The sequence below is a fragment of the Camellia sinensis genome, chromosome 1 (genome assembly GCF_055761805.1).
Source record: "Camellia sinensis isolate YWXY chromosome 1, ASM5576180v1, whole genome shotgun sequence".
NCBI classification, from domain to species: domain Eukaryota; kingdom Viridiplantae; phylum Streptophyta; class Magnoliopsida; order Ericales; family Theaceae; genus Camellia; species Camellia sinensis.
In genome coordinates this window covers 125,520,943-125,593,031 of record NC_138961.1, presented here as the reverse complement: position 1 = coordinate 125,593,031, position 72,089 = coordinate 125,520,943, and the positions used below count along the sequence as shown (strand labels likewise).

At 35.1% G+C, this 72,089-nt stretch overlaps 3 protein-coding genes and 2 long non-coding RNA genes across 5 annotated transcripts; 2 read left to right on the top strand and 3 right to left on the bottom strand.

Moving 5' to 3' along the window:
* The first annotated feature begins 37,168 nt into the window (after nucleotides 1-37,168).
* LOC114257273 (pentatricopeptide repeat-containing protein At3g49170, chloroplastic) lies at nucleotides 37,169-40,277 on the top strand. The gene has a single exon (XM_028197037.2). The coding sequence runs from the start codon at nucleotides 37,306-37,308 to the stop codon at nucleotides 39,880-39,882; it is 2,577 nt and encodes an 858-aa protein (XP_028052838.2). The 5' UTR covers nucleotides 37,169-37,305; the 3' UTR covers nucleotides 39,883-40,277.
* A 224-nt stretch (nucleotides 40,278-40,501) lies between these two features.
* On the bottom strand, nucleotides 40,502-42,268 carry LOC145797210 (uncharacterized). Its single transcript, XR_014338456.1, has 2 exons — nucleotides 42,168-42,268; nucleotides 40,502-40,709 (listed from the first exon to the last, which is right to left on the bottom strand). It is a non-coding gene; the product is annotated as an uncharacterized LOC145797210 (long non-coding RNA).
* A 7,322-nt stretch (nucleotides 42,269-49,590) lies between these two features.
* On the bottom strand, nucleotides 49,591-50,154 carry LOC145819829 (uncharacterized). The gene has a single exon (XM_082913691.1). It carries the CDS (start codon nucleotides 50,152-50,154, stop codon nucleotides 49,591-49,593), a length of 564 nt encoding a protein of 187 aa, XP_082769817.1.
* A 617-nt stretch (nucleotides 50,155-50,771) lies between these two features.
* Nucleotides 50,772-51,800, bottom strand: LOC145819821 (uncharacterized). The gene has a single exon (XM_082913682.1). The coding sequence runs from the start codon at nucleotides 51,798-51,800 to the stop codon at nucleotides 50,772-50,774; it is 1,029 nt and encodes a 342-aa protein (XP_082769808.1).
* Nucleotides 51,801-53,498: 1,698 nt separating this feature from the next.
* LOC145797209 (uncharacterized) lies at nucleotides 53,499-61,290 on the top strand. The gene is made up of 2 exons (XR_014338454.1): nucleotides 53,499-53,710; nucleotides 59,474-61,290. It is a non-coding gene; the product is annotated as an uncharacterized LOC145797209 (long non-coding RNA).
* The last annotated feature ends 10,799 nt before the right edge of the window (nucleotides 61,291-72,089 follow it).

Here is a 72,089-nt window from a genome sequence, read left to right as displayed (position 1 = left end):
GGTGTCATGCTTAATAGTTTAATTCCTTAGGGGGTTCATTACCAACGATATGACGTCTCTCACATGCCTACAACAACTTTTGGTTTGGGTCCTCTTTCCATTAGAGGACTTAATTTCACCCTTGGACTTAATTGAATTAAAAGATGGAAAGGTAACTAAAATTGAGTAACAAAAACTTGGAATTAAAATGAGCAAGATCATAATTTGGTTGTGTTCAATTGGACATTAATTGAACACATGAAAACTTGAACAATTTCATACTTATTAGTGATGAAATGATTCAAGGCTCCAAGGTCACCACTTCTCCTGATCATCCATGATAGGGAGGTGGTTTTAGAGTCTTATTTTGTTGCATTTATTGAAATTGCACACTTTGGTTCACAAGTCATCATGCAATAAAATTGCATCTATTGATGGTTTGTGAACCAAGTTCACTACTCCTTTGATTTGCTCATGAAAAAGAGGGGTGAGTTGTGCAAACAAACCCTTGAAAATACCCTATATATACTCTATTTGCTCTTTATTGTAGCAAGATGAACTGGGCAGCAGTGGCCGGCAGGCCACTTTCCATGGCCGGCCAGCTATCGCTGGTGGCCGGCAGTCCTCATCACTGGCTGGCTAGCCACTGATGCAAAATTTTGCAATGTGTTCCTAAAGCAGAGCAAAGTTATTCTGGAAGTGGGCAATAGTGCGTGTGTTCTATTGTGCAACAGAGGCTCTTCGGAAGCAAAACAGTGACTTTTCGGGTGGAAACCGAGCATGTGCATGAGCATTCCTTGTATACCGAGCTTGTTTAGTTTAAATATTTAGTGTAAATATTTGTTGTAATTAATTAGTTGTAGCTAGTTAATTTTGTAAAATGTTGTAATTAATTAGTTAGTTAACTAGTTATTCGATTTAGTGTTGTAATTTAATTAGCTAGAATAGTTAATTAATTACTTCGGTTTGTAATAATTAGTTAAGTAGTTTAGCTATTTATTCATTTGTTTTTGTAATAATTAGCTTAGCTTTAATTAGTTAGTTAATTAGCTTAGTTCATTCGGACCCTCCTGTGCGAGGGCACAATGTTGTAATAATGTGTATGTCTTCTAACCCCACGTCTTTCTCCCTTTTATTTAACTACTTATGATGGTTAGTTTAGGGACATCACGTTTCAATTAGCATTCATATTTGCATCCATTTGTATTGTATGCATTGAGGCTCGATTCATCATTCTAACTGCATTGTTAGTTTAAATACTTCATTGAGTACGTGCTTAAACCGCATGCTATTTAATTGTTTCATATGCCGTGTTTAGTAGCCGAGCCTATTAGTTACATATCGCATGTGTTGCATTAGTCATATTGCATAGTTAGGAATCATGCATTTTTTTTCTAACTCATGTTTTATTTGGCTTGAAGTACTAGGTGAGCCTTTACTTGCTTTAGTATATCGCAGGAGTGTGATTGTTGTCATGTCTAGCACGCTTGCCATGAGGCTAAATTGCTTAATTGCTAAAACTGCTTGAATGCCTGTAGATGAAGGCTATTTGTTTGAATTTGAATAATTTGAGTAAATGTTCATATGCGATCACTTTTTCAAGTTATATATATTCGAAACAATTTTCAAAACGAACATGATTCGAAATGTTCCAATTCTTGCAAGTTAGTCTATACTTGTGTATGTGCACATCCCATAGTAAATGCTAGCTTAATAAGCCAGAACAAGGGCGTATAATGTTGATAAGATTCATATTATGATTGGTAGAGGCCGATCTTTGATCGAGCGAGTAGGGGTGCTCGAATGTATTCATGACATTCCCCTCTCGTACTTAACTTCCCAAGCCAAGACAATCTTGGTGATGACGAACACATGGCCCTTGACACGAGTCATGGGTTTCCTAAATTTTTCCAAAATAAAATATTTAGGTGGCGACTCTGTATCTAGCAAAGCAGTCCATTTTTGGCAATTTGATTCAAAATCAATTTTTCAAAAGATTTGTCGGATTTGGACTCTTTGGTGATTATCTATTTCACATTGCACTTGTGGAATCAAACTCAGAACCGCGGGAGTCTAAACTGTAGGGCTTATTTCGATTTCTGAAAGTGGGCGCGAAAAGGTCGAGCTACAGTAGGCATCTGGGGTAAAGTCTATAAAGTAACAAAAGATGGGGCATACTGAATAATCCGCCAATTCTTGTGATTGGGAGAATGAAATCTCTTTGGGAGATTTCTAGACTACTAATAACTAACCTTGTAACCTTTGTTATTTACTTGAATATCATGTTCCTTTCCCCTATTGTTGTCATTGTTATTGTGTTTTAGATTGGGAAAAATGGATGGGGTGTGTGTGCGTTTACTGGGCATTCAAAGCTCATGGCATATCATGCCAGGTACCAAAGAGGATCTTGCAGCAGAAAACGATGAACCAGACACTTTCGAATACTTTTGGTTGTTCTAGAGAAGCTAAAATGTTTTTTTGTTATTTTGTAAAGTCCATCTGAAATTTTATTTTTGGATGTAATATTGACGGAACTAATTTTTGTAACTAAGGATATTTTGTATCTATTCTCTTATTATTATATGACTCTCATTTTAAAAACCAATATAGTTCCTGACATTACTTATGAGACCTTGCATCAATGCCTTTTAAAATATGTCAAAAGGGTAACGTGCTACCTAAGAAAGCTGGACTTAGAAGGGAGGCTAATTTGACACTCCAGCGATCTGGGATCTTACTTGGTCATTGACCATAGGACTCATTAGTGACTTTCCCTTTACTACAACCCTTAGTGTAGATTTTAGGGTGTCACGCGGTAGGGCTAACCGCGGCCGCGAATGGGGGAATCACACCTGCGACCTGATGTTCGCGCCTGCAACCTGTTTTCTTTATAAGCAGGTGTTGTGTCCGAAAACATATGTTTTCAGCCTCATCTCTCTCTCTCTCTCTCTCTCTCTCTCTCTCTCTCTCTATTGTTTCGCCATTTTTGGGTTCTTTGAGCTTCAAATCTTGATTTCATCTCTTTTTAATCATCTCTCACTCTTAGTGCCTTAGACTTTAGTGTAGAAGAGGTAGAGGGCTTTATTTTAATATGGTCAGATCGTGTTTTCGTCGTTGTTGATTTTGGGGCTTTTAGGCTTCTCTCATCTCTTCTGGAATTGAGGTAAGGATTTCCTTATCGATGTGCATGCGTCTTAGCTTCATTATTTGCTATTTTTGATAGTTAAGGGTTTGTGAAAAGTTAGCTTTTGGTTATAAATGCATTAATTTGGGGAAAAGAGCTTTGTTTTCAGTTGTGGTTTAAAATTGATAAGCTAGTAGTCATTCTGTAATGAGGTTTCGTAGAAAATTGTATTTTGAAAAGAAATCCCCAAAGTTTGACAAAACTAGGATGGTCGATGTTTTGGAAAGTGGTATGGAATTGGGTTTGTTGTGGGGTTTTTGAGAAAAGAAGTTTGGTTGTTAAACGTTTTTCGGCTTTGGAAATCACTGAGTATGGATTACTCTTTTCGGGAAAAAAAAAGGGTAATTGTTAAAAAGAATTAATTGGATGTTTTGGGAAAATTGTATATTTTCAGTTGAGATTCACAAGACTCGTAAGGAGTGTGCATGTGTTTTCGGGAATCGTGGAGATTTCGTATAAATCATTGGGATTCCAGTTTTGATAACATTTTGGATATTGTTGTTATTATTGTTATCTTTTAATAATGGCATTAGAGATAATTGTTTTGGCAACCAGTGGAGGATTGTGTTGATTGCTATAGAAATTGCATGTAAATTAGGGACTGGAAATGTTTACAAATCATGCATCGCATTGAGCATATCATGGATTTGTAAATTGGAGATTTTATGTTTGGAAAACGTATTATTGTTTTGAAACACACATATTGTGTTATTGGAAAGGGCAAATAAAATGATGCAACTATAAGGGGGTGTGGGAATTAATTTGGCCTATGTGTCCTTGATGTAAGATCAGAAACTCGCACGGTAGGTGCCGATTACATCTAGATAATCCCAGAGAAATGGCATAGATAACTGTATAGCTTTTTATTATGATCACTAGCCCTGGAGATTTATTCGTTTTATTTACTAATTTTATCATTTTGCAAAAACATACTGGGGAAAATGTTTTGGAAATTAAGCATCGCATTGTTTCAAAGAAAAAAAATCCATGTTTTACCATGGCATCTCATATGCATACACCTTATGACATTGTTAAGCATCATACATGTTATTAAGTTTATTTCTACGAGGCTTTATGCTCACCTTATGAGGGAAATCATTTTCAGGTGGACTGGGTGTGTCTCCACCAAGGCGATATCTTGGGAGTATCTTGGAGCTTAAGGCTTGTATTTATTGTTTTCTTTGTTTATTTTGTTGTAATTTAAGCCACGAGTTTTTTTGTATTGAGTTATGATTCATTTGTTGTAATCGGACAAGACCTTGGAAATTTGTAACCTTCAAGGCATTAACTTGTATGAAACATATCTTATTTCATGTTAATCATGTCTCGAAATCCCTATTGTAAAATGGAAAGATAAATAAATGCATGTTAATGGTAAGCTTCCACAATTTTTATTGATAATATAATGGTGTTGAGTGTCTATTTATTTTGGGGCATTACATGTACCCTTTGATTTGAGATTTTTTTTTATTTTTTTTTTTATTTTTTTGTCAGTGGGACAATTTTATATGGTTGCTTCAACATGATATTTATTGGCTAAAGTAGTGAAACCATACCTTGTTTGATTGTATCTTATTTTTTGAAAATTAATTTTTTTTCATGTATTTTTTTTTTTATTTTCGCTGAATTGTTTTAATATTTTAAACGAATTTTTTAGGTTTGTAAATACAGTTGATATAAATATACTTAAAAAGTATAATATTTAAGAAAAAAAATCTTTAAAAAATTCGCCAAATACCAAAAATAAAAAAAAATACAAAAAATTAGTATATTTTTGTATTTATTTTTAAATATTTTTTTACAAATATTTTATTTTTTAAGTACATTTAGGTGAGGTGCATCTAAAAAGTAAAAAACTTCGCTTACAATATTAAAAAAATTAACCAAGAACAAATAATACGAAAAATAAAAGAACTCAATGCTTGAAAATTTAAGTCCAAAAATTAGAACCAACTGAGTTTTTGAGAAATAACTTGGTAGTGTCAACTGATAAATGATATGGAATAATACTTTAAGGTTATAAAATAATCACTCTTTGATTTGTCCTTGTGTCAGTTTTAGCTAATCAACTTGTAAAGAATAAATTATTGGGAGTGATTAGGTGATGGTCTTGGAATATAAGTCTATATCATTTATCATTTGACATTTGTTAATTTATTCTTCAAAACCTAACAAAAAAAATATTAAAACTTCTTGTTTTAACTAATCAATACCAAGTTAGAGCACCACATGATATGCCCAACAACAAAAAATAATTTCGAGTATTCCTATTTATTCCTACCTTTTACCCCCTTGTGAGGCCCCTGACCTTTTGTAATTTCTTTTTAAGACCCTTACTTTTGAATTATTTCCATAAAGACCCTTAACTCCTTACTTGATTTAAATTTTAACTCTAGCGTCAAAAAGCTTGCGCCAATAAAAAATTCTCAAACCCTAATCGAACCCAGGAACTTAGGGATTATTTCCAAAGCTCTAATAATAATTAATTAATGCCCTAATTATAGATTTACCGTTCAAAACATTGGGTTCCCGATTCTCATTACAATTCGCCGTTTAATTAGAAACGAAGAAACTTTAACTAAATTGAATTCCCAAATCCTAATTCAATTAAATAATACACTTAAATAAATGTTTCAATTTATAAATTAAGGCCTTAACCCTCACATTTTACTTGAGTCACAAATTGACCCCAAGTTAGTACCATTATATATATATATATGCACATTTTCTTAACAAATAATTTGTCACGCCCTCAAAATAAACCCATAATAACCATAACATTAACATGCATTTATAAAAGAAACTGAATCATTTGAGTTATTCATCAGAGTATTCTTATTGAAAGGCATCACATGTAACATCAAAATAAATGCCCTAAGGGCTTACATCTTTCCAAGCTAACACTTGGACACAAAAAGGATGAGTACTAACTCATTTACAAGTTAAGCCCTAGGCTTGAATGTTTACATGAAATCTCAAAAATAACAAAATAAAACATATAACTAAAGACAAGTCTTCAAAATCCCAAACATCAAATCCTTCCAGGCTAAGTCCGTGGAGGTAGCTTATCACCTGAACCTGAAAATGATGTTCCCATAAAGGGTGAGCCACAGCCCAGTAGAAAAATACTAAACCAAATATAAGCATTGAATAAAGCTATAGCATTCAATAGATGGTTAACTAAGATAACCAATTTTACCGTTAAACAGTCTCATGACACTAATGTCTAAGACACATTTCACTTTCCATTATTATCAACATGGCTCAGAACCTGGCCAAACTTACAACAGTGAATTATATATCATATTCACATTACTTCCAATATCAACAAAACAAATGAGACTCATGCTCATATCAAAACACTTCATACTTCCCATTTGATACACATTTTAGTGTTGTATCAATAATCATGTAAAAACACTTCAATATAATAAGCACACATAAAAATGGTGCTAATGGAGTCCATCCCCTATCTCCTCCCAAACAAAAATCCGGTTTAGAGGTCCATCCCCTATCTTCCCCTAAACCGTGGAGTACATCCCCTATCTCCTCCCACACAAAACAATGTATGCAAATGCAATGCTCAAACAATACACGTATTTTCTGTATTAATGCAATAGTCAAAATTAATGACTTAACCAATGTGATTAGTTTCAGTTATTCCTAATCCACATGCAATGTCTACAACAATCACGACTATCCTCCACCGATAGCCCAAAACAGTTATTTCTAGACTGGAAATAAATATATCAACAATTCAATAGGTGAGTGATTTAAATTATCCAACTACACCATTTAATCAATGAATTCCTCAATTTCATGAATTTAACCAAATTCCCCAATTTCCTTAAATTAATTACTCAAATCAATTTAGTAATTCAACTAGGGTTTGTTTCCAAAATTTTCAAAGTGTCCCCAACCTATCAAATACCAAACTTAGAACAAAGCATATAAAATGGAGTAGGAAAATCCCTACCTCGAAGAAAATAACCTGTATGGAGAAGATGGAGATGAAGACCAAAGACCAACGTGCTCCAAATCCCAAGTTTCTCAGATTACAACGAAGCCCTCAACTCACTCTAAGTAGATCAATCGAAAGAGAGAAGGTGTGTAGAGGGAGAGAGAGAGAGATAAAAACACTCCAGGGGCGGTTTTTAAAAAGTTATGAAGGAAAAGTAGGTCAAAAAGTGATCCAAAAAGTGAAATCACGGACTGATATAATCGACTCTACGCTCGAGCGTAGAAAGCCCCGCTCGAGCGTAAGGCACAGAATCATGCTCGAGCGTGAAGAAAGCCGCTCGAGCGTCGATTGCACCCTTCCAGAAGTTTTGCAGGCGCTGGCACCCGCTCGAGCGTCAAACTCCCCGCTCGAGAGGAGGAGCAAAAACAAGGGATCACGCTCGAGCGTAAAAACTATCGCTCGAGCGGAAGAACTGCAGAGCAAAATACTCGGAGATGGAAAAATCACGCTCGAGCGTCAAAATTTCCCGCTCGAGCGGAGAAGCAACAACGAAGGGACCGCTCGAGCGTTAAAACTTCCGCTCGAGCGTAAAGGCCAAAATCTGGGCATCACCTATTGGTATCTAAAATCAACCAACCTGTAACAGACCCGCCCAACACAACCTATACTTCAAATACAAAGAGATTAAAGGACAACAACAACCAATAAGTAATGACAGGATCCTCGGAACCTAAGTCCGGATACAATAATTTAAAGAGAAAAGACCGGGGTCGCTATATAATTAGTACACAAAATACCTACATACATACATACATATATATATATATATATGAATTTATACACTAAAATGGATTGAAAGATTCCCTCAAATCACAAGCACATAGCCGGCAAATTCTAGGATACTATATTTGGTATACTTTTGCAAACATCAAAGCATGATTTATGAAAATTTTTTGATTAATGGACAAGTTTTTGACTAATGGTACAAATTGGGGCAAAATGCTTTGGATAATGGAAAAGTTTTTGAAAAATGGTACAAATTGAAACAAATTGCTTAAATCATGGAAAAGCTTTTGACATTGGTAGAGTTGTAAATATTCAAATTGAAGCAAGGGCATTTTAGACAATTCGCACCATATTTTTTTCCTATAAAAACACCACAACCCTTCACGTTTTACACATCTTATACACTCACACACACATTCGGCTGAAAGAGAGAGTGGAGAGGAAGAGAGTGAGCCTTGGTGGTGGAGAAGGAAAAAGAGAGAAAATTTTGTGCAACTCTTCACAAAGTTTCAAGTAAGCCATAACACAATCCATTCTTTTATTTTCTCTTCTAAATACATGGAATTAGATGTTTAAAAAATTATTTTGCTATGTGTATACATGGTGTTCTTATGTTAAAAATGAAAAAGTTGAGCCTTATCCCACCCTTACTCGTGTTTCCTCTTATTCAATGCAAAATTATCTTTTTCTATACCTATCTCACATAATTTCCAAAGGAACACCTTGAGTCTAAAATTCTGAGTGTTATATATTTATATATATATATATATATATATATATTATTTAGCATGTTTTCACCACAATGGAAGTGAAAAAATTACTTATGGTTACTCTCTTTTCTTACTTTTTCTTTTATTTCAAGCTTTATGCTCAAAGAACCCAATTTTATATCCCACTTGCAAAAAATTTAGAAAAATGAAAAAAAATCTCCTTAATCTCATTTTTATGTCAAAACTTTCCTTTAAGCATTAGCTTTCACGGGGAAAAAAAAATTGTTGAAAAAGAGTGAGTGGTTTGAGAGAAAATTTGATTTTCGTAATGGTCGGCAAATCTGGACAGCATTGGTGTATTTCTTAAATATCTAAAAATCTAGCAAAGTTATGCCACTTCTGAAAAAATGTTCTGAAAATTAGATAAAATTATCTACAATGCATGGCAAGGCCAAGTTTAGGAAAAATCTAGAAATGTCTCTTAGATTGTGATCTTTAAAGTGTATCTAACCTAAAAATTTATATTTGTTGGTGATTTCATTTAATTCATTTCATGAATGTGCTTCTAATCACTTGTTTGAGTTTTAGTATGGCAATTACATATGTTGTGGCTACATTTCCTTGCAATGGTACTTTGATGATGCTCATGCTTGTATGAAAATTATTGTCTTTATAAATTGTTCTAACCTTAACTTAAAACATTTAACACAATGGGAAACTTAGTGTAACGCCCTCAAAATAATACATATAAACCCCACATTCATGACATCCATAGACATAAGAGAAAAAAGCATATTTCCATTTATCAGAGTATTAAGTACAAAAGTATTCCATGTTGACAACAAAAGTAAATGCCCTACGGGCTTACAACTTTCCAAGTCAACACTTGGGTTCAACAAAAGAAGAGTTCTAACTCTTCATACAAAATAAGCCCTTGGCTTGATTTACCTGTAATACAAAAAGATAACAACAAAAGATCTTTTGGCCTCTAAGCCTCCCAAGCTACGTCCTTGGAGGTGGCATACCATTTGTACCTGAAAATGATGTCCCATAAAGGGTGAGCCAAAGCCCAGTAGAGATATACTAAACCAAATATGAGAAATAACTAAAACATTAGCATTCAAAAAATAAGTAACACTTGTAAACCAACTTGCAACACTTCTCAATTTCATGATAAATACATTCGTGTTTCAGTCCACTTTCCTTTACTTATCCAATTAAAATCATAAACACGGCTCATTATCTAGCCAAACAATTTAAATGAGACTACAACTCATATTAAAACACTTCAATACTTCAATTATCTACGTTATGCAAACGCAATTGGGATTTCGGGACTTTCACCCTGCACACTCCGGCCAACTTAGTTATCAATGGAGTCCATCCCCTATCTCCTCCCAAACAGGTTTGAGAGTACATCCCCTATCTCCTCTCAAACCATGGAGTGCATCTCCTATCTCTTCCCAAACAATATACATATACAATGTATTTAAACACTTATCATATACAATGATCAATCAATACACCTATTCGATGTATTATTCCAACCGTCATATTCAATGACATATGCCAAATGATTAGTTTCAGTTTTCCCTAATCAATATACAGTGTCTACAACAATCAAGACTATCCTCCACCGATAGCCCAAAGCAGTTATCGCTAAACAGATAATAAATTTATCAAACAGATAAAATATCAACATTTTCATAGGTGAGTGATTAACTAATCCAACTACACCATTCAATCCCATAATTTCTCAATTTCATGATTTTTAACTCATATTCACCATTTCTCAAATTAATTATTCAAATTAATTATTCAATGTAACTATGGCATTTTTCCCCCTTTTTCAGATATTGATCCTAAGACCAAATCCCACCAATTCGACTCACAAACCCCCATTCCCAAGGCCTTATATGCACATGGAGCTTTAAAACACAAAATCTCCCTTTTTATAATTTCAACACAACCCCACTTTTATTCCAAAATTACCATAATTCACCAATTAATCAAAATGGCTAAAATTTATGTCAAAACCCATAAGAAGGAGTAGGGTATCCCTACCTCAAGAAAAGAGACCCAAATGAGAAGATGAAGAAACTCAAGATGCTCCAAATCCAAAGATTTTCAGATCAAAACGTAGCCCACACCAAGCTCTAAACTTCTTACAAAGAGGCTAGGGTAGAAGACCCCTAGAACTAGATGGATTTGTAGAGAGAAGATATGTAGAGAGAGAGGGAGCAGCCGTTCTAGGGTTTGAGTAAAAGAGATGAAGAAAAGGTGAAGAAGAAGTTGCTGCTGCGAACTGATATATTTGAGCCTCGCTCGAGCGAAGGAGTGGTCGCTCGAGCGACCAGACACAAAGAAACCTCGCTCGAGCGCAGAAAGCCTCGCTCGAGCCAACAACATGAAGCTTCAGGTCTGCAACCCAGAAGCACACTCGAGCGCAAGAATGCTCGCTCGAGCAAAGAAACCCAAAACATACAGCTCGCTCGCTCGAGCGAAGGAAAGCTCGCTTGAGCCACGAAACACAACCTTCAGGTTCAAACTAGACGTAGACGCACGCTCGAGAGAAGGAACCCTGGCTCGAGCGAAGTGACTAAAACACAGATCTCGCTCGAGCGACAAAAGCCTCGCTCGAGCGAAGACACCAAAAACTGGGCAGCAACCATTTGTTTCACAACACACTCAACCTGTTACAAACCTACACAATACATCCCAAAACTCAAATACAAAGAATTAAAGGACGGAAATGAAACCTATACAATAACAAACATCTACGGAACCGAGTCCAGAATACAATAACCAATGGAGGGAAAACCGGGATCGCTATACTTAGTTGGGGTGGTAATTGGATTTCAATCACTTGAATTGTATTATGAGGAAATATTATGTTTGCATTGAATCGGTTGGTGATACGTGTTCCCTATTTGAAGTAAAGTCTTGCACAAGCGATTGTGTCAAAACCCTTGAATGAATCGGTTGTATTCGGATCCTAGATGTTTATGATGGATAAGGTTGGAGGAGGTTTATGGGCAAAGCCCATATTTTTACTGTCACTTTTAAGGTCCTCGTTTGGTGCTATGCGGTACATAAACGTTCTAGGCATCCGAGGTAAGGTCTGCAAAGCAATAAAAGATAGGGCATACCGAATAATCCGAATCCAATTCTTGTGGTTTGGATGATGAAATCTCTTTCAGGGATTTCTAGATTCTAACATCTAACCTTATGACTCTCTAATTAATTACTTGTTTATTTGTTCATCATGTTTAATTATTTAGTTGTATTTTTGTAAATGTATTGGACTGGAAAAAAGGGACGGGTGTGTGTGTGTGTGTGTGTGTGTGTTTATTAGGCATTAAAAACTCATAGCGTTTCATACCAGGTGTTAAATAAACCTTCGTAGCCAATGAGGTACCGGAGACATTCGAAAATTTTTGGCTGTCATAGACAAAGTTAGAAGTTGCTTTGTTATAAGTCCATCCATATTTTCATTTTCTATCGGAATTGTACTAATGATGGAACCTTGTTTTGTAATAAAAATTTGTAACACTAAAATATTATTTTCTTATAGGCATATGAATATTTTTGTGATCCTATACGTATCTCCGTGTTACTTATGAGATCTTGTGTCGATACCTCTTAAGATTTGTCAGAAAGATAACTTGTTATCTAAGGTTGTTGGACTTAAAAGGAAGGCTATATTGACTCCACCGACTTCCTCGGATCTTATTTGGTTATTGACCAAAGGACTCATTAGTGACGTATCCTACGCTTATAACTTAAGAAAGAAGAAGAAGAAGGGAAAATATATATATATATATATATATCTATAATTATTGTTAATATATCTTTTGGTGCTCCCGATTACTTGGGGCGTCACACCCCTCACTTCTTTGAATCCCACCCAGCTAAATGAGTCCCCTCTATTTTCTCTTTGAACCTCCACTTTAATTCCAACTATACGCTCTCCCTAACCCACTCTCCTAACCCAACCATTGCCAACTCCGACCACATTTTGCTGCAATGTACCGCCACCCCCCAACTCCTCCTTCTCTCTCGCCACCACAAATATGATGTGATGTCTAGGGTATATAAACCGCTTTACTCTCCTTTTATTCTGTTAGTTCCTTGATTCGGACCTTTGATTTAAATCTGAGGCCTTGTCAGTCATGCGAGTTCACCATATTTCATAATTTTCTTGTAATTATGACCCTAAATTACTTATGGGTTTAGTACTCTCTCATTTTGGGTGCGCAAGGGGACTGAGATGGAGGAACACCTACTTAAACTTAGGAAAACACTCTGGTAAACAAAACTGCTTGTGAAGGAAATGAACCAGACATATAGATAAGGGACCGCACGTGTGGGGTGGTGTGTCGCACATGTAGTGGTGGAGGAAATTTGAGAGTTGGCTATTGAAATAAAGGCACGCAATGAGGAGGTTTCCCACACGTGCAGATAAGAGCGCTGCACATGCGACCAAGGGGCCCTCACGTGTGGAAGGGAGTACCAAATGTCTGATTCAGCTTCGAATTTTGAACTACTTTTTATAAAATCCGATCCTCTATCTTTCTCATCACTTTTTCTTCATCTTTCTCTCTATATCTATATTTTCTCTCTTCTCTCTCTCTCTCTCTCTCTCTCTCTCTACCCAACCCACAAAACTTCCACATTTCATTTAAGTTCTCTCAATCGATTGAGATTTTAACCCTTGTTTTTTAGGCATTTTTGGAGGGCACGTTGAGAGTTTTGTTGTGTGAGATGGAGATCAGTTTTCAACACTATCGATTTTGGGGCTTTTCGTCTCTTCTTCTCTCCATAGCTTGAGGTAGGAACTTTTTGGAGTTATACATACGCTTTATCTACTCTATGTGTTATTTTGGTAAGGTATTGGTATAAGAAGTTGGGGTTTTAATTGTTTGAAATATTTGTATTATTCAAATGAGGGGTTTTCCCTAATATTTCTCCAAATTTTTAAAATTATAGACTATGTTGATTGTTGGAAGTCTTTTATGAGGATTTTTTTTTTTTTTAAGTGAGAAACCCTAATTTTGCGAAAACACAAGATTTGAAATTCTGAAGGAAAAGGTTATATTGATGAAAAATCATGATTTCGTAGAGCATTATTATTGAGATATGATGAGATTGTTATGAAATTTATCATCTTTGAAAATCCATGAAAAAGGGAGATTGATGTTGAAAAATTATGAGAATAGTATGTTGTTATAATTGTCTTGAGAAGATAAAGAATTGAAAAGGATGATTATGCTATTGAAATTTCGTCGATTATATAAGAAAGCAAATACATGTGATGATGTGTTGTTATTGTCTCTTAGGATATATGTTGTGTATATCTATATATTGAGTAGAGATGTTATGCTAAACAACAATTGAGATTTGTGTTGTCGAGATTGGGAATTGTTAAGAGATTGGGAAATAAAATGTATTGTTCCATTACATTGTCATATTTTCTCATATTACGTGTTTTCAAATTGTCATATGTTGGAAATTTGGATTTGAGAAGTTGGTTTTCAAATTGATTCATTGGAAATATTTAAAATATGTTGAGTTGTGGGGTAAACACCTAGAATTGTGAATTAAGTTAGCTTGAGATCCATGGTGAAAGACCATAAACCCACACGGTGGAGGTACCAAAATCCTTCCAATTAGGAGCCGAAAAAGTGGCTATGAGGTAGTGCCTTGAGATCCTACTAGCAAACACCTTGCCTTTGGGATTACCAGTGTTGTATTTACCACCCTTGTTTATCTATTGAAATTATTGAATCGATTCTATTTTCGAACAAGTGCATGGCATGAGATTTCAAATAAGAAAAATCTATATCTTGACATGGCATGGAATATGCATCCATCCTATGAGATTGATAAAATTGTATGTACTTTGTCAAGAATTCATTTACTAAGCTTTATGCTCATGTGGAAACTGCTTTCAGATAAGAATGTTGTGATTCCACCAAAGTGAAGGCATGAAGGGAATTCTTTTGGAGCATGATGGCTCATCTAAGTATTGTGTGTTTTGTTAAGCCAAGGGCCAACATTTATGGGTTTGAGAAGCATTATCTGTAACTGGGCCTAAGTCTTAGAACTTATAGCCCACAAGGCATTATTTGTGTTTAATTATGTATACCACATGATGTAGAACTCAGGTTCTAAGAATTGTTGAATATATAATTGTATAACGATTCTGGTTTAGACCCGACCTATTTACTGTTTTGGATTCGAAATTTCTTGTCTTGAATGGTTGTTCATATATTTATTCTACTTTTTCCTTGTTGAGTTTGGTTGTTGGAGTGTCGTTGTTGCATTCAGAACAGGTTGGGAGTTAGTTTTTTTCAAAAGAGTTGCTGCCTAGAATTTGGCTTGTTCGCTTGAGCGAACTTTTTTGCCCTCGAGCGGTCTTTCAGACCTTCCAGTATTTTTGCAAGTCTGCAAAAATACTAGGAGTGTGGTGTTCTTCACTCGAGCGATATTTTTTGTGCTCGAGTGGTCCTTCTTGTACTCAAGCGGTTAGCCTTTGTTTGCAAAACTTCTGGGAGGATGTCATTGTGCTCTCGAGCAGTAACTTTGTTCCCTTGAGCTGTCTCACTTATTGTGTCTGGTCGCTTGAGCGGTATTTTGGTCGCTCAAGCAGTCTACACGTATATCAGTTCATAAAAGTCACTTTTTGGATCACTTTTTCATTTCTGTCTGTCTCTCTCTAAACATTTAAAAAACCTAGATCTACTCTCCCTCTCTCTAAAACTCACCTTTAAACCTCAATTTGTCCTTTGGAGAAAAGATAGAGTTCGTCGAGGGCTTCGTTCTAATCTGAAAAGTTCATGTTTTCATCGACGTTGAATTTTGGGGATTTTGGGCTTTCTCCTCTTCTGGAATTGAAGTAGGGATTTTCTTAATGGTGTGCATGTTGTTTAGCTTCGTTATTTGTTATTCTTGTTAGTTATAGGTTTTCGAGAAAATAGTTTTGGATATATATTTATTGATGTACAAATTTGGGAAAAAATACTTATTTTCGGTTATGATTTGGGATTTGTAACCTAGTGGTTGTTGTGTTATAAGTTTTTGAAGAAAATTGGGTTTTGAAGGGTTTCTCAAAAGTTAATCAAAAACTTGGGTTTTGGGTGTTCTTTTTATGGAAAAAGAAGAAATTTGAATGGTTGTAGGATTTCAATTGAAATGAGGTTTGGTTGAGAAATGTTTGAAATATTGAAAAATACCGAATATTATTTACTCTTTTGAAATAGTGGTTTCGTTGGAAATGATATGAACGGTTTTGGGAAAATTGTATAATTTCGGTTGAGATTCACAAGACTCGTGAGGAGTGTGAATGTTGTTTGGAAATCATGAGATTTTGTATAAATCATTGAGATTTAGATTTGGTTAAGATTTTGGAATATTATTATTGTTGTTGTCCTTTAATCGGTGATAATTGTTGTTGTCCTTTAATCGGTGATAATTGTTTTTGGCAACCAATGGAGGTTTGTATTGATTTTTGTAGAAACTGCACATAGATTGGGGAAATGGAAATGTTTACAAATCATACATCGTATTGTGCATATCATGGATTTGTAACTGGAGATTTCACGTTTTGAAAAATGTATTGTTGTTTTAAGATGCATGTATTGTATTATTGAAATGGTAAATAAAATGGTGAAGCTGTAAGGGAGTGTTAAAGCATAATTAAGTTGGCATGTGTGTCCACGGTGTGAGACCTAAAACTCGTGCGATAGGTGTTGAGCCTTCTAGTTAGTACCGGTAAAAATGGCATAGTGACTTGTATAGTTACTATTATGAACACTAGCCTTGGAGATTTATTCATTTTATTTACCACGTGATTGTTTTGAAAGAATATTGTTGATTTGGAAAGATGTTTTGGAAATCTCGCATTAAATTGTTTCAAAGAAAGAAAATGCATGTTTTACCATGACACTTCACGTGCATTCATCTTATGACATTGTTAAACTTCATACATATCATTAAATTTATTTCTACTGGGCTTTATGTTCACTCTACGAGGGAAACCACTTTTAGGTGAACTGGTGTGCCTCCGCCAAGGTAATGACTTGGGAGGATCTTAGAGCTTGAGGCTCGTATTTATAGTTTTCCTTGGTTAACTGTTGTAATTTAAGCCACGAGATTCCTTGTATTGAGTTGTGACTCATTTGCTGTAACTGGGCAAATTTGTAGCCTTTAAGGCAATAACTTGTAATAATTTAGTTTTATTCATTATGGATAAAATTTATGTTGTAGAACTAAAAGAATGTATTGAGGCATGTGTTCGATTTAATGTTGCATAATCATATTGTTGTTATGTTTCACATGTTAGAAATATTATAATAGAGTAGAATGTCTATTTATTTTCGGGCGTTACAAATTGCATGTAGGGTGCTTTCTCATGGTTATTGGTTATGTCGATGAGGGGAATTTTAGATATATATATATATATATATATATCATGTTCACTAGTAAATGGCAGAGAGTTAATGAGAATTGGATTACACAATGGGTTAATTCTTGTTTTATGAATTGTTAATATTTTGAGGGTGTTATACCTGAAACCTCTCTCTTATAGACACACACATACACACACTAGGCAACAAAGGTTTGGAGCAAAGAAGATGAGAGGATCACGATGAAAAAGTTTTGGAAGGAGGTTGTGACAGAGATCACAGCTACATGAGAGCAATTAGAGAAAAGATCACGCCAGAGGGATGGTTGGAGAGGAGATCATAGTGGCGGAAGAACTGGGGAATATATTATGATAACAGTTATAGGGTGGCGGTCACGACTACAGGACGGCCGTGAAAGTGGTAGTGGGACAACATGGGCAACGACCCGACCTCTTTATTCTCTTCTACTACGAGGGACACACATATACACAGCAAACCCACACAAAGAAAGAGAGAGAGAGAGAGAGAGAGAGAGAGAGAGAGAGAGAGTGCCCAAATTTGGAAAAACAAGTGTGGAAGGGAGGTCGCAGTAGTGAGAGGTGATGAAAAGGTGTTTGCCGATGGGGAGGCACTGGAATGGCTGCTGGAGATAGAGACGATCGGAGGTGGTGGTTACTATCAGAGATGATGAGGATAAGATTAGGGAAAGGGTTAGGCTTTGAAAATGGGGCATTTACACACAAGTCCTAATTTATGAACTTATATTTCATTAAGTCCTAACTAAGATTTTTTGAACCTCCAAGTCCCATTAAATTTTTAGTAGTCGAAATTGCCTTTTAAACAATGATTGTTCATCATTTATGATTATCTATAAAGAAATATTATGATTTGACATTTATTTTGATTTTCAAAACTTTAAAATATCAACTTTCAAATTGAAAAAACTAAAAAAAAAATTATATGGAAAAAAATAAAATAAAATAAAATAATTTTGTTTTTTGAAAAACTTGAAAAAATTGAATTATTTTTTTGTGCAAAACTGAAATTTTTGTGTCTATAAAGGAGCATGATGATGAAACATTGGTATGCAAAACTTTAAAAATAAAAAATTGATAATGTTCTCAGTTTTAAATCTGGAAAAAACTGATAATGTTCTCGATTTTATTGGATAATTGAATTAAATCAATAAGTAGAAGGACAAAAACGTTTAATCACATGCTCTATTTTTTTCATTAGTTAGTAAAACAATTATCTGGAACACTAATATGCAAAATTGATAATGTTTTTAGTTTTAAAAATTGAAAAAAACTACTAAATAGGACTTATTAGTTCAAATATCTTAAATAGAACCTGAGCTACCATAACATTTGTAAATAGGACTTTCAGGTAATTAACTCTCTCAAAAAATAGGGTTAGAATATTAGGGATGAGGGTAAAAATGAAATTTTATGTATGGAAAAAATTGGAATAAAAAAATGAAAGAGGTGGGGGTTCTAAGAAAAAATGTAGGGGTAAATTGCAGCACTCATAATTTCCCGAGTTGAATCTTGCTAGGGCATGATATGGCGTAAATATCTATGGGCTTGTTTGATTGGTTAGAGTAATAATGATGAGATTAATAATTTATGGGATTAATCATTGGATTGACCATCCAACTTAATTTGTAAGGTAAATATGTGTGGGATTATTAATACCTACCTCCATATGGTATTGACTTATCCCACAATTTGGTGAGAGAAGAAATCCAACATACTACTAAGCCAGTCATCATTTATGCCATCAAAACGTAGGAATGTGCATATCACTTTATTAACAATTCAATCCTATGCTCTAATACTAGAATCAAACAGGCCTTATGTGTATAATTATTTAATGAATAATTTCTGTTACATAAATTGTTCACTAATAATGTTATATTTGTCAAATCTTTATATTATATTATATTTATTATTTTATTTGTTAACATAATATTACTGTAATGAGTTCTATCACTAATATGTATTTTTAAATGTAGTAGATAAAAACTAAAGTGATGTTTGATAAAATTGAAAATTGAAAGGTGAAAGTTGAAAATTAAGTATCGAAAATTGAATATTGAATGTTTTAAGTTGAAAAGCTGTTTCACAAAAAAAATTAAGTGTTGAATTAAAATAGATTATTTGATATATATAAGATCAACTTTGAAATTTATTTTTAAACTGTAATTTCTAATTTTATAGGAAAATTTGTAGAAAAATGAAAAGTTAAGGAAATAATTGCTAAAGAATGGTGGAACAAAAAGTAATTACACCTAGCATGGAGGCTTCTAAAAACAATTGCTAAAGAATGAACAAAATTACACAATTAACCCTCTCATTTGTTTGCCCTTATTCCATCTTTTCCCGTTCTCTCTCTCTCTCTCTCTCTTTCTCTCTCTCTCTCTCGCTCTTATTTTTTCCTTTTATTTCCCACTGATTTCAAACAATAGGCACCGACCAACCCTCTCTCTTTCTATATATATATATATATATATGCCTCCATTTGCTGCCATCGTCACACCCAATCTCTGACAACGATCGCATCCCCTACATGCACTTCTCCGACCATTCACTGCCCTCGTTGCAGCCAACTTCTTTCGATTATTGTAGCCTCCCATCCCTCACTCATCTTTCTCTTCATCTTTCCCTCAATTTGCCAGCAACACTGTCACTATTGCACCTTCTCCTCCTCCTCCTCCTCCTATTTCTCCATATTATTATTTTTCATCTTCCCTTTCTCTCTTTATCACCCGATCTAGGAGGAAATCGATTTCACAGAGGCAGTGACAGTAGCGGTGGTAAAGTTGTCTGAAGGAACATAAAGGTTTAGGGACTCTCTGAAAACTATAGAGTTTTTAGATTATAAAAACCCTAGATCTAGGGTTTGGGGTTACCGGTGATGCGAAGGTGGCAGCCAGGGCAAAGGCAAAGGGGTGAGAGGAAAAAGAAATAAGAATGGGTTTTCAGATTGCAGTGGTGTGAAAGTGTAGTACTGGTAGCAGCCAAGGTGGCAGCCAGGGCAAAGGCAAAGGGGTGAGAGGAAAAAGAAATAAGAATGGGTTTTCAGATTGCAGTGGTGTGAAAGTGTAGTATTGGTAGCAGCCAAGGTGGAAAGAAATAAGAAAGGGTTTCAGATCGCGATGACACAAGGGTGGTGTCGGTGGTAGTTGAACTAGAGAGAGATGAGAAGATAGGAAGGTTGAAGAGGGTTGGTGGTGGCAGCGAAGGTGGCTGCAAGAGATTAAAAAAAAAAAAAAAAAAAAAAAGGGCTGCAATTAGGGTTTATAGAGAGGTGGTAGTGGTCAACGGCGAAGATGGGAATGGCGGCATTTTGAAAGGGTAAGGAATGAGTAGCCATTAAACCCTGGAGAAGATGGCAGTGGCAGAAGGAGAGGTCACATCACACTAGCAGGAGTGTAACGCCCCCAAAATAATCACAATAAACCAACTCTAAACACTAGTACAATGTGATATAAATAAAACAAGACGCTTTCTTTAATCAGAGTTGATATACAAAAAGTGACACATGTGATATACATTCATAATCATTCATCCTGAATCTACAACATGTGTTACAAGAGGTAATTGGAAATGAAAGCTAAACAGATATTCATACGCCCTAATGGCTTACATCTTTCCAAGACCGTGCTTGGTTATAACAAAATGAGTCAGAAGCTCAATACAATTAAAGCACTAGGCTTGTATAAAAAAGTAAATACAAAATGAACAAAAGTGAGCTCTCAGCTCTACAATCCTCCCAAGCTAAGTCCTTAGCGGAGGCATATCATCAGCAACTGAAAATGGTTTTTCCCAAGTAGGGTGAGCCAAAGCCTAGTAGAAACAATCTATCACAATATATGAATCTTAACAAAGATACAAGTATGATATGCATATACAATGCCTATGACACAATCATTCGTATTGTTACAAGATCATAATATGCCAAGTTTTATATCTCAAGCCATTTTATTCTTAATTCATTTCGTGACAATTCATTTCACCTCAATCCATGAGTTAAATCTATTTTTACCTAGACAACCCAACTGTGGTTACAACTTAGGGGTTCTCTAACCAATACAATCATTACATAAACACTTCAATTTACCATTTTACGAAAATTTCATCCGCAGGAATCGGCACCCATGTATATACGCGCGGTTTTCGGGACTTTCACTTTAGACACACATGCCAACTTCATTCAATGGAGTCCATCCCCTTCCTCCTCCTAATCATGGAGTACATCTCTTTTCTCCTCCCAAACATCATACATATGCAATGTATTAAAAACACAATCATATTTAAATGACAACCGATAAGAGGTTAGTTTTAATTCACCTAATCCTCATGTAATTTCTACAACAATCATAGTTATCCTCCACCAATAGCCCAAAACAGATATTTTTAAACAGATATACAATCTTCAAAACGGATAAACTATCCAAATTTCCATAGATGAGAGATAACAAATATCCAACTCTACCATTTACTTACATATCTATCCAATTTCACATTTCCCATACCAATTCCATTATTCATACAAAATAAATATTTGAAACATTTGAGGGCAAAACCCCATTTTCTTCCAAATCCAACCCATATGTCAAAATCAACAAGTTTAACCCAGCACATCCTCATATCTGTACCCATAACCATTTTCAACACCTTCATTTGAAAACCTCTCTCTTGATTTTAAACCAAAACCCTAGATTTGTCTAAAATCTCCAAATCTCAACATTATTTACACAATCAACAAATAACCAAGTTAAAAATCATAGGAAAGTACAGAAAGTCCCTAACTTAAGCTTAAAAGGTAAATAACCAAGTTAAAAATCATAGGAAAGTACAGAAAGTCCCTAACTTAAGCTTAAAAGGTGAAAGAGAACAACTCGGAGAAATTCCACGTCAACGAAATCACAAGTTACTCAGATCAAAAGAAAGCTCTTGACATGATCTACACTTTATCTCAAAGGATCAAGGTGAGAAGATACCTCTAGGTGAGTAGATCTAAGGATTTGGGTGAGAAAGAGTGAAAGTTGAGAGAAAGAGAGAGAGTTACGGGTGAGAAAGGGAAAAGAGAAAACAACCCATGAAAAAAAAAAAAGACTTTAGGTTTATTTATAGTGACTAAGTATTACTAGCATAGTAGCTCCAAGGTTAAATGAAAGAAACAAGTCAAAAATCTCCAAAAAATAGGGCCCAACCGAACAAAAATTTGAAAAAATAGTCACGGGGGTCGACCTTTGCAACAGTGGTGTCGACCCTCAAGGAAAAAAGCTGAGACACTTATGTTTGGCAGCAGAGCAAATCTAGATTCTGCTGTATATAAGGGTCGACCATTCCCAGATTGGTGTCGACCCTTGAGGCCAATAACAAAAGACAAGTGTCGACACCACCAAGGCTGGTGTCGACCCTAAATTTCAATAGTTATTCCAAGAACATAGCAGCAAGGTGGTGTCGACCATTCCAACATTGGTATCGACCCTTGGAGCTTGACAAAATAAAGGCAAGAGGGCAGTGTCAACCCCAACAAGGGCGGTGTCGACCCCCAAAGCCAAAACCAAAGATGAAGAGAAAAGAACGACTATCACGAATATGAATTCCCGAATCCAAAAGCAATAAATGGATCGCGTCTAAGCCTGGATCGCTATCACCCCCTCTCTTAAAGAATTTCATCCCCGAAATTATATGTCAAACTTTAAAATCATGATTAAACCAATTACAACAATGATAATTAATCAATTCAACTGCCATGACCCATTCTCCGGTCATCCATTCTCATCAACTCAATACACAAGTTCCAATATTGAAAGTACCATTTGCATTTCTCCAAAACATATACAATGTTCATATAAGACCTATGTTTCCAAAACTTATATAGCATATACAATGTTTCCATATTCTCAAAAACATATACAATGCTTTCATATTTCATTAACATAATCAAAACTTCAATACATGTTCAAACATCAACTAATAAGTCCGAATACTTCTCACGGACTTCCAACTCACATTCCCAAGTTGCTTCCTCAACCTCGTGGTGTTTTTACAATACTTTAACCAAGAGAATTGTCTTGCCTTGCAAGACTTGGCCCCAGGTATCCAAGACTCTCATCGGTCTCTCCTCATACGAGGCATCCTCATCTACCTCTAAGTCGGTCCAGTCCAACACGTGTGATGGATCCGGCTCATACTTCTGAAGCGTGCTAATATAAAACACATCATGAACCTCGGAAAGCTGTGGCGGCAAGGCCAAACAATAAGTTACCTCTCCAATCCGCTCAAGGATCTCAAAAGGCCCAATGAATCGAGGGGACAACTTCCCACTCTTCCCAAATCTCATCAAACCTCTCTTAGGTGATATCTTCAAGAATACATGGTCTTCCACCTCAAAAGACAAAGGTCTCCTCTAACGGTCAGCATAACTTTTTTGACGACTCTAGGCAATGACCAACCTCTTATGGATAAGTGCAACTTTCTCCGTCATTTCCAGACTAACACTGGACCCAACATGGGTGCATCACCCACCTTGGCCTAATACACATGAGATCTACACAATAGGCCATACAAGGCCTCAAATGGTACCATGTCAATACTCGATTAGAAACTATTATTATAGGCAAACTCCACTAAGGATAAATGCCTCTCCCATAACCTCTTAAAGTCAAGGACACAACTTTGAAGCATATCCTCAAGGATTTGAATTGTAAGCTCAGATTGCTCGTCAGTCTGAGGATGATACGCAGTGTTAAAAGTCAATCTCGTACCCAGGGCACTCTGTAGGCTCTACCATAACCGAGCCGTGAAACGCGGATCTCTATCCAAAACAATCGTCACAGGGACTCCGTGCAACCACACTATGTCCCTAATATAAAGGTCGGCTAAAAAATCTACCGAGTCACTCACACGCATAGGTATAAAATGCGCCGACTTAGTCAACTGGTCAACTGCCACCTAAATTGCATCACTACCCCGTTGAGTCCTTAGAAGGCGCACAACAAAATCCATCGTGACATGCTCTCACTTCCACTCGGCTATAGGCAAGGGTTGCAACAAATCCGCCGGCCTCTGATGCTCGGCCTTTACTTGTTAGCAAGTAAGGCACCTCAACACAAACATGGCTACGTCCTTCTTCATTCCCCCCTACCAAAACTGGTTGCTAAGGTCGTGATACATCTTTGTGCCTCCCAGATGCACCGCAAGGCGCGAATGGTAAAACTTCAGAGTACTTCCTCTCGGCAAGACTCCGGCATGAAGAGACGGTCAAGATATCTAAAACTTGAGTCGGAGTACACATTTAAGCCTCTCTCTACCTTCCCACTTGAGATCTTCTCCCGGAGGGATTCTACCTCAAGGTAACCTCTCCGTGATTCTACCACTCGGTTCACAAGTGTAGGTTGCGCAACTATCAAAAATAAGGTTGCAGACTCAACGGACTCGCCAAGATGCAAGTCAAACTCCCCAATGGTACCTAACATCTCCCAATCCCGGATGGCAATACAAGCTACACTACTAATAGATTTCCTACTCAGGGCATCGGCTACAACATTGGCCTTCCCCGGATGATAATGTACCTCAAAATCATAATCTTCTATGAACTCTATCCACCTCCTCTGCCTCAAATTCAAGTCTTTCTGTGTAAATAGATATTTCAGACTCTTGTGATTAGAAAACACCTCAAACTTCTCACCATACAAGTAATGCCTCCAAGTCTTTAAGGCAAGAATCACCACCGCTAACTCTAGGTCATGAGTAAGGTAGTTCCTCTCATGTGTTTTCAACTGCCGCGAGCCATAGGCTACTACCTTTCTCTCTTGTATCAAAACACAACCCAAACCTTCTCATGAGGCATCGCAATACACCGAATAGCCCAAACCCCTCTTCGGAATAATCAAAACTGGAGCAGTGGTAAGTCTAACCTTAAGCTCTTGAAAAGACTTCTCGCAACTTCACACAAACTTGATCTCTTTCCTTGTCAGTCTAGTCAATGGTGAGGCTAGCCTAGAGAAATCCTTCGCAAATCTATGATAGTACCTAGCCAACCCCAAGAAATTACGAATCTCGAAAGCATTCTTAGGTAGTTCCCAATCTTGCACTGCCTCTATCTTGGATGAATCTATAGTCACCCCTTCTTCGGACACCATATGGCCTAAGAACTTAACTTCATTTAGCCAGAATTCATATTTTCCAAACTTAGCATACAGTTTGTGGGCTCTAAGCAACTCAAGCACTACCCGCCAATGTTCCCCGTGCTCCTCCTCAGAGGGTGATTAAATCAAGATGTCGTCCACAAAGACGACCACAAAATGGTCTAAGAACTCACAGAAGATCGGTTCATTAAATCCATACACACAGCCACTGCATTGGTTAGCCCAAAGGTCATCACTACTCATAATGGCCATACCACGTATAGAATGCCATCTTCGAGATATCCTCCTCCTTTACTCTCAACTAGTGATAATCCGATCTCATGTCTATCTTAGAAAAGCAACAAGATCCCTTCAACTGATCAAATAAATCATCTACACGAGGCAATAGGTACTTGTTCTTAACAGTTACCTAGTTCAACTTTCGATAATCTATACAAAGTCGCAATGCACCATCTTTGTTTTTGGCAAAAAGAACCGGTGCTCCCCAAGGTGAAGTACTAGGACGAATAAATCCCTTGTCTAACAATTCCTAGAGTTGAATCTTCAACTCACTCAACTCGGCAAGTGCAAATCTATATGGTGCCATGGAAATCGGTGCAGTGCCAGGAACTAAGTAAATAGAGAACTCAATCTCGCGGTGAGGTGGTAAACTAGTAAGATCCTCCCGAAAAACATCCGGGTATTCACAAACCACCCTTGGCAACTCAACTCGAACTTCATCAACTCAGTACTCAAGAAGTTGGCAAGAAGGCAACTAAGCTCACTCTGCCCACGCGGATCATACACCGGTGATAAGACTCTATCAACCCTATCCCCCAAGAAATAAAAGCAATCACCGCTCAAGGTATATACAGTAACCCTCTGATGGTAGCAATCTATAATAGCCTGATATGATGATAACCAATCCATACCCAATATAACATCGAAACTCGACATATTAATCAACACAAATGCAAAAAGAAGTCGGCGACCGGCAACCTCTATGTTAGAACCCCAACACCGCTGCTTGAAAATAATCTCACCACCAATAGGTGACTCTACGCAGATATGAGATGCTAACTGAGCCAACTCTAACCCCAAAACCAATGCAAATGTAGATGAAATAAATTAATGAGATGCACCCGTATCAATGAACACATTAGCAACTGAATTGCAAAACAAGAAGGTACCTCTCTCTACCGAAGGGGCTAGTATAAGATCTGGTGCGGTAACAGCATACACATGCCTTGTAGGTCTCTGCTCAACCTGCTCACCCCTTGGAGCATAACCTCGAGGCTTATATTGACTGTGCCAGCCGGTGGCTCTGTGTCTGTCTCGAACCAGACGCACCAGGTGTGCCATCCAACTGAGGACAAAATCTCTTCATGTGCCTCACATGCCCGCACTGATAACAAGTGAGCGGCTACCCTCTCGCCTGACTCTGGCTCTGAGAACAAGCCGAAGACAATGCAGACCACTACCCTCCTCCTCTCTACGGGCAAGCTGGAGACTTGTGGCCCAACTGGCCACACTTGTAACAAGTGAAATCTCCTTGACCACCTCTCTCAAAACCTGAACTCGACACTAGAAAAGTGGACCTCAACTACGCTCCCTGGGATTGTTATGGGTTAGGACCCTTCTATCTTTTACTGTCCCATTGAACATCTTAACTCCTTTTAGAGCCCCTAACCCTCTTCTCCTCCAACGGTATCGTGGTCTCAAGATGAGCCGCCGCCTCCACAAGGCATCCATAATCTCTAATCATCGACTCGGCCACCTTGAACATTAGCCCAATCCTAAATCTCTTCTCGAACTCTAGACAACGACGCTCCTCAGTCACCATGAGTTCTGTTGTAAACCTCGATAAGCTAGTAAATGTGGCCTCAAACTCGGCCACCGAAGTGTTCAACTGCACCAACTTGGAGAACTGGTCTTTCAACTTCTCCCTAACTGTGGGAGGTAGAAACTTGTCCTGGAAGGCATTGACAAAAGCCTCCCAAGTCATCCCAATGTGCCAATGCACATACTTCCACCACTAACCTGCATCTCCCTTCAGCTGGAAGGATGCCAAGGTCACTCGTAACTAGTCATCCTCGATGCCAAGCATCTCAAATGTTTTCACTATTTGCTCTAGCCAGTCATCTGCCTTCAGTGGCTGCTTGGGATCACCCACAAACTCATCCGGATTCGACCTGAAAAACTCTCGCTTCAAGAAAGACAACCCTACCTCAACTACTTGGGCCTGGACTTGATTCTTAGCTCTGAGAATGTCCATAGGCTCCCGCAACGCTCCGACCATTTCACGGGCCAAGGCGCCCATGGCCTGTTGACCAACACCTTCTTCTTGTGCCGGAATTTCATCCGGTAAAGGCACCTCATGCCTCATAGGCCTACCACGCCTAACACCACCACGTCCACTTCCTAACATCCTAATGAAGGTAACACAATAGATTAGCACATTTACAAATGTGCCGAAGCTAACTCACTCGCGTCCTAAAGCAGTGGACAATAATAATTCACTCCATATAAGCACATAGTCACGTAAACACATGAATTTCATTCTCGGATAATGACCATCCCGCGGCATTGCCTGAGTTCCAATTAGAAACAGTAATGATCAATTGCTCCTCTAATAGGACTTCAAAAACCCGTAGACTCAATCAACATCTTAGAAATTAAATCTCATACCCATATAATCACATAAGCATGTTATCCTATAAGCACACATCGTTTATACTAAAGTCTCTATCAAGCGAGACAAACCCATTGTGGTACTAACCACTTTCCACGTACCCAAAATATTAAAATCTGGTACGCCCTGATACTAAGTTGTAACATCCCAAAATAATCACAATAAACCAACTCCAAACACTAGTACAATGTGATATAAATAAAACAAGACGCTTTCATTAATCACAGTTGATATACAAAAGGTGACACATGCGATATACATTCATAAATCGTTCATCTTGAATCTATGGCATGTGTTACAAGAGGTAATTGGAAATGACAGCTAAACAGATATTCATATGCCCTAATAGCTTACATCTTTCCAAGACTGTGCTTGGTTACAACAAAATGAGTCAGAAGCTCAATACAATTAAGAAATAGGCTTGTATAAAAAGATAAATACAAAATGAACAAAAGTGAGCTCTCAGCTCCACAATCCTCCCAAGCTAAATCCTTGGTGGAGGCATATCACCAGCACCTGAAAATGGTTTTTCCCAAGTAGGGTGAGCTAAAGCCCAGTAGAAACAATCTATCACAATATATAAATCTTAACAAAGATATAAGTATGATATGCATATACAATGCCTATGACACAATCATTCGTATTGTTACAAGATTATAATATGCCAAGTTTTATATCTCAAGGCATTTTATTCTTAATTCATTTCGTGACAATTCATTTCACCTCAATCCATGAGTTAAATCCACTTTTACCCAGACGACCCAACTGAGGTTACAACTCAGTAGTTCTCTAACCAATACAATCATTACATAAATACTTCAATTTTCCATTTTACGGAAATTTCGTCTGCGGGAATCGGCACCCATATATGTACGTGCAGTTTTCGGGACTTTTACCCTGGACACACAAGCCAACTTAATTCAATGGAGTCCATTCCCTTTCTCCTCCCAAAAATGGAGTACATCTCATTTCTCCTCTTAAACATCATACATATACATTGTATTAAAAACACAGTCATATTCAATGATAACCGATAAGGGATTAATTTTAATTCACCTAATCCTCATGCAATTTCTACAACAATCATAGCTATCCTCTACCAATAGTCGAAAACAGATATTTCTAAACAAATATACAATCTCCAAAATAGATAAACTATCCAAATTTCCATAGATGAGAGATAACAAATATCCAACTCTACCATTTACATACATATCTATCTAATTTCACATTTCTTATACCAATTTCATTATTCATACAAAATAATTATTTGAAACGTTTTAGGGCAAAACCCCATTTTCTCCCAAACCCAACCCATGTGTCAAAATCAACAAGTTTAACCCAACACATCCACATATCTATACCCCTAACCATTTTCAACACCTTTATTTGAAAACCCCTCTCTTGATTTTAAACCAAAACCCTAGGTTTGTCTAAAATCTTCCAAATCCCAACATTATTTACACAATCAACAAATAACCAAGTTAAAAATTATAGAAGAGTATAGAATTCCCTACCTCAAGCTTAGAAGATAGAAGAGAAGAACTCAAAAAAATTCCACGTCAACGAAATCACAAGCTACTTAGATCAAAAGAAAGTTCTTGACACGATCTACACTTTATCTCAAAGGATCAAGGTGAGAAGATACCTCTAGGTGAGTTAGATATAAGGATTTGGGTAAGAAAAAGTGAAAGTTAAGAGAAAAAGAAAGAGAGTTACGAGTGAGAGGGAAAAGAGAAAACAACCCATCAAAAAAGGGACTTTGGGTCTATTTATAGTGACTAAGTATTACTAGCATAGTAGCTCCAAGGTTAAATGAAAGAAACAAGCCAAAAATCCCAAAAAAGTAGAGCCTAACCGAACAAAAATCTAAAAAAGGAGTCACTGGGGTTGACCCCTACAACAGTGGTGTCGACCCTCAAGAAGAAAAGCCGAGACACTTATGTTTGGCAGCAGGCAAGGTGTCGACACCTCCCAGACTAGTGTCGGCACTAAATTTCAGCAAGCAAATCCAGATTCTGCTGTATACAAAGGTCGATCCTTCCCATACTGGTGTCGACCCTTGAGGCTAATAACAAAAGACAAGTGTCAATACCACCAAGGCTGGTTTCGACCCTAAATTTCAATAGTTATTCCAAGAACATAGCAGCAAGATGGTGTCGACCCTTCTAGCATTGGTGTCGACCCTTGGAGCTTGACAAAATAAAGACAAGCGGGCAGTGGCGACCCCAACAAGGGCGGTGTCAACCCCTGAAGCCAAAACCAAAGATGAAGAGAAAAGAACGACCATCACGAATATGGTTTCCCGAATTCAAAAGCAATAAACGGATCGGGTCTAAGCCTGGATCTCTATAAGTAGAGTATAGAAAAGAAAGAGGAAAGAAAGAATGATTAGGGCAAAAAACAATTGGGATAAAAGTGTAACTTTCTTCATCATTTTACAATTTTTTTCCATGTGTTTGGTTGACTTTGGTTTGATTTTCTTTCTTTAGCAATTATTTCATCGACTTTCTATTTTTTGCAATTTTTTCATTTTTATATTGTATTGGTGGCGACAACAATGGCAATGGCAATAGCAATGGTGGTGTAAGTAAAAGACATAATGGTTATGGTAAATGTGGAAAGGTAATGTAGTGGAGGTAAAAATGGTAATGGCAATGGCAGTACTGGCAGTGGTAGTGACAATAGTTAGAGTGGTGGCATGATAGTGGTGGTTGCCATGGCAGTAATAGGAGTGGTGATAGTAATAAAGGGGTGACGGCGGGGGTGGTAGCTATAGTGGTGGTGTAATGGTGATGGTGGCGATGGTGATAGTGGCAGTAGTTGGAGTGGTGGTGGTGGTGACAATGGTAGTAGTAGAAGTCGTGATGGTGATGATGGCAGTGGTGAAGTTATAATCATGTATGTCAACACGCCTGTTTAAGTATTCATAAATTCAATTGGAATTAAGTAGGTTTTCTATCACTTAATTTTTTTAAAAAAAAAAATTTAACATACATTTTAAGAATCATTTAAAATTTTAAGTAATATCAATTATAATTATAAAATAACCTTAATTACTTTTCACTTAATATATTCAATTTTAAATATAGAATTATATTATCAAATATCACCTAAACTAACATATTAAATAATAGGGAGTGGCTTCTCTCATGTTGGGGCTAAAACTGGACCAAATAGAACAATCAATAGGATTGTAACACATCAGCAGATATAGCAACCAAAAGCTAAGATTTAGCCACACATGTAGAGTCCTAACTCTTACACAAAACATCGTTTTGTACCAATGAAGGATCACAAACTAACGTCACACTAGCTAAGCAAATTTGCATTGCATCATTATCTCCTTCCTAACTTCTCAAAATCTAGTGTGATTTATCTCTGAAACTCTATCTCCTCACCAAAAATTTTCTCTTGCAAAAGACGAATTGATGAATCAATGGGTACAATTGTTTTCTTTTTCTCTGAAACTTTGTCTTTTCCTTACCAAAAATTCTCTTTCGCAAAAAAGGAATGGATGAATCAATGGGTACATAAGGTTTTGAACATCCATGGATGCGAGATTTGTCGAGACCAATCATGTGATCTGCACTCTCTCTCTCTTTCTCTCTCTCTCTCTCTCACTCTCTCAATAGCTAGTTTTGCAAGACCATATGTGTGTGTGTGTGTGTGTGTGTGTGTGTGCGTGTGTGTGTTGTATATCTATTGTCAAATTTTATTTTTTTGAATTTTATTTTTTTTAGATGTTCACATGGTTTAGATAACTCTTGTGAATGTACCTATATAATAACTTTTGATACTTTTGGGATTAATTTATGATATTTCCAATCAATTTGATAAGAATTGTAACTTCTATTTAGAAAATATTAGAGGAAAAAATGATTTATTTTTATGTTTTGGGTTTAGAGTTCACTGATTATAATTTGTTTTGCAAGTTCGGGGGAATCTCTGCCCATGGTAAACCATGGAAGAAAGGATCCTAGTAAACAATTTTGAGCACAAAGGGTTTTGACAAGGGACTATTGAGAGGCACCAATTGGATTGTATATATAACTAATAATTAGCTTTGGAGGAGTGAAATACAATTATGTGAATAAAAGTTCTAAATCTCTATGATTTTCTTGTTTTTTCTTTTCTTTTATGTAAAGATTCATTTTTTTTTTTTTTTTTTTTTGTATAATATATACAATGTGGTGCTTGCTCAACTATGTTAATGAAAAAGCCAGGTACAAATTATTCCCCTCCCCTCCCCTTTTTGATGGTGGCCATGAGTCCAAAAACCAATTACAAAGAAAATTTTGTTTCAGCAGTAACAACTGAAAAAAGAGAGTTAGGCATCTCCTCCATCTATACATAATTACAAATTGTTGTTATCCCCAATTCTGCAAAAATATCGTTGCTGATATTTACTTGCAAAAATAATTCTTTGCTATCAACAACCTTCCCCATAATCAACATAAAAAACACATGAAAAACATAACCAAGAGCAAAAGGCCACTGTAAATAACAAGTATGCTGGAAGCTGTGTACACTTTGTTGTTGTCTAAGATCTCAAAAAAGGCCACTGTCAAAAAGTTTCTTTTGCAAAAATTGACTAAACTAGTTTCACTGAAGTCCGATAAATTTACTATATTGTGCACTTGAGGATCCTTTAGAATCTTCAATTGAAGGACAAAGCAAGGACTCCTACGTCAAAAAAGAAAGTAATGTGTCAAAAAACAAATCAAATCTATGCAGTCTTGACATGAATAATATAAGTTGTATAAAACCAAATAATTAAACTTCAGTAGAACTCATTTTCACCTATAACAATTGAGTGAATGCAAGATGGTTCCAAGCTTGAGGTGTTTCTGGGATCATCCATGACATGGAATTGGGCATCTCGACACCCTGTGGATAGAGAGGACTTGGATCCATGTTCTTATCTTGGAACACAGGCACATAAAGAGGCATATTATCCTATATTATGAAAATTTATATAAAATCAATAAGAAGTGTATGATTAAGAAAGAAAATATTTATAAACAGAAAATAATCTTCAACCTGTACTGTACAATCTATAATAGACAATTGAGGGGTTGATTGAGATTCCATTTTGCATCTACTTTTCTTTACTATGGGTTGCAATTCAACCAAACTTTTAGGCCTTTTTTCAATATACCCTTCCCCAAACCCTCCTTTTTCTTTAACCCCTTTGCTTTAAAGACATGTGGGTTATGAGATTGATTTTCTTTTGCAACCTTTTCACTTGATTTTTGTGGGCATCAAGGTGCATGGCTTCATTTTCTTTTTCATTCACACTAGCTTGTTTTCTTAAGACATCATCAATCTTTTTTTGCCATTTCAATAGAATTTTTCATAAGCATGCATGTAGTTTCTTTACTTTCAGCCGCACGACAACCCAACTTAATCAAACTCAAGCACAACATTCTATAACGAGCATTCATATCCAAATCAACCACAACTTGTTTAGCTACACACCTACTATTTTCTTGCACCAATCCATCTTTGGCTTTTTTTGCCCATCTCTTCAACAAGTAAGATTTTGGTATCTCTTTGATGTTTATCATGTCAAGGCCTTTCAAAGCATGGGAACACAAAATTCCACATCTCTCAAACAATTGACAAGTGCATGACACTTGAGGGCCTTGTGGGTTGGCTTTCACTTTACAAACTATAGGCTCATAAGGTATCTTGACCATATAGTCATGTGAAAGGTTACTTTCATCTTGTTTCTATGCAAAAGTACACAAGCTATTCTAATATTCTATCTTGAATAGTTCAAAATCTGGTTTGTGTAAAAATCTCCTACAGTAATCAACATGGGAACAGGTAATCCAATTCTCGACAACTTTTGACGAGAAGCATATTCATATTCTAACAATATGTGGTTAATATCATCAACAAGCCTTTCAAAATGCTTAAAGAAATGCACTATTCCTAAGTCCGATTGCAAAAATTACAAAGTTTGGCATTGAAGCTTTCACTTACCTACGTAGTATCAACCCAAGTAGACCAAACTGTCATAACATAGGGCTTTGCCCATTTTTCCATCACCCCATATATAGTAGACAACCAACTATTATCATGAACATCAAATCTATCAAGCATATCTTCCCAAGCAATGCAAAAGCTTTCCTCATCCTCATAATTGTAAATGAATTTACCAAGCTCAACACCAATCCCACCATGATCACCTACATATTTGCTTCCCAAGTGCTTAATTGCATTTTGCTTGATATGCCACGTGCATATTCTATGGAATGTGTCAAGCATAACCAATGAAATAGCCTTTGCCATAGCAGAGTCTTGATCGGTGAAAAATGTTTTCTGTTTCTTTCCTGACATAGAGAAGCTCCTAAATAACCATTCAAACGAGGTAGCAGTTTCATCATAAAGAAGTGCAACTCCAAATATAACACATTATCTATAATTGTTAAACCCCCAAAAAACTGCTAACAAACGATAATCCTTACAGGTTCTGGATGTTGTGTCAAAACTAACAAAATCCCCAAACACACTATAGTCAATTATCATTTTCGGATCAACCCAAAAGATATTAGTAATTTGTTCTTCAACGTCTAATTGTATATTAAAGTGAAATGAAGAATCTTTCATTGATTTGTCCGCAAAATACACCAATAAACTTCCAGCTTCCCCAAACTTCAAGTCTTGTTGTCGTTTGGTCCAAAGATAGTCTTTCAAGTCTTGGCGGGTAAAACCAAGACATTCCCTTCCACATGTTTGCCGAAAATGCAAGCTTAAACGATGATCGTAATCTAATCCCAGAGGCCTCTGCCAAATCAGCTTCAATTGCTTGAGCTTCTGTAGTTTTTCATTGCGAAGGCATCAAATGGATGCATTCTTGAATATGAAGTGGGTGATTGTGATCATCAAAAAAATTAATAACCTCATATTTTTGGCTCTTTTTATTCAATGCCACTGTCATAAGTGCCTTGCAATCAGTTCTTGTCTCTTGATGCGGCTTTTTAGTTTTGATATCCCTATTGTCTTCACGTCGGAACCCTTCTTTCAAACAAACAAACCTTCTAGAAGTGATCCCCTTTGTTTTTTTTTTTTTTTTTTTTGCATGAGTTAGAGTATTCAATTCGAACACTGAAACCAATAATCCTTTCGAACTCATTGTAATTTTTTTTTTTTTTTTTTTTTTTTTTTTTGCATCATCCAATGAATCAAACTCCAAACCTATTTGGGGTTTGTAATCTGGCATATTGAGGTTTGGATTGGCATCCCTATTTCAATTTTCAACAACAGACTAAATAATATCATGAAATCATTCAGAGCAATATAACCTCACCAAGTTCTTTTTGTATAATTTCTAGTGAACACATAATTGAGAACATAAATGCATATGATATTTTCTAAATAAAAATTTACACTTATCAAATTGATTAGAAAAAATTATAAATTGGTCCTAGAAGTATAGAAGTTATTTTATATAGGTACATTCACAAGAATTATCTAAACCATGTGAACATCTGGTAAAGAAAAAAAAAAGGCCATAGATATACAATATATATATATATATATATAGGTGTGTGTATGTATATTATGAACATATATACTCCCAAAACACTAGCTATTGAGAGAGAGAGAATACAGATCACCTGTTTGGTCCCAACAAATTTCTCATCCATGGAGGTTCAAAACCTTCTGCACACATTGATTCATCCATTCGTTTTTTACGAACGAAGATTTTTGATGTGGAGAAAAAATTTCAGGAAAAACAATCACTATCATTTTTTAGCACGAAGATGAAATTTCTTGAAAATTTCGAGAAAAAAAAAATCACCTATTGCTTTTGAGCACGAAGATGAGAAGTCTCACCAGAAGATGACGATGAAAAGCCCTCAACGTTAGTTTGTGATCCTCCGTTAGTACAAAACGATGTTATTCTGTATAAGAGTTACGGCTCCACATATGCAGCCGAATCTCAACCTTTGATTGCTATATGTGCTAATGTGTCACTATCCTGTTGATTGGATTGTTTGGTCCAGTTTTAGTCCCAACATGAGAAGCCACTCGCAAATAATAAAATAAGATATGATATGGAGAAGGGTGGGGCGTCCCAAACCTGCCTTATTCCCTCCCTACACATAAGTTAATTGTAAATCACACTAATATATTGCTAACTCCATCAGGTGATTAAAAAAAAAAAAAAAAACGAAGTAAGTATAGAAGGTAGCATTAACATTATTTTGCATAGTGTCCCTAATCAATACAAAGCTATAAATTATTGAGTGAATAATTCTTGTTTCTTCGGGCAAATTACATCAATAATTTTTGCAATTTATCCAATTTTTTTCATTTTAGTCCCTATAATTTTAATTAGTTTAATTTTAACTTGTAATTTTAAATTTTATATCAATTTATCTAATTGATTATGCTAATTAGGATTTTTGAAGAAAAAAAAAATAGTAACTAAGCTGGTTAATGTTAACTTATGAAGCCTCCCTCGGTTTGGGAAGTGGGTTGGCTTTTTGACTTTTTTGGCTATTTTAGCCTAGGCTAAAAAGCTTGGTTTAGGAAGGGTTTTTTGACTTTTTGACTTTTTTTGCTTTTTTTGTGAGAGGAGAGTGTAATGATTATGGGTTGGATTTGATGTTTTATTTGTTGTAGCTAAAATAGCCTATTTGTCTTTTGTGGCTAAAATAGCCAAAAAAAACTCTTGCCAAACGGAGCTAAGTTGAACAAGTTTACAATTTAAAAATAAAAATATGACATGTGTCGCTTATGCGTGTGTTTTTTATCAAAAAAAAATTAAAAATTGTAATCAATTGAATTAAATTGAGCTAAAATAATAAATTCAACATCAAAATTGACTCAATTAAATTTATAAGAACTAAAATAACATAATAGTCAAAATATGAAAACTACTAATAATAATGTTACATACAACCACAAATACAACACAGTTAGATAATGATATATTTATTAGAGAAAATTCTCTGTGCGCCGTATATAATTTTATTACAAAATTAACTAAATTTTTATGAATTGTTATAAGTTATCTCACAAAATTTTATAAGTTAAACACAAATAAATTTACATAATCAGTAAATTTATATTCAAATTACGTACTTTTATAAAACCATTTATATAAATTCATAAAAAATATATATAATTTTGACTTATTTTAAGAAATTGATTAAAAGTTGAATTTTTAATTTTTTAAACTATTTTTTGAAAAAACATATAAAAATAAAGCGATGATATTCAAAAAAAAAATTAAAAAACAATAAAAAATTCACTTTTAACCAAATTCTCAAAATAACCAAATTTACTCGAGCATAGACGTACACAAACAGTGGTTGTCGCCTCCACCCCCACAGCACTCATCAACACAGCACCACGACTGTCCAATCCTCTCGTCAACAAATTTGGATCCTATTTCGGGTAGAAAACCGTTGAAGAAAGAGCAATGTTCGTTCTCTCTCTACTATCTCCCCCCAAATTACTTCCACCTTCCAACTTAACCATAAACCCTTCCCTCCACAACACCTCCTCACCATCCACCCAAACCCTGAAACATCCCAATTTCGAACCATTCAAGGACCGTCTGATCCGTCTCGCCAATCAGGGTCACCTCCACCAGGCAATCTCAACCCTTGATCTCATGACCCAACACGGACTCTCCCCAGACCTCGTCACCTACTCTGTCCTCCTCAAGTCCTGCATCAGAACGCGCCAATTTGATCTGGGTAAGCTTGTTCATTCCAAATTGTCCCACTCACTACTCGACCCTGACTCGGTCCTACTCAACTCACTCATCACCTTGTATTCCAAATCCGGTGATTGGGTAACTGCTAATTCTATCTTTAACGGTATGGGTGAGCATAGAGACTTGGTTTCTTGGAGTGCGATGATCTCTTGCTTCGCTCATAATGGTATGCAATCGCAGTCTATATCTACCTTCTTTGATATGCTTGAATTTGGAGAGTATCCAAATCAATTTTGCCTCGCTGCCGTGATGCAGGCGTGTTCGAACTCCAAGAATGCTTGGATTGGGAAGATAATTTTTGGGTTTGTGATAAAGACGGGCTATTTTGAGTCTGATGTGTGTATTGGGTGTGCATTGATTGATATGTTTGTGAAGGGTTGTGGTGATTTGGGTTCTGCAAAGAAAGTGTTTGATATAATGCGTGAAAGAAATGCCGTTACTTGGACTCTGATGATTACTAGATATTCTCAGCTGGGTCAGCCCAAGGATGCTGTTGAGTTGTTCATTGATATGGTAGTTAGTGGCTTTATACCTGATCGGTTTACTTTTAGTAGTACTATTAATGCCTGTGCGGAGTTGGAATTGTTGTCACTTGGGCAGCAATTGCATTCTCTGGTTGTCAAGTCTAGGTTGACTTTGGATGTTTGTGTTGGCTGTAGTTTGGTGGACATGTATGTAAAGTGTGCAGTAGATGGATCAATGGTTAATTCGAGGAAGGTTTTCGATCGGATGCCTAATCATAATGTTATGTCTTGGACTGCAACTATCACAGGGTATGTGCAAAGTGGAGGGCATGATAAGGAAGCCATTGAACTCTATTGCAGAATGATCGATGGTCAAGTTGTTCCTAATCATTTTACATTTTCCAGCCTTCTAAAGGCATGTGGAAATCTTTCTGATCCAGCAGCTGGTGAACAGATTTACACCAACGCAGTGAAACATGGTCTTGCTTCAGTAAATTGTGTGGGAAATTCTCTTATTAGTATGTATGCTCGATCTGGTAGGATGGAAGATGCCCGGAAAGCTTTTGATATTCTATTTGAGAAGAATTTGGTTTCTTACAACACAATTGTTGATGGGTATGCCAAGAATTTGGATTCCAAAGAAGCCTTTGAACTCTTCAATGAAATTGAGGATACAGGAATTGAGGTTGATGCTTTCACATTCGCTAGTCTCTTGAGTGGAGCTGCAAGCATAGGTGCCGTTGGTAAGGGTGAGCAAATCCATGCTCGGTTAATGAAAGCAGGGTTCAAGTCAAACCAATGTATATCTAATTCTTTGATCTCTATGTATTCTAAATGCGGAAACATTGAAGCAGCTTTGCAAGTTTTCTCTGAAATAGAAGATCATACTGTAATATCATGGACATCTATTGTCATGGGTTTAGCAAAACATGGATTTGCAACAAGGGCTTTGAAGATGTTCCAAGAAATGCTTAAGACAGGCATAAAGCCAAATGAGGTCACCTACATTGCTGTTTTATCAGCTTGTAGCCATGTGGGTATGATCAATGAGGGATGGAAGCACTTCAATGCAATGTACAAAGAACACAGGATAAGCCCGAGAATGGAACATTATGCATGTATGGTTGATTTATTAGGCCGATCACGCTTCCTAGAAGAAGCCATTCAGTTCATTAACTCGATGCCTTTCATGGCTGATGCTTTGGTTTGGCGTACATTGCTTGGAGCTTGTCAAGTTCACGGTAATACAGAGGTTGGGAAACATGCCGCCAAGATGATTATTAAGCAGGAACCTAATGATCCAGCAGCATACATTTTACTATCAAACTTATATGCTTCATCAGGTCAATGGGATGAAGTGGTAAGAATCAGAAAAAACATGAAAGAGAGAAATTTGGTAAAGGAAGCAGGCTGTAGCTGGATAGAGACAGAAAATAGGGTGTACAACTTCCATGTAGGGGATACTTCTCATCCGCAAGCACGAGAAATATATGAAGAACTAGATCAGCTGTCTCTCAAGATAAAGGAGTTGGGTTATGTCCCTAATACAAACTTTGTTCTTCATGATGTGGAGGAGAAACAAAAGGAACAATATTTGTTCCAACACAGCGAGAAAATTGCTGTGGCATTTGGTCTTATAAGTACATCCAAATCGAAACCCATCAGAGTATTTAAGAATCTTCGCGTCTGTGGAGATTGCCACACTGCTATGAAGTACATATCAATAGCAACAGGGAGAGAAATAGTGTTGAGGGATTCTAACAGGTTTCATCATTTCAAAGGAGGGGCTTGCTCGTGCAATGATTACTGGTGATGATCAATTTATTTCTTTGAAACAAATGAAAATGACAGAATTTCATGGACTAGGGGATGTGTGCTGTATTGAGCAAAGCTGTTAAGCAGTCCCTTCTGTTGCATTACCTGCTGGTGCAAGCAGTGCTAAGCCGAGCTACAAGAACTCTGATAATTTTAGTCAAAGGCAAGGCCAGATCAATATAGCATACCAAATTGCTATCTATGTTCACCATAAGGCCAGATATACAAATTGCTTCTTAGGCCTCGTTTGAGAACATGCTGTTTTAGTAACTTTTTGGCTTTTTAGTTAAAATATGATGTAAAAAAAACTAGTATATTTGGGATGACTTTTTGACTTTTTATGAAAAGAAGTGCAAAAAGTAAAGAGAAAATAAAATCTTTGACTTTTTGGTATAGGTTGTTGACTTTTTGGATTTTTTAGTAACTTTTTAACTTTTTGGCTAAAAAAGCCACTTGCCAAACGAGGCCTTATATTACAATTTCAAGATCAGCCACAATGGTGGAATGGGGTTGAACTTGCCTTCCGCAGAACCCAAGAAGAAGAAGAAAATTTGTCACACCCCAAAATTCATGACTGTAAAAAAAAAAAATGTAAAATGCAACTCAAACAGAATAGATGACCAAAACATTTTAATATACACATATAAGAAGAGTTAATAGCATAGTTAATTCATTTGTGTTCCGCAATAGGATTACAAAATATTGTCACGCCAAAAGTCATAGAAAAAACAACTAGTAGTCTAAGTCTTCAAGTGAACCACGGCTCCAACACTTCACCTTAATTGCCTTTGGGATAACCTTCACCATCTTAAACTGCTTCCTCACCTGGCATGACACGTCATGAGCTTGAAATGCCCAATAAAAATACACACACTCCCATATCTTCTATCAACCAATCAATCATACACAGAACAAATCGGGTAACATAACATACAATACTACAATAAGGTTCTGTGAATTAGTAGTTAGGCTAGATATCTAGAATCCCCCAAAGATATGCTTCTACCCAACCATAAGGATTGGACATCGGACTATTCAGAACTCCCCTTTTGCTGCTTTACAGACCTTACCACCTATGCCCACCTCTCGATTATTTACCGGCCAGTGACACTAATGGACTTCAAAAGTGACAGCCAAACAAGTGAGCTCGCTTACACCCAAATCGTGCCTAGGGTTGCTTAGACCCTGCACATATCATACCAAATCGTGCCTAGGGCTCGTTTACATTCTACACATACCAAAGGCCTCGCTTACACCCTGAAATCACCGCATAGAGTCTGAATACATCTGTGTCATCCTAGGGGTTCGTTTAGACCGCTTGTGCAAGACTTAACTTATTTGGTATTAATCTCATCATAATTTATGTTATTCATATGTATAAATTATTCCGAAACACTAGTGTGAACGTCACCCATTGCCAACCCCTTATCATTTCCCGTTTATTAGATCTTTTGATAAGTAAGTTCATCACATTCGGTAATATAAAAGAGCATGAGACAACATAAGAGAGGAAATATAGCCCATGATAATCATACATAAGTATGGTAAAGCAAACAAACAACATTAAGCATGTTTTGAAGTACTTAGAAACAAATAACATAATACTTTCAGAACTGCAGAGTTAAAAAGAATGCTTTGGGAAAAATACTTCCAGGTCATATTAGGGGTTGAAATTGCACAGAAACAATAAACAACATGTCTATTTTCAGTTCCAATTTTCAAAATTTGCACAGCATAGCCAGAAATTCATCTACTAGCTCGGTTCGAAAACCTGTCCAGATTTGTCACCCTTTAGGAAAACTAGCTTTCCTCTCAACCTACTCGAAGATTTTCACCTAAATAAATTATGTTGGAAAGAGGACTCAAAATTCTAAATTTTGACAGAAGAACCAACATGAGATGATTTTTCTGAAATTTTATAAAATTGCAAGAAGTGGACTGTTTTTCAGAGTCTTAGGACCAGATTTTTAAACAAAATATCCAAGCCCTAAAAATACACAATGAGGGGCTAATAAAATTATTATAAGCTCTAAACACACCAACTATTCTATATTAAATTCAGATTTGATAAATAAATAAATTTGATATACATTTTAAAATAGAGAAGTTGCAGCAGTGCATATTTTGAACAAAATTGCAAGACAATGTCACCAATTCATACCACACTTGCATACACATCAAAAGTCATATTTACCATTAATATATAACACAAGAAAGCATACTCGACATAGAATGGGATGGGTGAAAGAATTAGAGAAGACAAGAGAGAGGTCTGATTCTTACATTAACTCAAGAAAACAACTTTTCTTCCTTCTTCTTCTTCACTTCCTTATAATTCACAATCTCCTCCTCTCACCCTCTCCTTTGCTGTTGAAAATATGGGTAGGGAATGGGGAAAATGTTCTCAATTTATAGGAAAGGGATTTAGGTTGAAAAGGCAATTTTATCCTTAGGCAATTATTGTTCCTTAATAGCTAAGAAAATTATCTTAATGACTAAGGAAAATAGAAAACTAATAATTATTTGGATATTATTCTCAAATCTTCTAGGTGGTTCCGCAACTAAGTTTTTCCCAAAATAATATTTATAAATACATATGTAAATACTCATTTTCCAATAAATAATAAATAAAAGACAAGAATAAGATATATGAATTAATTTAGAGATTAGGGGTTAAAATAAATAAAAACTAGGTATTTTAAAATATAACATGGTGTTCTAGCACTGTAGGAAATTGCACTTTTGGTGACTAAATTTGGCGACTAAAAAAAATTTAGTCGCCAAAAGTTTTGAAATTGGTGACCAAAAATTATATTAGTCGGCAAAAGTACAAGATTTAGCTACTAATTTTTTTAGTCGAGGTATATTGATTATTGGCGACTAAAAAAAATTTAGTACCTAAAAATGCCACAATTGGCGAATAAAACAATTTTTAGTCGCTAATATGCTACAATTGGCGACAAAAATTTTTTTTAGTCGCTGTAGAGTTAGATTTGGCTACTGAAATTATTTAGTCGCCGAATGGAAAACAAAAAATTACTTTTTATCTTTAGCAACCAAAAGTTTGGTCCCCAAAAATTTATTTTCAACTACTAAAATATGTTTTAATCGATGTAGAGTTAGTTTTCGCTACTAAAATTATTTAGTCGCCAAATGAAAAAAAAAATTACTTTTTATCTTTTGATGACCAAAAGTTTAATGAGATTTTTGGTGAAAAGCCCCTTCCATGGGGCCTATTTTGTGTGAAGCCCACGGATGAAAACCCCTCAATTAAAAAAATAGCATGAATTGACTAAAATGCCCATCCATATAAGTGGGGAAATATGAAACAATTGCACCGTTTCTCTCTCTTCTCTCTATTTCATCGATTGAAAACCCTCATCTCCTCTGAATATCATCATTCGAAAACCCTAGCAATGATTAAAACCTTCTCTGAGTCTCATTACTCTCGCTCTCTGGAGCTACTTCGTTACAGTTTCGTCGATTGAAACCCTAGCAACGTTACAGGTTCGTCGTTTGCGCTCGAATCGAACTCGGCATTACGCTTTACTCTCTCTCTTAAACCCTTCTCTGAGTCTCATTACTTTCGCTTTCTGGAGCTACTTTGTTATAGTTTCGTCGATTGAAACCCTAGCAACATTACAGGTTTGTCACTTGCGCTCGAATCAAACTCGGCATTACGCTTTACTCTATCTCTTGGACACACATTTTACAGGTGATTTTTTCCTCTTTTTGCTAGTTTTTCGACATTATGAAGTCTGTCTGGGTTTGTGTTCATTTTGGAAGTGGTGTATGAGATTACGTTGCGTGAGTAGAATTTGGGATTTTTGGTTGCACAAAAGATCATTTGTTCTAAAAATTTTATCGCTATCTTAAAATACTTTAAATTACTAAATCATGTGAGAATGTTAAGGTTTAAAAATTTTGAAAACTAATTTAGGTATTTCATAATTACAGAGTAAAATTTTACTTTAACTCTAGCCTTTGCTCATTACGCTTTGATTTCTGTAGTGTTTTGGTCCTGTAATTTCAATGCTTTGAAATTCGCTTGCTTCATGAATTTTTCCGAGTAAAATTTTACTTCCAACCAGAGTAAAATTTTACTTATAATGAGAGTAAAATTTTACTTATTACAGAGAAAAATTTTACTTTAACTCTAACCTTTGCTCATTACGCTTTGATTTCTGTAGTGTTTTGGTCCTGCCATTTCAATGCTTTCAAATTCACTTGCTTATAATGAGAGTAAAATTTTACTTATTACAGTGTAAAATTTTACTTTAACTCTAGCTTTTGCTCATTACGCTTTGATTTCTGTAGTGTTTTGGTCCTGCAATTTCAATGCTTTCAAATTCACTTGCTTCATGAATTTTTCAGACTAAAATTTTACTTCCAATCAGAGTAAAATTTTACTTTCAATAAAAGTAAAGTTTTACTGCCAAACAGAGTAAAATTTTACTGTCTCATTACAATGCTTGTGCATTTTGTTTAGTGCTTATTTGTTTTGTCACATTGTTGTTTAAAGTAAAATGTTACACTGTTGATATAGGAAAACTTTTTAGTGTTTTAAAATGGTTGTTATAAAAAGAAAATGTGGTGCTGCTGATGATGATGATTTTGAAGTTCCACCAACAGTTATACAAAAGAAGAAAGTCCCTAAAAAAAAGAGCAAAAGTAGTAAAGAAAGTCCTTCGAAGTTGAATATTGTACATGGAGTACGGGAGAGGGAGAACTATATGAAACAATATAGGTCCAATATTGTTTCATTGATAAACCTAATGTGAGACACAATGTTCACTAAAAGACACATTACTGCCCTTGAGAGAACACCTTTTGGGATGTTTAAATGTTTTTGGAAGAAAGATGATGTGGTGTTAAAGAAGTTCAAGAAAGTTGACGATAATGTCATGGATGTGATCAAATCTTATGACTTTCATGCAAAAGGATTTAAGCTTGGGGGGAAAACATGTGACATTCGGGACAGTGACGTTACTTTGATTTTTGGGATAAAATCGGGAACGAAAAAAGTAGATGTGTCATATGGGAAGAAACAAGAATCACCTTTTGTGCAGAGAAGGTTTCGTAATATGTCAAGAATATCTGTAAAGAGTTTGCGAGAGGCATTAGGAGATGCGTTGGAAGGCACAACGAGAGTTGATGTTGAGGATGTTGCACGAATAATGTGTCTATTTATTGTGGCGACTTTGCTATTACCAACAACTGGTCTAACAGTTGGATGGACCTTTGTCGCCCTTGTAGAAGATTTGGAAATGATGAATTCGTATGCATGGTCGACTGCAGTTGCATCCACGTTGACTACTTCAATCCATTCTTCATTAGGAAGTCCTGAAAATGTCACTGGATGTGTACTTCTTCTTTTGGTAAGTAAATTGAACTACTTGAAATATTATGCAATCTATCTTTAGAGAATTAACTAATTTCGATTTTTTATTTTATAGTATTGGTTATGCGAGCATACTACCCTCATTCAACCTCAAAGAAAAAATTTGTGTCCAAGGCTCCTTCAATGGGACTTATCAACATTGAAGAAAAAGCTAATGAAGAGGTCATTGCAAAGACTAAAGCCTGAAGAGGTATCATCTTTCCAAACTCAGCCTTACTAGTTCACTTTGCTTAAAATTATACTTATATAATAAAATCTTACTCTTGAACAGAGTAAAAATTACTTACAGTCAGAGTAAACTTTTACTTTGAAACATAGTAAAATTTTACTTACTCTTGAACAGAGTAAAATTTTACTTACTCTTGAACAGAGTAAAAGTTTACTTTAAATCAGAGTAAACTTTTACTTCAAATCAGAGTAAACTTTTACTTACAGTCAAGTAAAATTTTACTTACTCTTGAACAGAGTAAAAATTTACTTTAAATCAGAGTAAAATTTACTTTAAATCAGAGTAAACTTTTACTTTAAATCAGAGTAAACTTTTACTTACAGTCAAGTAAAATTTTACTTACTCTTGAACAGAGTAAAAGTTTACTTTAAATCAGAGTAAAATTTTACTTACAGTCAGAGTAAAATTTTACTTACTCTTGAACAGAATAAAAGTTTACTTTAAATCAGAGTAAAATTTTACTTACAGTCAAAGTAAAATTTTACTTACTCTTGAACAGAATAAAAGTTTACTTTAAGTCAGAGTAAAAGTTTACTTTAAATCAGAGTAAACTTTTACTTACAGTCAGAGTAAATGTTTACTTAAAATTAGAGTAAAAGTTTACTTACAATCAGAGTAACCTTTAACTTTGAAACAGAGTAAAATTTTACTTTAGTGGTTAAAGTTTGCTTAATTGATGGCTTCTTTTCTTTTTCTATTTTTCAAATGAAGGTAAATCACAATGAACTGAAGCCCATTTCCAGAGAAGAAATAGAACTCATTTGCAATGATGATGAAGAAGATGCATTAGACATAGAGGAAAATTTGGAAACTGAAGAAGATGCATTGGACATGGAGGAAAATTTGAAGACTGAAGAAGATAAAGATCATGTAGCTGAAGCTTTAGGAGATGATCAACCTTTGAAGGACTTCATTGATCTTCAAAAGGAAAACAAGAGGCTGAAAAGTGAGAATATAGCGTTGGTTGAAGAACTGAAGAAAATGAGGGAAACAATGCAAAAAATAAAAGAGGATCAAGAGGTAAAAACAAAAGAAATGATGGAAAAGATGAGCAACACAGAGAAAGAAATGGAGAAACTGAGAAAGGAGATTGAAGTACTCGAATCTGAAAATAAACAGTTGGTTGAACAGATTGAAGAAAATGCAGTTCATGCGGCTACCCAAGGTTTTGCTTCTAAAGAAATGCCACATGCTAAAGGAGTAGAACAAGAGAAAAACTTTGGGATTCAAACTACATTGAAAGAAATACCTATAGTCATAGAGCCATTGCAAACATCCATGGTCAAGAAAATCAAAATCAAGGCGAGGAAGAAAAAAGAGATGTCTGATTTTGAATGTGAGCCAAGAGAGGCAAAGAAAAAAAAGACCACAAAACAAGCAATTGAAGTGATATAAAAAAAATTGATTTGTGTTGACAACTTGCCTCTAAGCCAACCAAAGCCAGTTGAAAGGGTTTTGTTTCCAGATAAGGCTACAATATGTAAATTGCTTGATGAGAATGATAAGTGTCTACTGAACAAGATTTACAATTTGGAAACCATAGAGTAAGACCATTTTAATTTTATCAAACAACAGATTTTTACTGTTATCAAACTGCAACGTGTTAATCAACATTTTTTTTACCTTATAACTAGTGCAATCATATGGTCCAGCACAGAAAATGAAGTATATGTTACATTGCATGATGCGGATGCAATTCTGAGAGATGCTGATACTGCAAATAATGTAAGTGGCCATGCAAGTTTCAATGACTAGTGTTCACTTCAATAACTAAAAATAATTCATTTTATTAACATATATTTAATTGATTTTTGTTTCTGTAGGTCATTGACAGCTTCGTAGAAATGCTTGAGATTGAGCAACAAGCAAAGAAGCCAAAAAAGAATGAATCATTCTTTTTCTCAAACCTTTGTTGGGTAAGCCATCAAGTTGTATTTAGTTTGAATTGATAAATTTTTACTGTGATTTAGTGTAACATTGTGCTATATTTTGGAGTTAATTTTTACTATTTGGCTTGCCAAAGATTGACAACTCATACAGTGTGTCACCAACACAACTTGAGACATGACACTCTTATATGATTAAATGCAGTCTTTAGTGAAATGGGGTTATGGGGAGCTGAGAAATCATTTAATTGATAAAGTCCTTGAACAAGATTTGAGTGGATATAGATACCTTCACTTTTGCATGAATTCCAATGGGAACAAAAAGGAAGAAAAACCGTACCACTGGACATTTCTTGTATTTGACACTGAACTTGATGAGTGGAGACATTACAATTCTTTAAGGCTAAGAGACAACAGAGAAGATCCTTACCTTAAGGATGCAAAAAAGATTGTAAGTGCTTTGCATCATATTAATAGTAATTTTTTGCTGTGTTTTATTCTTGAATTTAATCGTGACCAAACAATTATGCAATGATGTTAGATAACATATGTGGATAGCAAGTTGGCCAACAAAATGAAGAGAGGTAGAAGAAAGTTTGCAAACTTGGTTTCGGTGAAAGATAGTCCACAACAACGCCCAACATCGTAAGTATTTCACACTACTATTACATGCTTGAATTGGTAGTTTTCAAATTTGACTAAATCTAACAAGATATTGATTTTTATTAACAGTGTTGATTGTGGAATTATTGTATGTTATATCATGCGCCAAATCATAAGAGATGAGCCTATTGCAAATTCTATGGAAGATGATAAAATTAACAATTTCCGAGCGTCAATTATGCATCAATTTTTGAATGATTATCCAAAAGCATGGACTGAAAGGGCAAGAGCTAAGACCTCAAGGATGACAATGTTGAGAAGTTTTGGGAAACTACTGTGAATGATGTATGTAATTTCGGTTTTTGTAAATGAAAGAACGGTGAAAAAGTAATTGTAAGTGAAAGAATACTAAAAGAGTATTAGATAGTACATGCTATGTCTATTGTTCTAGTAAATTTTACTGTGGTTTGGTGATTAATACATTATTATAGAAGGATATTACTTTGACTGTGAATGAATGTTGTTATGGATAGAATACAATGATACAGGTAGAGGCTTAAATTTTTTTTGACTGAATGTTGGAATGAATGTTGCTATGAATTTTGTTTTGACTGGGAATGTAAGTGGAATGAATGTTGCTATGAATGTTGATTTGACTGGGAGTGAATGTTGATGATATATGTAGTTGTGTTGTTAGATTTTTTTTGCACAAAGATTGCATGATGATCATCAGGGGAGTTTGTGTGTTGTGGTAAATTTTGGTACAAGTTGGAAATGTTTTTCTAAGGGGACTAACATATTTTCTGAAATGAAGTAAAATTTTACTCTGAAATGAAGTAAAATTTTACTTTGCATAAAAGTAAAATTTTACTTTATATTCTGATAGATGAGTAAATTGTTGCAATTTGAATCTAAAAGTAAAATTTTACTCTGCATAAAAGTAAAATTTTACTCTGAAATAAGAGTAAAATGTTACCAGAAGAATCTAAAAGTAAAATTTTACTCTGCATAAAAGTAAAATTTTACTCTGAAATAAGAATAAAATGTTACACTCTGAATCTAAGAGCAAAATGTTACAACCTGAATGAGTAAAATTTTACTTTGTACAAAAGTAAAATTTTACTCTGTATGAAAGTAAAATTTTACTCTGAAGGGCGAATAAAATTTGGACTCTAAATCTAAAAGTAAAATATTACTCTGAACTAAAGTAAAATTTTACCCTTTATAAAAGTAAAATTTTACTCTAAAATAAGGTAAAATTTTAATCTAAAAGTAACATTTTACTCTGAACATAGTAAAATTTTACTGTGAAACCACAGGCTCATCACACCCATAGACAACCATTCAACCACAAAACAAATCAGAAACTAGAACAGACAACCATTCAAGAACATAGTAAAAATGTCTTTTATTGCAATGTCTCCTCACAAATCTAGTCTAAAAGACTATACTTTTATTGCTATGGACTACTTATTGCAAAAGAACTGCATTATTTTCATGCTTCTATTACAAAATCAATAATGTCTTCCATGACAATGCCTCATTGCAAGTCTTCCTATTATGATCGTACTTCTCACATCTACCACACTATACTCGTCTTATCTTCTCACCCCTAGATGGGATCCTATTCTTCCTTGGCCTACCAGGTGGCTTCTTACAAATTGGAGGAAGGACAACAAGATCATCCATAGCTACAAGAGGTTTCTCAACAGTGGGTATTGGATAAACGGACTCAGTATAGCAATCTTTGAACTTGCTAGTGTAATAAAATGGTTCCACATGTGCATACAAATCACCTCCGCTCTTTTGGATAACGGTCACCGCGTGAGCACAAAGAAATCCATTCAATTGCCATTGGTAACATGAGCAAGTTCTAATCAAGAGGTCAACGCTAACCGATGGCCGGGATTGAACCTCAAAAACATAATCACTTGAACGACTAACCAACCAAGTTCTTCCACTTTTAAGAGTATTTACTAATGTTGCATCCATCTCCGGACAAAGAAAAATATTCCATTTCTTAGCTTGTTCTCCCCTTCTCGACATCAAATCCATGATCTTCAACCTAATTAAATCAATCATCTTTATAGTGGGCAAATGGTGAGCTTGACGAATCCATGAATTGAAAGACTCTGCCACATTCGAGTGCATTTCACTGTATTTTTGTCCTTTAAAATATGAACTAGTCTACTTGTCATAGGGCAAATTGGATAGAAACCCACAAACGATCCTTTTTCCCTCATCTTGTAATTCTTTCAAGCACTGATTAAAACATCCCACTATCGGAGCGTAAGCACACGAAGAAAACAAAAAAACTATTCTACTCCTGAAAGTATTGTTGAAACTTGGACCAGAGAACCTATCCCTCAAATTGGCCTTCGAGTGTTGGAGAAAAAAATAGTGGTAAGCAGTAGGTAAAACCTTGGGTAAAGCCTCCAAAAGTCCAGCGTTCCAATCAGATATGAAGGTAATTGGTCTTTCATCCAACAATATATTCGACAAATGCATAAAAAACCATTCTCAACTGTCTGTAGTCTCCATATCGACAATTGCCATTGCAAGAGGGAAAAAAACCTGAAAAATAACATTTTACAATTAGTAAGTATATTAAACGAAAAGGACAAATATAGTAGATTTTTACTCTGAATAACAGTAACATGTTAATCTGAGAATAAGTAACTTGTTACTTTTGAATAAATTATAGTAATATCTACCTTGATCCCCATCCTTCGCTGTAGCTGTTAACAAGGTGCCCTTATAGTTCTCCTTCAGAAAAGTTCCATCGATAAACAATAGAGGATGGCAATGCCTAAACCCTTGAATGGAAGCATAAATGCAACAAAAAACCTCTTGAACCGTCCACTTTGATGGTTATAGTCAAGACGCAAATAGCTACCAGGATTTGTGCTCATCACAATATCCATATACCATAGAATCTCATCATAAGACATAGAGAAATCTCCAAAAGTAGTAGTCCTAGCTTTCTCAACTCCCAACCAAGCATGATTGTACGTAATGGTGAGCCCGTATTGATTTGTAAATTGACGCACAACATCAATTGGACGAGTTTGGGGATTCCCGCGAACTTCATTAACAATCAAACTTGCAACCAAATTTGAACTCATCCTTGAGTTTTTAGAAGTACGAACTGCAGCTCCACAAGTATGTTCATCATGTAGAGTCCTAATGTAGAAAAAATTATTAGCACTTTCCAGAGATGCATGTACTCGCCATAAACAAGCTTTCGACTCCCGCATTGAACACACAGTAGTGACTCGACATTTCTCATTCTTCACATACACAAACTCAAATCTTATCTCAATGGCATATTTACATAATGCAGTCCAGAAATCCTTTGCACCTCCAATAAATCTTTGACCTACATGAGTAATTCCATTCACCCATCCACAAGACAACAAAGTCCTTTCTTCATGTTGACAAAGCATAGGGAGTAAATCGATTTTATCATCAGTAATGTTGGATCCAGTAGCGTCCCCTGATTCTCCAACTCCATGTTTTTCATTTGAAATGCCCATTTCAGTAATAATCACATCAACCCGGTCAACACCAAGGGGATAAACAAGCGACAACATATTCTGAAAATCCGAATCATCATCAATCATGCATTGCGAATGTCCATGCAAACAGTATGATAACAGTATGCAACCACTATTGTCAAACTTCTTCAATTTACAACTTAAGAAATCAGTTAAATCCTTCAACGTGCAGTTTGACACAACCTTGAACACAATGGTACGATCACCATGCTTGCATAACAACATAAGAGGTGGAACCATTTTACAAATCTGTAATCAATTAACAGTAAAATTTTACTGTCACTATCAAAGTAAAATTTTACTATCATTATCAAAGTAAAATTTTACTGTCACTACAATTTGTGTTTAGTTTGAATTGATAAAATTTTACTGTGATCTAGTGTAACATTGTACTATATTTTAGAGTTAATTTTACTATTTAGTTTGTCAAAGATTTACAACTCATATAGTGTGTCACCAACACAACTTGAAACATGAATCTAAAAGTAAAATTTTACTCTGATGTAAGAGTAAAATGTTACAAAAGGAATCTAAAAGTAAAATTTTATTCTGCATAAAAGTAAAATTTTACTCTGCATAAGAGTAAAATTTTACTCTGAATCTAAGAGTAAAATGTTACGCCCTGAATTTAAAAGTAAAATTTTACTCTGTATAAAAGTAAAATTTTACTCTGAAAAACGAGTAAAATGTTAGACTCTGAATATAAAAGTAAAATGTTACTCTGCACAAAAGTAAAATTTTTGTAGACAATGAACTTGTTTGGTGCAACTTTTTTGCTAGTTAAAAATTGATAACTAAAACGCATAAGCTAAAAGAACATATCCCTCCTATATTCTCAATAATCAAAATTTTACTGTCATTCTAACACCAGCGTAAAATTTTACTTTTATTGTAAACAGAGCAATAGAACCAAAGTAAAATTTTACTCTCATTCTCTAAAACGAAAGACAGAGCAATCGAACCAGAGTAAAATTTTACTCTCATTCTCTGAAACAAAAGACACAGCAATAGAACCAGAGTAAAATTTTACTCTGATTCTGTCAAACGAAATCAGATCAAACACAATAAAAAAAAAAAAAAAAAACAAAAAAAATTAATTAACAAATCAACATACCTAATTGAGAAGAAAAACCTTTACAACTCGATCAACAATCACAAATCTCAATGAAACTCTCATTTAATTGAGAGTGTTGATCATCGGCCACCAAGTGAGAGATGTTCGGCTGCGAGATCGTCTATTATTGAACAAGTGAGAGATGTTCGGCTGCGAGATCTTCAGATTTGGAGGTCGTCTTCATCGATTTTGTGAAGTATGATCGATTTGGAGATCGTCTTCATCGTCTTCATCAGCTGCGAGATCTTTAGTTCAGATTTCAAATTTTTCAAACGTATGATACTATATATAAGGGCAATATTGTGATAAAAAAAAATAGAAATTATAAAATATCCTTATTAAGGTAAGCATTTCCTACTCATGGGCTTTTTGAAAGAAAATTGATTGGGTTATCCTTTATCCTAATAAAAAGGCCCAAATGGAGGTTTCACAAAAAATCCCAAGTTTAATTGTCAAAAATTTATAATTACAAGTTTTGGGAGGGAGATTTTTGAATTTTGGAAGGATTCTAAATTAGTTGGCGACTAAAGTATTTAGGTCTCATTTGGCAATTGCTCTTTTTAACTAAAAAGTCAAAAAATTACTAAAAAAGTCAAAAAGTTAACAATTCATACAAAAAAATCAAAGATTCTATTTTCTCTCTACTTTTTACACATCTTTTCGTAAAAAGTTAAAAAGTCATCTAAAATATATTAATTTTTTTTATATCACATTTTAATTAAAAAATCAAAAAATTATTAAAAAAAGTCTATTCTTGAACGAGGGCTTAGTCGGAAAAAAATTACACAACTATATCTTATTAGCTACTAAAACATTGGGTTGCTAGGGTTTCAAAAGCATCACCGTTTTAATACAATCTTTACCTCTACTGCCCTCTCACGCCTCTCTCATAGTGGCTCTCTCTCTCTCTCTCTCTCTCATGCCTTTGCCCTCCTCCTTACACGCTATCTCTCTCGCTTTGTCTCCATAGCCGTCGGGTACAGGAGCATCACCGCCATCGCACCAACGTCGATCCACCATTGGAGCATTACCCTAGGTATCTCTCTCTCTCTCTCTCTATCTCTCTCTGTTTTCTTCCAGTCGCATACCTTCACACAAACCCAGCCCCAAATTGACCCATCTACCGCCATTGAGTTTAATCCAGATTCCTCCTTCACCATGAACAACCACCATCAGCCCCGTTTTCCCTTTTATCCCTGCTTCTCTCTCTCTCACTCTATATATATATATATATATATAAATAATTTTTATATGAATTTGGCTACGGTGAGAGTATGCGGATGACCTGTTCGTGAAATTCCAAAATGGGGTTTGAATTAGAGAAATCATGATAGTCTGTTGGACTAGTTTCTAAACTAGTCCGTAGAGGACTAGTTTATCGGCATCCTTTGTTGTTGGTGGCACTGATTTGGCCTTCTCAGCAAGAGCACTATGCATATCGCAATATAAGTCAAAACTTATTAAAAAATTCAAACAAAATAGACGGCATAGGAATTACATAAGTGAAAACTAACAAACCAAAAAAATTTCTGTTAATTTTCTGTTGAGTGTGAGTACTTGATTTCCAGTGTAATCAAATTAATAGTAACATGAAAAGAGAGAATCTCTCCCTCCTTTGTTGAGTTTGAGCAATATTTTGACCTCCAAAGGATGATTACAGAAACACGCTGCTAATTTACTAGTGTAAGTTTTATTTGCTAGCCAGTTTACAGCCATATTAACCACTGCAACATATGAATGGTTCAGCCATATTGATTTCTCCCACAGCATGATCACATCTCTCAATGAATAGGCTTATGATTTTCCAATATTTTAGGCATAATACTAAATAGCACCCAATAAGATATGATTTCACAATCACCTTTTTTAAGAGAGATCTTTATGAACTCATACAAACTCACCGACGTACATCAAAATTACTCTTTTGTTCAGTAAAGAGAAGAGTCCATCAATCACTTGTTTTAAAACTAGTTTCATGCACACCAGGGCATTTTTTGTAATTAAAAAAAAAGCAAATCACAGCTAATATGGATATACTAAGTCTTATAGTAGTCATCATTAAACATATTTGTCGCTGACTCATCTATAAAATAGTAAAAGTGAAGTTTTCTAAATGCAGCTTCCTTTCTTATCTCCAAAGTTGCCAAACGATTCTCACAACTTGTTAAGAAGTCTTACTACTCTCATGGGATTCAACATTTTTTAGTATTAGCAGCCACTCAATAACAGAATCTTCTCCTAGGAATGTTGGATAAAGAACTTATATAAGCTTTAAATCAGTCCGTTACAGCTATCAAACATAGTGGTACATTAAGTATGATCCTCCATCACATTTTGCCAGCCATAACATTACTCATAGGGTTCAAATTAAGTGTAGCTACCAAATATTTTTTAGTATCAGCAGCCACTCAATAACAGAACCTTCTCCTAGGAATGTTGGATAAAGAGCTTATATAAGCTTTAAATCACTCAGTTATAGCTATGAAACATAGTGGTACATCAAGTATGATCCTCCACCACATTTTGCCAGCCACAACATTACTCACAGGGTTTCAAATTCCCCAATTAAGCAGAAACTTAGGCCTTGTTTGGTTTGTGTTTCTCAAAAAATTTTGGGAAAAATTCTCTACAAATAAGTTTTTAAAAGTAATCAAACCAAACAAATTTTTCCAAATTTTTTTTCCAAAACTTGTTTGGTTTGTGTTTTTTCCAAACAAATCTCTCTCTCATACACATCAAATCAATCACTTTTTCCAAAACTCTCTCTCAAAATAATTTTTCAAAACATCTTTTAAAAAAAAACCAAACCAAACAAATTTTCGTACTTTTTATCTCAAAACATGTTTCTCAAATACAAACCAAACAAGGCCTTAATTTTTGACACCTTAATATCACAACAACATAGTATTGGTAACCTTTGGCCGTGGCTTGGGTTCTAAATTCTCTTTGATGCAGTAAGAAATTTGTTTAGGTACCTTCACTCTAGTCCAGGATTTGGGTTGAAGAATTGAGGCTGAAGGGGATATGGATTGAATTCTTAACAGTACATTTTTAGTCCCATTTTGAAACTTTTAAGTAATGGATTTTGAAGAAATGAGTGGCAGATGTGAACACATAATAGATGCTATTAGAAAATTCTGTTTTTCCTACTGTGCTTGTGTACGAAAGCATGCCTTCTGCATCAACAATCTCTATCATAAACATTACTCATTAAAAAAAAAAATAAAAAAAAATCGTGGTTTTGACTAATAATACATCGAAGACTCTCTTTCTCTTCCTTCATTATTAGCCCTGTCCTTTGCCACTCTAGTTTTTGTAGCTGCCCTTTTCTAACTGCTTTTATTTTTTTGTTTTTTTTTTGGGTTTGGTTTCACGTCCTAACTGCTTCTAGTTTTTAGAAAACTTACAAACTCAGTTTGTCAGTTCCTTCTAAGGTAATGAGAATTGAAAACATCCTTCAGTTTTGCTTCATAGCATTTTATGTGTTTTAATTACCTTTCCGTTTTTTAGTTTTATATCATTTTAGAATGTGCATTGTTGGGAAGGACTGACTTGTTAAATCTCTTTCTTAACTCGTTTTTGTTTGAGAACTATTATATATCACTAGATAATTTCAGCATTTTTTTTTTCCTTCTACGTAGATTATGCAACAAATGTTATATGTACATGCAGGACATTAATATTCTTATTTCCTTTTTTGTTTTGTTCATATATCCCAACTGTTTCTAGTTTATAATAACTTCAAAGCTGATTTTATAAACTTCCTATTAATGTAGCAATTAGTGAATGAAATATAAGATAATTTTTTAGACAAATTATATAATAGTCTTTGAGTTTGTTTCTTGTGTTTAGATAAATTGTACATATAGTCTATAGTTTTTTTTTTTTTTTTAGTCTTTGTAATTTTAATTATATCAAATATTTGATTCAAATACAACCATAATATATTTCACAAATTTCTATGAAATGAAAATTTCAGCATCAGATTTTTCTCATCTCTAAGAAAAGGATTATATCCAAGCTTTTCTCAAGACAATTCAGCACCCAATGAAATTCCGAACCAACTTATTCAAAAAATAATAAGGTTGATTGAAGAAGCCATTGATTGGTCAATTAAGTGATTCTTTTCCTCTGTTCTATTATTAAGGTTGATTGAAGAAGTCATTTTTTTTTTCTTGAAATTATAGCTATCTTGTTTGCCAATCTGGATTGTAAAGCAGGTTTTAGTCTCTTTTCTTACATTTGGAGATGGGATGCTTTTGGGATTTTCTTTATGTTATGTTTGGATCATGGATTTGGCTAGGGAAAGGGAAAGGGAAAGGGAGAGGTAAAGGGAAATTGCTGGAAGTCATCATACATCCATTTCAAAATCTGTTTGAAAAGCATAAATCTATTTCAAATTATATAATTTTGCTATTGAATTTTTTTGTTTGAAAGTATGTGTTAATGTTGGTCATACATTAATGAATCATTTGGCAGTCACTTAGTGAAATTATAAGAATATAATATGGACTCCAGAGTATTTAGTAAGCTTTAACATGATTGTAAGATGGATTCATTTCTGTGGGGTGTGCTCAAGTTGATTCTTTGCATGAAGTTTGAGTGGTGCGGTTGTCCAACAGTGAAGTCATGTGTTATGGATTTCAGAACCTGCTGTTGAAGTGCAGAGACTGTTCATTCATTGCTCAAGGAGTGAAGTGATGGCCATGGTGGTCTATCTTGGTAGGGTAAGTTACGAAAGTGTGAAACTGCATCATTTCCAGATCTGATTGCTTCATTTCTCTCTCCAGAGATGCAAAACAGTTACAGAACTTATCTAGAGAGTGAGCTAGTCATTGCTTGAAGTTCAATTGGAGATCTAAGGGTCTTAGAGAATGAATTGATGAACTGCAAGACGGGTCTTAGAGAGTGAACTACGCATTTCGACGTAACGGGAAGAAACTATTGCCGACTAAATATTTTAGTCACAAAAAACACGGCATCCTTTGGTGACTAAAATGTTCGGTGGTAAAAAATAATGCAATGAAAATGAAGAGGCTTTTGGCGACTAAAGTTTGTAGTCAGTAAAAGTAACGACGATTGAACTATTTGGTCGCTAAATGTATGTATTCTATTGGCGACTAAAACTTTAGTCTCTAATTGTTGAATTTTAGTTTTATGTTAGACCATTTTAGTTTTATGTTAGAACTTTCGGCAACTAATAATTTAGTCGTTGAAAGATCACCTTTGCCGACTAACCAAAGTTTAGTAACCAAACGTTCAGTGTCGGCAACCAATAATTTAGTCGCCAAAACGTCACCTTTCCCGACTAACCAAAGTTTAGAAGCCAAACATTCACTTTCGGCGACTAATGGTTTAGTCACCAAAAGATATCCTTTGCCGACTAACCAAAGTTTAGAAGCCAAACATTTCACTTTCGGCTACCAAAAATAGTTGAGTTGTCAATACTATCGCCGACAGGGTATAGGCGACGTCCTTGGCGACAAAAGAATTTAGTCGCTAATTAGTTTCAGCGGCCAAAATGAGACTTTTGGTGACCAATATTTTGATCACCAAAACTGTCATTTCCTGTAGTGTAGGATTTAATTATAATACAAAATAAAATACAGAAAAATTATTCTTTATTAGACCATTTTGTAAAATTTTATGAAATTAAAGACTAAAATGCAATTGACCTAAGGCTTAGAGTTTCTAGTGTGATTACCAAAAATTGGGATCTCTACAAAATTCCTTTTCTTCAAGCTATGTATCTTTATACACTTACAATATAAGAGGGAGTTGCTTTTATCTATAGTAGAATGGCTCTCTTTTTTCTTGCCATTCCTGCCCTTGTAATTTTGTGTTGTGTTTTTTGTTTTTCACTTTTGCTGTGGGACAATTCTGTAATCTCACTGCTACTCTGTTTTTATGAGGTGAGCCAGCCACGTCTCCTACTTATGTACTCTCCATCTATTTTCTTTGCTTTTCTACTTTCTCACCATTTTGTCTCCTCCCTCAACTTACATCCTCTGCGCCTCTCTCTCTCTTTTAACGCTGATCGGCTCTCTCTCAACCGTTAACGACGATCACCACATTCACGATGCCGGCAACAACTACAAGCGTATCTCAATCACTGCGGAGGCTTATCTCCATCTACGACCAGAGAACTTCCGACTCCAATTTAGGTAAACAGCTTCTTTTCTCTGCTCTTGATTATTGTAATTGATGAAGAACTTTTTGCACAATCGCAACTCCTCGTTCAGAGTTCTCTATATCTCTTCTCTCCTCTATGCAACTTGGCAAACCCCTTTCTCTCTCCTCTCTTCATCTTCCACCCTCAACTCTGCCCTTCTCCTATTTACATAACCCTAGACCAAAACCCCCTTCTATGAACCCCAATTTACCCATTCTGATTCTTATCTCCTTTACGAACCCCCCTTTACCCATCTCTTGACTTCCTTTTTTTGCAAAACCCTCTTCTTAAACCCTTTTCCCCTTTTGCATGTTTGCTTGATTTGGTAGTTTTAGTTCCATTTACATGTTGACTATGTATATTTGAAATTTTGGCTTGCTTTGTCTCTTGAGATTTGTGCTCATCTGTTTAAGTGGTTTTTTGCAAGTTAGCAAACTCTGCTTTTTTTCTTTTCCTTTTTTTGCGAGTTTTTTTATTTTGTTTGGCATATCTTTGCATAGACAAACTTGTTTAAGGTGATCGTCATACGAGTATATGATTAATTTCATTTAATTTGTTTTTAACTTTTTGTTGTTAATCTATTCAATGAGAATTTGATTTGTTTGTCCTTCATATTTTATTTTAAAGGTGGTAAGGCATCACTAATGAATTAGTGTACTTAAAGCATGCGGCTTGGGCACTTCCATTGGCGTCCACCTTCTATCCTGTTGAAGATTTTTAAAGGTATATTTGCATATGTATGTAATGCATCTCCAGAGGCAACGTATGTGTATCGGACATGGACATGCGTCGGACACACGGTGGACAAGTATTCGACACTCTACCGAAGGTGTCCCTTTTTGTTTTTGAATTTTTCCAGTCGGACATGCTTGGGGCACTCTCTTGGACATGTTATGGATAGAGAGGGATAGAAACCCTAATCTGTTAAAGTTAGAGAGAGAGAGAGAGAGAGAGAGAGAGAGAGAGAGAGAGAGAGAGAGAGAGGGAAAGAAAGGGTGAAGAAGAACCTGTTGAAATGAAGCCCTAGATTAGGTATGTTCTTAGTTTCTTCAAATCTCTTCTTCGATCTTCTTCTTTTCTTCATTTTTCTTGTTCTTTCTTCGGTTCTTCTGTTCTTCTGTTCGTCTATGTTCATCTCTCTCTCTCTCTCTCTCTCGCTAGTGTTCTGACTCTCTCTCCTAGCGTTTGACTCACTCGATATCTCTGTTCTATTCTATTAATTTTTTTTTCCTATGGTAAATTACAAATATACACCCTGAGATTTGCTTAAAGTAAAGATTATAAATACCCCATTGTTAGAATTTTTTATTTTACAGAATCAATTAAAAAAAAATTCATAATTGCTCTCCTATACAATAATAAATTACCTAAATTGTTAATTGAAACATATTTCTAATATCATTAAAAACTGTTAATTGATTTCATGATTTATTAATAAAATGGACAATTTGTTATGCAATTAGAAACCTCAGGGGGTGAAATGTAATTTCTAAAAACACATGGGATGATTTGTATTTTAATCAAATGTTAGGAGGTGTATTTGTAATTTACTCTTTCTTCTAATAATATATATAAATATATATTATATACTAATATATGTACATATATATTTATATACTAATATACTAATATATATATATTTGAAATTTTTTTTCCCCCTCTTTCCCTTTTTCTATTTTTTAGGTATTATTATTTGCTTAAATAAATTATTTTTATTATAGGAATATTTTAATTTGTGAATGATATTTTATTTTAAAATAAATAAATAATATTTATATTTTTTAATTTTACATATAATAAATAAATAAAATTATATATATTGAGAGTGTCTCCAGTGTATCATGTCCTTTGATGTTTGAAAATTTGCGTATCTGCGTGTTCGTGTTGTATTCCGTGTTCATGTTCGTGGTCTATATGTTTGTATATAGATATGTAGAGATATGTTTCCTGTTTCCTAAAAAAAAAAAAAAAAAAAAAGAAAAAAAAAAGAAAAGGAAAATGAAAGAAAAAAGAAGAAGATGAAGAAGATTGATTGCTGCACTTTATTCTTGCTCATTGAAATCAATAATATATGTATTTACACTAGCTTGCATGTTCATGTTTGCATTTATATCTGTTTACTTTCATATTTTATTTGTTGTACTAACAGATGATGTGGCATTATTTGTATGGTGTTGGGTATTTGTAACTTGTATAATAAATATGGTCAATAATAATATCATAACACTAGTTGGTATACTACTATATTAGTGTGTACACTAATTGGTGCATGTAGCACCACCGTATAATTATTATTGTTATTTGGGGAAAAGGAAGGGTTAGGTTTGTAAAGCCATCAAGAGTGTTAAGACTTTGCTCTATTGTTTAGTCCTTGAAAGCCTCTTTTTGATTTTGAATCGTTTTAAATACTTATTTATTTATGGATGTTAGTTAGATTTGATTAATCTTCTTGTTTGGTGCTATGCTGCTTTACCATTTAGATTTGCTTCAAGAATTTATCTTTGAATAAAGGTATTAAGTTACTATTTCAAATTGCTATCTGGTTTTGCTTGTATATTGTGTGGAGCTTGTCCTTGTTTCTTATTGTTAGCACTGAAGATTGTGATTAAGAAGGTTCCTTGCATGAGATGGTTGAATGGTGAGCATTGTTTGGGCTGGTATTGTGGCTTTTCCTTTGAAAAGCTCTTAAGTTTTGTGATTTGGATCTGTTAGAGTTTTTTGTTCATGCTTTGCAATTCCTTTCCATTAATCTTCTCTTTTATAGTTGTTTTGTATTTAGTTTTACCATCTGTTTGTTAATTTTAGTTTGTGTTCTTTGTTTGTTTGTTTGTTTGTTTTTTTTTTTTTTTTCATTTTTCATTTGGGGATGCAATATTATGTTGTTTGGTTTGTACAAATTTTTAGACTCATCTTTGGTTGCTTTTTTGCTTTCCTTTTTAAATTCTCTCTCCTTTTTTTTTTTTTGGCTAAACTTCCAAGTAGTGTTTGGTTCATTAGAATGAAGTGATCATTCCATCACAATATCCATTCTCATATTTTGTTAACTAAGAAAAAATGATAAAAAATATATTGTAATTGAAATCGTCATTCATTATTATAAGGAAATGACAATTCCATTATAGATCTTTAGGAATATGACCATTCCATTCCATCTCATTCTAATGAACCCAATAGAGCATTATATTCAATATATTTGGAGCTACTTTGATAATTGATTTTGATAGTGGACAATGTAGTTAAAGGGAATTGTGGTGCATTATTAAGAGGAACAATCCCTGATGAGATGGATGAAATGATAAATTATGCTTCAATATTTAATTTAATTATTTAAAAATGATTTCTTGATAGAGTTCTTTTCAAGATCAATTATTATTATTATTTTTTTTTGGTGATATATTGTTTTAAAGTTTAGAAATTTTATTTGTGTTGGATATACCATTACCACCATTACCTCCTCCACAGTTAGAGATCGGTGGAGGTGGAGGTGGTGGTGGCGGCGATGGTGAATCAGGTGCAACATGGGGAGAAACGGGAATAGGAATGTTCATTTTGCTTGATATGGCCGTTAAAATCTCATTCAAAGTTTTCATCTCAGCAACATTACACCTCGCCAAATCCAACACGTCTTTCATTTCAACAGTTTCTTCTTTGCATCAAGCCCAATCATACCCCTCCAAAGTTCGACCATAGCCTTTGGCATGGGTTTGTCCCGAATTGAATACAAATTTCCTCCACCTCTGAAAAGCGAGTCCAGGGTGCCCTGAATCAACAAAAGTTTTGACACAGTTTCGAAACCTATATATTACACAAAATAGTTAGAAAATTTAACAAAAAACAAAACAGTATAAAATTTAAATTCTACCTATTTTTGATTGATTTAGAGTTTCCTTGTGTCTTGAGGCCACCTTCTCTTTCATGTTTGCCTCAAAACCTCCCATTCCTTCCTTCGCTTTTGTTTCTTTATCGTGCCATTTTTCTTCCCCCCATAAAATAGGATTTTCATCTTGTCCGACAATATTGGCACACCTACAACTACAAGATATAAAGAATCAAAAAAGTAATTAAAAAATCATAGAAACAATCTACTAGTTTTCTTCTTGAAAAATTATGGCCTTATTTGGTTTAACTCTCAACACAATTTTTGAAGAAAATTTCTAAAATTGTTTTGTTGAAATTTTTTTTTTTCAAAATTACTCTCTCGTACATATCAATCAATTACTCTTTCTCTCTCCTCTCTCATTCTCAATCACTTTTTTCTTACACATCTACTAAACTACAACAAAATATCAAATCATTACAAATTCTAAAACTATTTTCAAAATATACAACTAAACAAATCAAAAAATTTCTAAACTTTCTAAAATTTATTTTGAAAATTTATCTCAAAATACAAACCAAGCACACCCTTTTTTATTTCCTTGGAAATTGGGTTATTTTTTATTGGTATGTATTTGAGAGAAAAAGTGATTGAGAAGGATTGAGGAGGAGAGAAAACGTGATTTTGAAAAACAAATTTAAAAAATTTTCAACCAAACAAAATTTTAGAAATCTTTTTCAAAAAATTGTGTTTAGAAAGTTCAACCAAATAAGGCTATGATTTTTCAAGAAAAAAACTAGTAGATCGTTTCTATGATTTTTTAATGAATTTTTTTGATTTTCTATGTTTTGTAGTTGTAGTTGTGCTTGTGTTGTCAGACAAGATGACGATGCTATTTTATGAAGAAAATGACATGGCAGAGAAACAGAAGCGAAGGAAGGAATGAGAGGATTTTGAGGCAAACATGATGGAGAAGATGGCCTCAGAACACCAGGAAACTCTGAATCAATCAGAAATGGGTAGGATTTGAGTTTCATACTATTTTGTTTTTTGTTTAATTTTCTAACAATTTTTTGCAATCTATAGGTTTCGAAATTGTGTCAAAACTTTTGTTGATTTAGGGCACACTGGACTCGCTTCTCAGAGGTGGAGGGAATTTTTATTCGGTTCGGGACAAATCCATGCCAGAGGCTATGGTCGAACTTTGGAGGGGTATGACTGGACTTGATGTGAAGAAGCAAATTGCTGAAGTGAAAAACGTGTTGGATTTAACGAGGTGTAATGCTGTTGAGATAAAAACTCTGAAAGAGATGATAACGGCCATATCAAGCAAAATGAACATTCCTGTTCCAGTTTCCCCCCATGTTGCACCTGGTTCACCATCTCTACCTCCACCTCCACCAATTTGTAACGGTGGAGAAGGTAATGGCAAAGAAGGTAACGATGATTAGTGATAGTAGTAAGGTTGATTTAAGTTTTCAGTGATGATGGTCTGAGTGAGTTTTTAAGGTTTTTGTTAAGTTTGTTTCAGTGTTTTTTTTTTCTTTCTTTTATTTTTTAATTTTTGATGGATGTTGGTGAAAATTAGGATGCTTTTATTTGTAAGAGAATGAGTTTCAGTATTGGTAAGTTTGCTAGTATCTTTTTTTTTACAGATTTCATAGTCCAAAAAACTGTGAAGCTTCTCCTAGTACAGTAGCCTGAATGCAGCTGCACTCTGAGGCAAAACGTGGTGTAAGACCCTTGAAAAACGAATTCACAGTTTTATGGGCAATGAAATCTTAAAAAAAAAGAGACTAGCAAACTTATCATTACTGAAACTCATTTTCTTACAAATAAATGCATTCTAATTTCCAACAACGTCCAGCGAAAATAAATAAATAAATAAAAACACTGAAACAAACTTACCAAAAATCCTAAAAACTCACTCAGACCATCATTACAGAAAACTAAAATCAACCTTACTACTATCACTAATCACCGTTATCACCATTACCTCCTCCACAGTTAGAGATCGGTGGAGGTGGTGGTGGCGATGGTGAACCAGGTGTAAAATGGGGGGAAACTGGAACATGAATGTTCATTTTGATTGATATGGCCGTTACAATCTCATTCAGAGTTTTCATCTCAGCAGCATTACACCCTGTCAAATCCAACACGTCTTTCACTTCAGCAGTTTGTTTCTTCGCATCAAGCCCAGTCATATCCCTCCAAAGTTTGACCATAGCCTCTGGCATGGGTTTGTCCCGAACCGAATACAAATTCCCTCCACCTCTGAGAAGTGAGTCTAGGGCGTCTTGAATCAACAAAAGTTTCGACACAATTTTGAAACCTACATATTACACAAAATAGTTAGAAAATTAAACAAAAAACGAAACAGTATAAAATTCAAATCCTATTTATTTTTGATTGATTCAGAGTTTGCTGGTGTCTCGAGGCCACCTTCTCCTTCATGTTTGCCTTAAGAACTTCTCATTCCTTCCTTCGCTTCTATTTCTCCACCATGTCATTTTTTCCATAAAATGGTATTGTCATCTTGTCCGACAAAATTGGCACACCTACAAGACATAAAAAATTCATTAAAAAAATCATAGAAACAATCTACTCTCAAAACAAAATTTTTGAAAAAAATTTCTAAATTTTGTTTGGTTGAAATTTTTTTGAAATTTTTCTTCAAAATCACTCTCTTCTACACATCAATCAATTAATTTTTCTCTTTCCTCTCTCATTCTCAATCACTTTTTTCTCATACACATCTACTTAACTACAACAAAATATCAAATCATTCCAAACTCCAAAACTATTTTTAAAATGTACAACTAAACAAACCAAAAGAAATTTCTAAATTCTCTCTCCAAAATTTACCTCAAAATATAAACTAAACACCTTTTTTTCTTTCCATAGAAATGGGGTTATTTCTTATTGGTATCTTATACATGGACCACTATTTGATGAGTGATTTGATATTTCGTTGTAATTGAGTAGATGTGTGTGAAAAAAAAAATGATTGAGAAAGAGAGAGAAGATAGAAAAAGTGATTAATTAATGTGTACGAGAGAGTGATTTTGAATTTTTTTTTTTGAAAAAACTTCTCAAACAAACGAAATTTTAGAAATTGATTTAGGGCTCTCTAGATTCGCTTTTCTCAGGTGGCGGGAATTTGTGTTCGGTTTAGGACAAACCCATGCTAAAGGCTATGGTCGAACTTTGAAGGGTATGACTGGGCTTGATGCGAAGAAGCAAACTGCTGAAGTGAAAGACGTGTTGGATATGTTGAGGGGTAATGCTGCTGAGATAAAAACTCTGAAAGAGATGGTAACGGCCATATCAAGCAAAATGAACATTCTTGTTACAGTTTCCCTCCAAGTTGCACCTGATTCACCATTGCCACCACCACCTCTACCTCCACCGATTTGTAACGATGGAGGAGGTAATGGCAAAGGAGGTAACGGTGGTTAGTGATAGTAAGTTTGTTTGATTACAGTTTTGATTGATTTGATTGATTACAGTTTTCGGCAATGATGATCTGTGTGAGTTTTTAGAGTTTTTGGTAAGTATGTTTCAGCGTTTTTTTTTTTTTTTTTTCTATGGATGGTGAAAATTAAGATGCTGTTATTTGTAAGAGAATGAGTTTCAGTAATGGTAAGTTTGCTAATATCTTTTTTTAAAGATTTCATAGTCTATAAAACTGTGAAGCTTCTCCTAGTACAATAACTTGAATGTAGCTGCACGAGGCAAAACGTGGCGTTAGACACTTGAAAAACGAATTCATAGTTTTATGGGCTATGAAATCTTTAAAAAAAGATAATAGCAGACTTACCATTACTAAAACTCATTCTCTTACAAATAAAAGCATCTTAATTTCCACCACCGTCCAGCGGAAAAAAAATAAATAAATAAAAAAGAAGAAGAAGCACTGAAACAAACTAAAAACTCTAAAAACTCACTCAGATCATCATTAAAAAAACTGAAATCAACCTTACTACTATCACTAATCACCGTTACCACCATTACCTCCTCCATGGTTAGAGATTGGTGGAGGTGGAGGTGGTGGTGGCGAGGGTGAACCAGGTGTAACATGGGGGAAAACTGGAACAGGAATGTTCATTTTGATTGATATGGTCGTTACGATTTCATTTAGAGTTTTCATCTCATCAGTCTTTCATTTCAGCAGTTTGCTTCTTTGCATCAAGCCCAGTCATACCCCTCCAAAGTTCGACCATAGCCTCTGGCATGGGTTTGTCCCGAACCGAATACAAATTCCCTTCACCTCTGAGAAGCGAGTCCAGGGCGCCCTGAATCAACAAAAGTTTTGACACAGTTTCGAAACCTACATATTACACAAAATAGTTAGAAAATTAAACAAAAAATGAAACAGTATAAAATTCAAATCTTACCAATTTTTGATTGATTCAGAGTTTCCTAGTGTCCAGAGGCCACATTCTCTTTCATGTTTGCCTAAAAAATCTCCCATTCCTTCCTTCGCTTCTGTTTCTTTGACATGCCATTTTTTTTCCGTAAATAGCATTGTCATCTTGTCCGACAACACATGCACACTTACTACTACAAGACATAGAAAATCAAAAATTTTCGTTAAAAAATCATTGAAACAATCACTAGTTTTCTTCTTGAAAAATCATGGCCTTATTTGGTTTAACTCTCAAAACACAATTTTTGAAAAAAATCTCTCTTTTCTCTCCTTTCTCCTTCTCAATCATTTTTTCTCTCGCACACATCTACTCAACTACAACAAAATATCAATTTATTCCAAACTCTAAAACTATTTTCAAAATATACAACTAAACAAACCCCCAAAATTTGTAAACTCCCTAAATTTGTTTTTGAAAATTTATCTAAAAATACAAACCGAACTCTCCATTTTTTAATTACTTAGAAATTGGGTTATTTCTTATTGGTATCTTGTACATGGACCATTACATGATTAGTGATTTGATATTTCGTTGTAGTTGAATAGATGTGCGTGAGAGAAAAAGTGACTGAGAAGGAGGAGAGAGAAAAAGTGATTAATTGATGTGTAGAAGAGAGTGACTTTGAAAAAAAAAATTCAAAAAATTTTCAACCAAACAAAATTTTAGAAATTGTTTTCAAAAATTGTGTTTTGAGAGTTAAACCAAATAAGGCCATGATTTTTCAAGAAGAAAACTAGTACATTGTTTTTTTCTATGGTTTTTTAATGATTTTTTTTTGATTTTTTATGTCTTATAGTTGTAGGTGTGCTTGTGTTGTTGGACAAGATGATGATGCTATTTTATGGAGAAAATAGCGTGTCAGAGAAACAGAAGTGAAGGAAGGAATGGGAGGTTTTTGAGGCAAACATGAAGGAGAAGATGGCCTCGGGACACCAGGAAACTCTGAATCAATTAGAAATGGGTAGGATTTGAATTTTATACTGTTTCGTTTTTTTTTTTTAATTTTCTAACAATTTTGTGTAATCTGTATGTTACGAAATTGCGTCGAAACTTTTGTTGATTCAGGGCGCCCTAGACTCGCTTCTTAGAGGAGGAGGGAATTTGTATTCAGTTTGGGACAAACCCATGCCAGAGGCTATAGCCGAACTTTGGAGGGTTATGACTGGGCTTGATGTGAAGAAGTAAACTGCTGAAATGAAAGACATGTTGGATTTGGCAAGGGGTAATGCTGTTGAGATAAAAACTCTGAAAGAGATGATAACGGCCATATCAAACAAAATGAACCTTCATGTTCCAGTTTCCCCCCAAGTTGCACTTGGTTCACCATCGCCACCTCCACCTCCACCGAGTTGTAACGGTGGATGATGTAATGGCGAAGGAGGTAATGGTGGTAACGGTGATTAGTTTACAGTTTTCAATAATGATGATCTGTGTGAGTTTTTGGTAAGTTTGTTTCAGTGTTTCTTTTTTTTTTTTTTTTTTTTTTTTTTTTTTTTTTTTAATTTTCTACGGATGTTGATGGAAATTAGGATGTTGTTATTTGTAAAAGATTGAGTTTTAGTAATGATAAGTTTGCTAGTATCTTTTTTTAAAGATTTCATAGCCCAAAAAACTATGACCCTTCTCCTAGTATAGCAGCCTGCATGCAGGTGCATTCTGAGGAAAAGCGTGGCGCCAGACTCTTGAAAAACGAATTCACAGTTTTATGAGCTATGAAATCTTTAAGAAAAGATACTAGCAAACTTACCATTTCTGAAACTTATTCTCTTACAAATAAAAGCATCATAATTTCCACAAACGTCTAGTGAAAATAAAATAAAATAAAAAAGAAAGAAAGAAAAAAGAAACACTGAAATAAATTTACCAAAAACCCTAAAAGCTCACTCAGATCATCATTACAGAAAAATGAAATCAACCTTACTACTATGACTAATCACCGTTACCACCATTGCATCCTCCACGGTTAGAGATCGGTGGTGGTGGAGCTAGTGGTGGCGAGGGTGAACCATGTGCAACATGGGGGGAAACTGGAACAGGAATGTTCAATTTTGATTGATATGGCCATTACAATCTCTTTCAGAGTTTTTATCTCAACAGCATTACACCTCGCCAAATCCAACACGTCTTTCACTTCAGCAGTTTGCTTCTTCGCATCAAGCCCAATCATACCCCTCTGAAGTTCGATTATAGCCTCTGGCATGGGTTTGTCCCGAACCGAATACAAATTCCCTCCACCTTTGAGAAGCGAGTTCAGGGCGCCTTGAATCAACAAAAGTTTCGAAACCCTACATATTACACCAAATAGTTAGAAAATTAAACAAAAAATGAAACAGTATTAAATTGAAAGCCTACTCATTTCTGATTGATTCAGAGTTTCCTGGTGTCCTGAGGCCACCTTCTCCTTCCTAAAAAACCTCCCATTCCTTCATTCGCTTCTGTTTCTCTGCCATGCCATTTTTTTCGTAAATAGCATTGTCATCTTGTTCGACAACACTGGCACACCTACAACTAAAAAATCAAAAAATTTCATTAAAAATTCATAGAAACAATCTACTAGTTTTCCTCTTGAAAAATCATAGCCTTATTTGGTTTAATTCTCAAATCACTATTTTTGAAAAAAAAATCGAAAATTTTGTTTGGTTGGAAATTTTTTGAAAAAAAATTCAAAATTACTCTCTTTCTCCTACACATCAATCAATCACTTTTACCCTCTCCTTCTCAATCACTTTTTCTCTTACACAAATCTTCTCAAATACAACAAAATATCAAATCATTCCAAACTCCAAAACTATTTTTAAAATATACAACTAAATAAACTAAACAAATTTCTGAACTCTCTAATTTTTTTTTTTTGAAAATTTATCTCAAAATACAAACCAATCACACCCTTTTTTTTATTTCCTTAGAAATTAGGTTATTTCTTATTGGTATCTTATACATGGACCTGTACATGATGAGTGATTTGATATTTCGTTGTAGTTGAGTAGATTTGTGTGAGAGAAAAAGTGAATGAGAAGGAGAGAGGAGAGAGGAAAAGTAATTAATTGATGTGTAGGAAAAAGTGATCAAAAAATTTTCAACCAAACAAAATTTTGGAAATTTTTTTTTTTTCAAAAATTGTGTTTTGAGAGTTAAACCAAATAAGGTCATGATTTTTCAAGAAGAAAACTAGTAGATTGTTTCTATGAATTTTTAATGATTTTTTTATGTCTTGTAGTTGTAGATGTGCTTGTGTTGTTGGACAAGGTGACGATGCTATTTTATAAAGAAAATGGCATGGCAGAGAAACATAAATGAAGAAAGGAATGGGATGTTTTTCAAGCAAACATGAAGGAGAAGGTGGCCTTGGGACACCAGGAAACTCTGAATCAATCAGAAATGGGTAGGATTTGAATTTTATACTGTTTCGTTTTTTGTTAAATTTCCTAACAATTTTGTGGAATCTGTAGGTTTCAAAATTGTGTCGAAACTTTTGTTGATTCAGGGCACCCTAGAGTCGTTTCTCAGAGGTGAAGGGAATTTGTATTCGATTCGAGACAATCCCATGCCAGAGGCAATGGCCGAACTTTGGAGGGGTATGACTGGGCTTGATGCGAAGAAGCAAACTGCTAAAGTGAAAGACGTGTTGGATTTGGCGAGGTGTAATGCTGCTGAGATAAAAAACACTGAAAGAGATGGTAACGGCCATATCAAGAAAAATGAACATTCCTGTTCCAATTTCCCCCCATGTTGCACCTGGTTCACCATCGTCACCACTACCTCCACCTCCACCGATCTGTAACGGTGGAGGAGGTAATGTTGGTAACGGTGATTACCGATAGTAGTAAGGTTGATTTCAGTTTTCAATAATGATGATGTGAGTGAGTTTTTAGGGTTTTTGGTAAGTTTGTTTCAATGTTTCTTTTTCCTTCCTTTTTTCTTAAAAAAAAAATAAAAATAAAATAATTTGGTAGATGTTGGTGGAAATTAGGATGCTGTTGTTTGTAAAAGAATGAGTTTCAGTAATGGTAAGTTTGCTAGTATCTATTTTTAAAGATTTCATAGCCCCTAAAATTGTGAAGCTTCTCCTAGTATAGTAGCCTAAATGCAGCTGCACTCTGAGGCAAAACATGGCGTCAGACTCTTGAAAAATGAATTCACAGTTTTATAAGCTATGAAATCTTTATAAAAAGATACTAGCAAACTTACCATTGTTGAAAATCATTCTATTACAAATAGAAACATCCTAATTTCCACCAACATCCAACGGAATTTAAAAAATAAATAAATAGATAAAGAAAAAGAAAAGAAAGAAAGAAAAGAGAAACACTGAAACAAACTTACCTAAAACCCTAGAAACTCTCTCAGATCATCATTACTGAAAGCAGAAATCAAGCTTACTACTATCACTAATCACCGTACCACCATTACCTCCTCCGCCGTTACCTTCTCCACGGTTAGAGATCGATGGAGGTCGAGGTGGTGGTGGTGATGGTGAACTAGGTGCAACATGGGGGGAAACTGGAACAGGAATGTTCATTTCGCTTGATATGGCCGTTATAATCTCATTTAGAGTTTTTATCTCAGCAGCATTACGCCTCGCCAAATCCAACATGTCTTTCACTTCTGCAGTTTGCTTCTTCACATCAAGCCCAGTCATGCCCCTTCAAAGTTCGACCATAGGCTCTGGCATGGGTTTGTCCCGAACCGAATACAAATTCCCCCCACCTCTAAGAAGCGAGTCTATGGCGGCCTGAATCAACCAAAGTTTCGACACAGTTTCGAAACATACATGTTACACAAAATAGTTAGAAAATTAATTAAAAAACAAAACTGTATAAAATTCAAATCCTACCCATTTCTAATTGATTCAGAGTTTCTTGTTGTCCTGAGGCCACCTTCTCCTTCATGTTTGCCTCAAGAACCTCTCATTCCTTCCTTCGCTTCTGTTTCTTTGCCATGCCATTTTTTTCCATAAAATAGCGTTGTCATCTTGTCCGACAACACTGGCACACCT

What these genes read in the sequence shown, in the direction of transcription:
- LOC114257273 (XM_028197037.2), top strand. Translation starts at nt 37,306, where the DNA reads ATGTTCGTTCTCTCTCTACTATCTCCCCCCAAATTACTTCCACCTTCC.
- LOC145819829 (XM_082913691.1), bottom strand. Translation starts at nt 50,154, where the DNA reads ATGCACTCGAATGTGGCAGAGTCTTTCAATTCATGGATTCGTCAAGCT.
- LOC145819821 (XM_082913682.1), bottom strand. Translation starts at nt 51,800, where the DNA reads ATGGTTCCACCTCTTATGTTGTTATGCAAGCATGGTGATCGTACCATT.